The sequence below is a fragment of the Chamaea fasciata genome, unplaced genomic scaffold, assembly GCF_029207755.1.
Source record: "Chamaea fasciata isolate MVZ Bird 193981 ecotype frontalis unplaced genomic scaffold, bChaFas1.0.hap1 SCAF_3, whole genome shotgun sequence".
NCBI lineage: Eukaryota > Metazoa > Chordata > Aves > Passeriformes > Sylviidae > Chamaea > Chamaea fasciata.
The window spans coordinates 81,843,938-81,916,026 of record NW_027094088.1 but is presented as its reverse complement, the minus strand read 5'-3'; the positions used below and the strand labels follow the sequence as shown (position 1 = coordinate 81,916,026).

At 38.9% G+C, this 72,089-nt stretch overlaps 1 long non-coding RNA gene and 1 pseudogene across 3 annotated transcripts; one reads left to right on the top strand and one right to left on the bottom strand.

The window, feature by feature from the left end:
* Positions 1-34,680: 34,680 nt before the first annotated feature.
* Positions 34,681-53,955, bottom strand: LOC136287808 (uncharacterized). Of its 3 annotated transcripts, none has more exons than XR_010720350.1 (7): positions 53,895-53,955; positions 46,241-46,293; positions 44,975-45,120; positions 38,815-38,971; positions 38,497-38,556; positions 35,733-35,959; positions 34,681-35,311 (listed from the first exon to the last, which is right to left on the bottom strand). It is a non-coding gene; the product is annotated as an uncharacterized lncRNA (long non-coding RNA). The 3 variants fall into 3 exon arrangements; XR_010720351.1 differs by having other exon boundaries at positions 45,015-45,120; XR_010720352.1 differs by lacking the exon at positions 35,733-35,959.
* Positions 53,956-57,942: 3,987 nt separating this feature from the next.
* LOC136287531 (nucleoporin NUP42 pseudogene) lies at positions 57,943-60,513 on the top strand (annotated as a pseudogene).
* Positions 60,514-72,089: the final 11,576 nt, after the last annotated feature.

Below are 72,089 nucleotides of genomic sequence, written 5' to 3'. Positions count from 1 at the left end.
AGCATCATCCCTGCAGGGAGGTACCATTTTCTTCCCAGGAAGTGCCATGCAAGAGACACCAGAAATGTAAGACCAAAGTTCTCTGAGTGGGAAACAGCTCTGCAAGGCAAAAACCTCACCTCTGCTCACCTCCAAGAGCATACAAGTTCTTGTCCCCCAGAGATTTCCCACCTTTCTTTAGAGCTTTTAGCATCCATCATTTGCAGAAACCAACATCACCTGCAAGGAACAGCTCCTTTCCTGAGCTGAGGCCAGGCAGAGTATTTATAGAGATTTCCCACAACATAAAGGGAGAGTTATGTCCACAGCAGACTATGAACTGTACAGTGGTGAGGGAGAGGACACTGAATGTAGAGATTGAAGAAGCTCTCTGTTTACAGTTTTCCCAGCTTGGACCAAAATCTTTAATATTTCAATGTGATTTTTTTAATGTATGAATAAATACTGCTTTAATAAAAGGAGTAATATGTCTGTAACCATAGATTTTTTTATTTGTTTGTACAGCTCCTCTCATGCAATATTCATAAACCTGTTCCTATTCATTTTTTGATAATTTCACTAGCACATTGAAAGAGTGCCTGGCAAGTCATAAAATGCAATTACTGTTTTCACAGCATATTGTGCACTTGCTAAAGAAACTTCTAGCCCAAAATGAATGTTACTCATTGTTTTGTAACAAATTACAATATGCTGAGAGCACATTGGGAAAACAAATGTCAGCCTCCAAAGTATCAGTCTCCCATTTAAAGGTCACATCTTTCCTTAATGGTATAACTGGAATGTCTGCTGTGGTTTCATATCCCTAAAACCACTCTTCTTCTCTCCTGCAAATGTTCCTTTCTGAGAGTCCCCTTACAGTAATACAAACATAGATACAAATGCACAGGGTGCTGGTGGGTAAGGAGAGAGCTTCATTGATTCCAAGAAATCAACTGCTTTTTTCTGTTTTTTTCATTTTAGGAAGAAAATGATACAATATAAGGAAAAATATCATTGATGGTTTGGGACGCAATATTGTATTAGTGTAGTGTGGTAGGGTGTATTGCGGTATGGTGTATTGCAGTGTAGCGTCTTGTAAAGAGCCGTGATGGCTACAGTATAGGTACAAAATCTATACTGGTACAGAGTAAATCATTCCAATCATCTCCTGAAGGCTTTGTAAAACTTCCAGTATTTTAAAAATACAGTAGAAACAGTTCAGTTTAAAGTACAGCTGAGCCTTTGCAGCGTATGAACAAAAATTGTCATAATTTGTTTTTCTTCTATTTGAAGACACGGAGCTTCTCTCATCCAGCCCATTTTTGTCCAATCAATATAGTCAATAGGTTTTGAAATATGATCTCCTATTTGAATATTTACTTATTATTTGGGCAATTTTTAATTCACAGTTGTGGTAGCATGCCATTTAATCTAGCTTTTCAACAGAATTGATAATATTTTAATAAAAATAATTCTCATTTGTTAATAACATTCAAAACAGGTATAATTGAATCTCAGTCCCATGCAAGTAAATCACCCACCAGCAGTTCTATTACTAACTTAATGGCAATAGAACCCAGTCCCAGATAGCCTCTGCTTACTACAGACTTCATCCATTGCCTCTGTACATGGAATTTCTAAGAGCTTTATGAAGTGGGCCATAGGATAGGTCTGCCACAGAGCCTAGATCCAGCCTCAGGAGATTTTACTTCATAGTAGCACTGTCAAAAATACATAAAATCACAAGAGGAAGAATATATTTGACTGCACTGGAGTCCTGCAAGCTGCTGCAGTGCTGTATTTTTACATGTCAAAGTCACCACTAGTCAATGCTATGGTAGATTTTGGCTTCACTTCAGTTTTTCATCTGTGGCCTTGGGCAAAGATGTGGGTGTTAGCTCCATTGTCCTCTGGCAACTCTAAAAAGGAGCACTTTCCAGTGGATAATTACATATTGACAGCAGAAGCCAAGCTAAGGTAAGGGAAGATGTATTGAAGATAGGTGGATCAACAAATGGAACAGGTTCAGATCAATCTTTGTCAAAAACTGGGAGATATCTTTGTAACATTATGGAAGTAAAAGAGGTTTGCCATTCTGTGTGTGTATGTGTGTGTGTGCACCACACAGGAGTTATGTCCCAATGTTTGATATAAAAATTCTTGCTAAAGAAAGAATAACCAGCACAGTCTGGAAGATAATCAATCCCAAAAAATCCCCCGGGTCATCTTCAGACAACTAAGTTCTAATGCTTACACAGAGATTCAGCTAAGGGCTGAATTGCTCTTCCCTAAATCAATATTTCCTGTACCTCTGTTTTAATTCTGACTTTCAGAATTAATGCAATTTAATTGCAATTTAGGTACCTATTCCAATTCAACAGAATACATAGGAAGCCTCTTATCTCCAAGGAACATTCACAGAAACTCTACGGTCCCAATGCCTCCCTGACAGTACAAATCCTCACGCACAACATCAATCATGATAAATAATACTTTTGGTAGCCCTTCGTCTAGTGCTATACCAAACAGAGGGACTCCAGTTCTGGTACTGGAGACACTACTACTCACAGAAACTGAAACTAACAATTTCTGAGAGTGGACAGATAACTTTTTATACTCCCATTTCTCTTCCTGACTTTTCAAACAGAGCTCTAGATTAATTACTAGCAACACTAGTCCAGTCCAGCACTGAGTGGGATGAAGAGCAGATCCATTCGTGCATTCCAGAAACACTTACAAATTTTCAGTTTGTTACTGATGATGTAAGCTAGAAAAATCAGTCTCTGAGCTACTGTACAGATGAGTACAACTAGCAATTTGTTTCTCTGTAGTGCTTTTGTAATAAGAGAGAGATTTCTAGGAACAAAATAATTTTAAACTGGACAAGAAATTAAAGAGACGGAGCAGATTAAACAGATCATTCACCGAGGGGCACCTGGGTGAAAACAATAAATACCCTACCTCTGACCCAGTCATAAGCATGCAAAACCACACCACCTAAGAAGGTCTTAATACTTTTAAGCTTGCAGCTTTATGCAGGTGTTTCTGTGTGAAGACCGGGATCAAACAATATCATTTGATTTTGTTTTTCAGCTCATCAGCTGGTGAAATTGCTCTTTTTCTTCTTGTAATGGCAGCCTAAGAAATCACTATTGGAAAACAACTTAATCATGAAAGACAACACAGAACAACCCACAAGATTTTCTTCATTTCAGCAGCTGAGAGTATTGATTTGTGTTCACTCTTTGAACTGGCTGCAATATGAGTGGCAATGGGGGAAGGGAGAGAAACACTGTCACATCACCTTGAAGAAGCTCCAGCTACTCCATTCATCCACATGGGTGGGTGGCCTGACTAACCAGGGAAAGGCAAGGCAGGACGTGGGGAAAAACACTGTTCAGAGACAGCATCAGTCATACAGATGAGACTGTAACTCAGTCTGGGGAGATTAGAGAAGAAGCATGAATGATAAATGCTTCTTTTTTAGGATTCTCTTGAAGATTGACTTCTTTGTGAGTGATTCACTGTTTTCCTCCTTGATTCTCAGGTTATCTTAATAAGCATATGAAAAGCTTTTATTCAGTAATAAAAGGAAATGAGGCTTGAAGTCTCATTTTGTAAATCATATCTGACATTCAAAATATGCTGACATGTCAGGCTTGTTTTTGCAGCAGCTTTTGGAAGAAGGTGTGTCCAGTAGATCATAAAAAATCTGCAGGCTCTTGCAGCTCATCTTAACAAAATATTTGAGGCTCTGACAAGGGAATGTTGTGGCTCTCACAGACCTTATAGCCTTTTCCCCACCTTATCTGCTTTCTTCTCTTCTGCTGCTCTATCCAAATCACCGCCTTGTGACAGGCAAAGGAAGTGAAATCATTCTTCGATGTTACTTATTTGGCCACAAGTGTCAGTATCACAGACCACAGATGGATTAGGCATATTTGATCTACCCTCTATGCAAATTAAATCCTGAAGAATTTGAATTTAATTACAACAATAATTCAAAGTATGTAGAATTTAAACTCCTTTTTAATTAAGCCTAGGCCAGAGCTACAACCTGGTTCCCTAAAGGCAAATGGAAAGTGAGCTACTCTAATCTATGCATGTTACAGCCCAGCATATCCTCTCCTTTTGCAGGACAGGGAAAACTAAAATACCTCAGTAACTGCTGTTTTCTCATTGAATCCAGTTACACCACAACACCAGCAGTATTTCCAGAAATTCACTTGCTTTGGTGCAAGTTCCCATGCCAAAAGGGAAATTTTAAAGGACTAGAAAGATAGTTGTTATGATTCATCTGCATGAATATTACTTGCTTGTTAAGAATGACATACATACATAGAAACTACTGTTTACACAAGGGCTGTGAGAACATTTCCAGCTGAGAAAGATCTCTCACAGCCTCCACTCGCCCAAGACATTTTATGCCTCAGAAAACCCCTATGTGACACATTGTTATTTGCCATAATGTCAGTATGGCATGGCAGGTGTTTGGGCTATTCCACCCACAACCCCTGTACTTCCCTGACTGCTTTGGTCCCTTGAGGCATTCCTGCATCAACTTCTCGTGATGACACTACACAGTCAGCATTTCTGTCATCCATTATCAGGCATGTGACCACAAGAAATGCTCAGTGGCAAGACAGGTAAGTGTGGGAGTTTGATAAGGCTGTAATTTCTGATAAATCCAATTACCCAGACAGAGCTGTCATAGTTATAACCAAGGTCTGAAATTCTTATATGATTTCCTGCCAGTAGTTTGGGGTGGGGGAGAGCTTCAACCTGTTAGCAGATATTTAGAAGCAGAAGAAGTCGCTAATGAAATGAAAAGTTACAAATGTTGTCTTTAAATGAAAGCCCAGCTACCTGTAGAAGATACAATTTTGCTTTTTTCCTTCAAGGGTCAGAATTTGACTGATAATCAAAAATTTGTTCTGTCAAGGCCTAAATAAAAAATGATCATTAGCGTCTCAGTTTTATGAAAGGGTCCAATTGCAGTGATCTGTGGTTTAGGGAGTCCATTTCTGCTGTGATAACACAACAGTGATGTTAAACTCGGGGACCAACAAGGAGAGCAAAGTCTTGAGATTGCAAGCACCCGGTCCAAGATCAGTCCAACACCCACAACTGGTCCTCTCAGAGACAACGGGAAGGTTGAAAAATATTAATTCATCTTTCACACAGCAAAATACAGTTCTCAGCATGCCCAGGCAAGCACTCATCTTCTGCAGATGGCTGGGGTGCACACAGACTCGTGCACCTCCCATTTTCCCCTCTATACTACAGCCCAGTCCAGCCATTTTGAACAGTTTAAGGTCTGGTAATTAGAGTTTTGGACCAGGTAAAATTAATCATGTCACCCTGATTTTCAGCCTTTTGATCATTGTTTACATATTTTCTACTGGAGTTTCTCACCCATGTAACATAAACAAAAGTAGATTGTTTTCCATTCCTCTCTGTGATGGACTGCTGGTTTGACCACTGGAGTCAGAGGGGTGTTCCTCTCATCCCCCAATCCTTGATCAAATTCCAAATCCTATTTAAACCCCAAATCATAATAAACTTCCTCTTTCTCTGCTCACTTCTCAACCTGACATGTCGTTCTTTCGTGTCCTGATTTGCGACATAATCTGAACTGAAACTTGTTATCAATGTACTTTCAAAGTGGAACTTCATATTAAGTAATAAAAAATTGTCTTTTAGATCCTTTTCTTTGGGAGTATGGCCCTACCAAACCTATAAAAAATATAATGCTTGGTTATAATGCTACTACAACATCTTCCTGTTCTGCCATTCTGCACAGATGCTTCTGCCAGTGGCTAAAATTCGGGAAATGTTTCCTTGTTGGTAGTCAGAGATGCAAAATTAACACACAGAAAATATAGTTTTAGGTCTCTTAAACTATCGAAAGTGTACAAATGTACATATTTCTTCTGAGATTCCAACTGGTTGTCTTTTTCTCAGATAAATATGCAGATGCCCTCATCCCTTTTTAGTAACTTTCTGAGAATATCCAGAGCCAGAAAAACCTTTGTTTTAATTAATCTATTCAGATGAAGTTCCAGATAAACACCAATCAAGGAGAGGAACAGGAGAATGTGCTTTGTCAGTCAGAGGTCTCCAAAGGAATGATTGAGACTGGTTGTGCCAACTCAACTCCGTATTTGAGAAGTAACATCAAGTTAATCAGGCAGCAAACTATAACTTTAGGGTCTACGTCCACCCAAGCCCACCAGAGAGACTCCCAGTACAAGAAAACACATGCACCAATGGAAGGGGAAATAGGCTAATTTTTCTGGGGAAATGATTATCATCCATGGTTTCTTTCATGAAAGCCAATGAATATGTATGTAAATTATAGTGTATACATGTATATATATAGGAGCTTTTCTATATCCACATGCATTGTATTTTGGTGGAAATATCGTCTCATGTATCCAGCATTATAATAAAGAATTCCTGCTTTCTAATATGAAAATGATAATGTTAGAGAGTTTACTTTCTTGCCATTTTTGGTAAAACTATGAGCTTAGAATATTAAACACCAAAATTCCCTGTGATACTGCTTACTCTTAGAAAAAGTGGAGGGTTGAAATTTACTTATTTTAGAAGAAGAGTTGCATGGGGTTTTGTTTTTTAATAAATATCTGAAATTATTACCTCTCACAGGCCCTATAAATATTTTTCTTCATGGATTTGTGGTAGGAATTTAAAATGCATCCTGTATTGCAGGAGCCAGAAAAATGACTATGAAGCCATAGACAAGAGTAACTCTTCAGCAGCAAAGCCAGCGTCCACAATGACTTTGAGAATCCATAGGATTTGATATTCCATCCATTAGGTCATACTTGCATCACATTAATGCTACCAATTAAAGTCAAGGAAAATATAGTCTTTCATAGCTTGTTAATACATTGTGGTGGTGAGTTGCATTTTAATAGATTTGCTCTCAGACATCTGAGTTGCAGACCACATCCTGAGAACAATGCCAGGCTCCTCTCACCACAGACTCAGGATGAACAGGATTGAACTGTTCATGCTGAGGTATTTTAAGATTTAAAAAAATTATCAGGGAATATAGTTCAATGAACTTCTGATTTCTCAAAATTGGCCCACCACTTCTCATGACAAAATGAATTGGGATGCAGCAATAGAGTGGCAGAGGAGGGCCAGGTTGGAGGAGAGTGCTCAGTTCATTTTGGTGATAAGTCGAGGGCAGGGATCTCTCTCCTCTCATCAGCTGGAAAGTCTCACCTAGAGTACAGACTCCTTTTTCCTAGTAGGAGCTTTTGCCTCCTTAGCCCTCATGTCTCCTTCAAGGGCAAGCCTGGTTCTCCAAGGCACCAGCCCTGGCAAAGTCGAAGACAGGATTCTGGCTTTCCTTCACCATCACAACTTTAGCAGTGTTTACAGACTGTTACCATAGATGGCTGCCTCTCTGCCTACGCTTAAATTGGTCCCACTATTTTTTGTTTACTGTGTATATTGGGACTAGCAAATATCAGAGTGGAAATGGGTGACCAGGGAATAAGAGAGAAAATAACAATACCTTACTGTTAGCATGAATCACAGGTAAAAATAGTCCAGCATGTTGTTATCTGTGTGTACAAAAAGAAAATCCAGCTCCAAAGGTATGCACCTATGTGTGAGTATAAGCCAGGTTTGGCATCTAGTCAGTCTTCTAATTAGTAATTAATTTCTATGAAGTAATCACACTGAACTAAAAAGGATATAAGACAGTAGTAAGGGACTGGCACAGATTTTCCAAAGGAGTTCTGGATGCCCCATCCCTGGAAGTGTCCAAGACCAGGTTGAATGAGGCTCTGAGCAACCTGATCTAGTAGAAGGTGTCCTTGGCAGGGAGTCTGGAACAAGGTTACCTTTAAGGTCCCTTCCAACCCAAATCATTTGGTGATTCTGTGATCTGGAGTCAGCTGGACTAAACCAGTCAGGGAACATCCACCAGAAAGCTTGAGATACAGAAGCAAGCAATGTAAACAGGCCTCCATGCTGGTGGTGCCCAAGTAACAGCTGGCAGATCTTATTCCCTTCTGGTGAAAGAAAAGTCACGAACATGAAACAGCCAATGCATGAAAACCTGTATAAAAAGCTAAATTCATCAGTCAGCCTCCATCCAAAATCCCAGGACACAAAATGGCACTGTTAGTACATAAAAACTGCAGAGCAAAACAATGAACTCTGTCCAGCTCTTGATGAAACAAGCTCTGTGTAAAGCCAGCCAAGCCCAAGAGTTTTCTGGCACTTTCAAATAGGTCAGAACTCCTGGCTGCAGCTTCTGGGATCAGTTTTAGAGGTATCTGAACTCTGAACACCAGCTGGGCTGACACTGCTAGCCAGTCATTTGTTGTTGAGACAGCAGTGCCAAGTCTGTTGGTTGTATGATTTGGATCTCTATCACTCAAATACTGTTTTGCTGTTGTTTACCCCAGTTTTCAGACCAAAAGCCTCTCACAGAGGTCATTTTCAGTCACCTCCCATTCTCTTATGCCATGAGACTTGCCAGTAAACTCTGTTTGTTAAATAAAGCTGAGTGACATTTCTGAAAACCTTTCTTAATGGACCAGACTCATCATCATAACCTCAGCAGCTGCATGTACAAAGCTCTGAGGGATTTGGGAGCAGTGATCAGCCATTCAGTCTCTTCTGCAGAAATCCCTGCAGCCTTATCATTCCCAGAATGTCAATATCCCTTCTGCTACTGCATTAAGCAACACAGTGTTTGGGTTTTGTTCACTCTCACTTCAGACAAAAGGCAAAATTGTGTGCCTAATGCAATAATTAGCTGTGCTTCTAGGGTACATAATGGACCTTAGATGAGGATGAAAGAAGGTAGCAAAGGACATGCCACCTCCACAGACATTACAATGCTAAGGAACTGTTTTTACAATCACCTTCTGTCTTTAATGTTCACACAGTCTTTCAGATCAGCTTAAGTCCAAGCTTCAAAGAAGCATTTTAAAGATGAGACCCAAGATTTTAACCAAGATTCAGTATGTGGAAGAAATCACTGTGAAGATATCAGACGTCCCCATTATGCTTGTGTTAAGCCAGCATGTTTGTTAAATCACTTCAGTCTGCAGTTGCAGGAATGAAAAAAACCCTTATTTTGGTCAATAGGAATGTTCCCCTCCTGTCAAGTCATGGTTCAAATTTAGTTCCTCAAATGGGACAGATACCAGTATAATTTTGACTGAGATTAGACAATAAGGATATATCTGAGACACTATCCAGCCTTACTGTAACTCCTCCAGTTTCACCATAGTGAACAAATAATGCATACTTTTCTTCCTTTGATAACTTTATGCTATAGCCATTTATGTTCCTCCAGGACCTGAATCTGAAGCCATAAGATGCACATCAGCATGAGGCACTTGAGAATATTGTCACCAAACTGAGAGCTATCCCATAGCCCTGACTGCTGAAATACCTGGGAGTTTCAGCATTGTATTTAATGGGAAAAGTCTTAGATATTGTAACACAGAAAACTTATACCAGAACCAATACAAGTGGGTCATTGGCAAACCTCAATAAACAAAACACAAGTGAAGTCAATAAACAATTCTTAAAAGAAGGAAAAAAAAAAACACAGCTCAGCCTTTAAGAAAAAAAGATTAAATTATGAGATTTTTTTGGTTTACATATTGTTTAATTAATCAGTCATCATATGAAAGCCCAAGAAGTAAATAGCATGCTGGCTAAACTACTTCATCATTGATTTTTTAATAGACTCTGGTCATGGCCTTCTTCATCTTTGAATCACCTACTGAAATAACTTATGTGCCAAGTATGAGGACTTAGCAATCCAAACTCAGAATCATGCCTGACTTAGCATTTGAATCTTTTTTCTTTTTTTTTTTCTTTTTTTTTTTTTCTCTTTTGGAGATGCTTGATTTTACTCTGTGCTTCACTTTGGACAGATGATACTGAATTTGTCTAGAGTGGCACTGAAAGGAGTGAAAGATGACATTGCACAGATATATCTCTTTATTACCATGCTTCTGAAATATATCAAAACATTAAGCACATGATTGAATAGAATACCACTGGGAAATGAACTATATAGCCCTGCTGACTTATATTTGATTGCACTTAATACTTCAGGGCTGACTCTGCCAGAGACAACTGTCTGCACAAAGCTGTGTCGGCTTCTGCCTCTACAGAACCGAGCCAGCCTCATTTCTGCTGCAAAGCAGAAAGATCTCTTTCCCCAGTATCTCTCCCCAAGGCTTTTGGTCTTCCATTGTCCATCAAAGCCAACTGATGGCAATTTGGAGGCACTTTCTGGTGCCAAATGCTTACTTCATCCTAGAAAAGGAGGAGAAAAGTAATTGAATGAGCAGCGTACCAGGGTGGAGGGAAGAAAGAGGGTATTGATATCAAAGAATTAAGACTGACTCTGTTTTCTTGTGAAAAGAGCTCCCAGCAAGCTCCCAGACAATTTGGAAGTTTTAAAGACTCCTCAGGAGCAAAAGGAAAGCTGAGCTGAAGTTTTAGGTGATTTTTACCAGGAAGTTTTGATGTGCATATGTCATAGGTGTGGAAAAAAAATTGTGGGATGATCAGACCTTAATGTCGAGTGAAAAACTGCAAGAGCTCATTCCACAAGCTTCAAAGGATGGAAGAATCAACCAGAAAATTTTCTGTTAATTCTTTCTGATTCACAGGTCTTTTATCCTCCCTTCTTTGACAGTATGAGAGGCTGGGGATGCTACATTATTTGTGATCTCCAACCTTATGATTCAAACTGAAGCCTGTGAGAAAGAGTTTGCTCATCCCATACAGATATAGCTGTCACCAGCTACCAGCTGACTCAGTAGGCGAGACCACTTTGTTTCCAACTTAGTCAGCTTCTGATTTTACCTAAAGTTTGCAGTTAGAAGAATTAACGCCAAAAAAGGTTTTCTTGCCACTATTTACTAAGTGCACAACCCACCTGCTGGTCTGAAATATTCACCATATTTTACTAAAGCTATGAAAAAGCTCCTGTTTTATTAAGGATATACAGGTCACAGCTGGGGTTCACAGATAACATTACTCATTTCAGGACATTGGATAAAAAGGCAGGCAGCTGCCATCTAAAAGAACCTAAAAGTACCTCTGAAATAGATGTACCAAATAATACTCCTGCACATTTACTGCAGCTGCGTACATACAAAAGGATTCAGCTATGTTTCCAGCCAGTATCTTGTGCTCCATCTTTTGGACAGCAACCTTGCTTTCCATCTATTAGCACCTCTTTATTCCAAGGGGACAAAAAAAAATTCTGAGCCAGGTTGTTTGAACGATTCACTGTGAATAAATCTCTCACATTTAGCCATTAACCTCTTCGCAAACAATCCTGTCTTGTCAGTTATTCTTGTGAACAAGAGGAGAAATTTAGTACACAAAGAAATGCCTGTTTCAGGGAATCCATAAATAGGCAGTTAATCTCTGTTTGGCATGTGACTGGCTACATTTCACATGATACTCTTGCTGCTCCCCAGGCAAATGTTTTTAGAGATTCAAGCACAACACTGGACAAATAACACCCATCTAAATCCAGCCAGCATTCTTCTTCCCCTGCAGCTATGACTATTTTGACATGAATATAGGTATTCAAACATAGAAAAGACATTGCTTTGAAAGTACCCTTTCAGTGAAATGCTTAGTAAAGAAACACTTTGTATGAGCAACCACTTGAAATTTTAAGGGATGTTTCTAGTATTTTTTCCCTATGCTTCTAGTGTGAGCCATTTTTACTTGCTATCATATTTGCTTGTGCATTTTCATCTCTGCTTTTGTGTAATAACCTAGGAAATGCTGTCAGGTGTATTTTCAGTGTGGCCTATTACAGATTAATAGGCTGCAAATGGTGGGGGAGCAAGTACGTGCAGTGTCTGAGGAGAATGCTGTACTCCCCAAATTCCTACACTCTTAACCTGATGAAGGCAATTAATCTCTATAGAAACCTATACTTAGGATTCCCAAAACCCTTACATGTGGGGCTTTCTTTGCTAAGTCCTCTCAGTGCATCCAGGTTTTGAAACACTACAGAAAACACACCTTGACCTCAAGAATGTAAGAGATGACTTAGCTTTTCCAGCGCATTACTTTCTAGGCTCAAACGCAACCTCCTAAAACATTTTGGATGTTTAATTTAGGGTGCTATAAAAAGCATGCTGAATGGAATACTATCAGCCAGTTACCAGTCTGAGTAATGTCAAATGACCTTTATTATGTTCCACTGCCCTCTATGTTCAAGCACCATGCTCTTTTATAGCCCTTCTATTACTCTATAAAGCAAGGGAAGAGCACATGTTTGCAGAACTTTTTCCAGAACACAAGAGTCAGGTGCCTCTAATACATTTTTTTAAACAACTGATTTTAGAAAGTATGAGAAATTCTCCACTTTCTAAGTGATTTGACATTTTCAATTTCACTCAGATGCACATGAACTTTGATAAGCATTATGATTTAAGAATTCTTCACCACATTACAGCAGCATTTTCACATGGGAATAAATGCAGACTAAAATACCAATAATTACACCGTAGCTAAAAGGTAAGCAGCATTAATACCTGATATAGCATTACTGCTGCCTGTTATTGGACAGCTACTTAACCACTGTTCTGTTTGACAACTGTAGAGTGTAATTACATGTTACTATTAAATGCTTCTTTTGCAAAATGCCACTACAAAAAAATACTTTTTTTTTAATTTTAGAAATACTAAAACACCTAAAAAAAAAAAAAAAAAAGACTTGATGAGCTGAATGCTGTATTAAAATCAAAAGCAAATCTGCACACTAACTGAATGAGTATACAGGGATTGAACCTGGAGAGGAGACACAATGCCTTCATCATTCTCCAAGTGGATGTGGTGAGATAAAGAAAAGAGGAAATTAAGAAGAAAGTAGCATGCTATGCAGGGCTGAACTCAGGGCTGGAGGCAGAAAAGACAGGTTCTAGTTCAAACTTTCTCACTAAATCCTCATGCACCTTTGGAGAAAGTGTAACCTTACTGCTGCAACTTCACCAGTTCTAGTGTGGAAATAATAATTTCTTTTTTGGGAGGGTTTTATGAAGAAGAGCTTCCTGATCCTGTGCCTGCCCTAACATCCACTTTTCCCAGTTTCAGTCCCAAATGGCAATTTGGGAATCATTTGAGGCAGGACTGCCTACAGGCTCTACCTCCAGCTTTAAAAACCAGCTTGTTTGCATGAGTTTTGGCCCAAGGCTAAGCTTGGTGCGACTCCCTTCCCCATGAGGGAAGGGGAGGCCAGCTGTGCCTCAGGGCACCATGCTGTCCTTCCTCTTAGCCTGGAGCAAAGCACCCTAGAGACAGAGCCACTCTGCATTCAGCATTTGGTAATGGGGAACATGAATAGAAACAGAGGAGACATTTCAGACACAATGCAAACCCACCGGTAAAGGTCAGAAAAGGAGATCTGGATATGATTATTGTGAGTTTCCCTGATCTCTCTCTCCACACCCCTTGCTGCAGAGCTATTTGCAGTTTTTCTTCACCATCTGGTACTAACTGTTGTGTCCGCTGGCTTCCAGAATCTCAGGCTCTCTGGTTCTCACTGGTTCTGAGCCTAGATTATGACTGTGACAGAATGTTGGACTCAGTACCCTGATCTGATCCAGAAAGAGAATTCTCATGATCCATCCTATAATTAAAATTATAGCAATAGCTAAATTCTAAAGTGATAACATTGAATTACCACCTTACTTACAGACACATTTAGACTAGAACCCAAGAACTACACCACCTTGAACAAAGATTGCCAGAGTCTCATGTTTATTTGATTGGAAAGCCCTCTCCAAGAATTCAAGACAATAAACCTCAGGTCTTGGAAATCAAATGATTATGTGACAGCACCCCCTCTTATTGTATATCCTAATGGAATTTAACATCACACTGCATCTCTATAGAGAAAGACAATGATAAATTTTATTTTGCTGCAGAATCCTCAGAAACATCTTAGCTAGATCGCAACTAGATTACTCTCTTGACAGCAATGATAAATGGTTGTCATTTCCATGTGTTAAAGAACTTTAGAAGTAATAAACTAGTGCTCCTAGTGCTCCAGTAAATAAGTGCACATTTTGTTAGTCCTCTGTCAAAGCTATCAAAATGGCCACGATGTGATTGCCTTTACCAGAGGCAAAGCCAAGTGGGAAACACATCTGCATTGGCTGTCGCTTTAGATTCCTTGACACATCTATCCTAGGAAATTTAAATGGTTTTATGTTTTCTGGATGCTTGAACACTGAGGACAACTTATATGGAATGGCTTGTTAACATGCTTAAAAATTCTCTTTCCCTTATAAACAAGGTAGCATCATTTAAACTGCATTAGGAATGGCTTAGGATAACTCCCAGGGATGCCTAAGGATGGCTCAGGACACTGATACTAGTCCCAGGCCAAACACATTCAAAGGACCATTCCAATGATTTAAGAGGATGGACAATCACAAAAATATAGAAATATTGCTTCAAGATGACTTCATTCAACTTCCTATTTGAATCTGGACCATCACCCTTACTTGTTCAGGTCTGTCATATCTTTGTCAGGCCTCATCTTGAAAAAATCCATGGTTGAGGTCTGACAGTCCCTATGAACTGCTTCACTATGCTTCCAGTGAAGTCATTTTTCTTACAGTTTAACCTGAACCTCTCAACCCCAATCTACAGCTATTAACCCCCAATCTACAGCTATTAACCCATGCTGCCCTGTCTGGAACTACTGTAAACAGTTTTTTGGCAACTGAACACAATTTCACTTACCAATCTATTTACTTTAAGAGATGAGCAGAAGCTCTGGGCCTGGGCTCCAGAAGATGGATGAAGAAGGGATGGAGCCATGGCAGAAATAAACTGGCTGTGGGTTTTTGGCAGTTAGGCATGATGTCAGGAGAACACCAGCCCTGTCAGGCACAATATCAATGTCCACAGGAAGACACGAGTCAGGATGTGCAGGATTGCCAGGTTTAGGGCATAGACAGTGCTCACAGCTCTTCCATCAGCCACAGACTTTGGCATTAACTCTTAGCTCGGGGATTTTTTTCATGCACATGAGCTATTGCAGCAAATTGACAGGGTGAAGAGAACAAGAAGTTAGTTCCTGATCTTCACACTCCACATTTAGGCTTGAAGCCATTGCAGACTGTGCATCTTCATGCTGCGGATTCTCACATGTGTATGCATCCTTCCCCCCATGCTGGCCAGGGAGTCCTCACAGCCTGCAGGCACTGGCTATGCCACCACTTCTCATCTCTGCAGCTATGTCAAGAAAACCCAACACACCTCAAACTGCACCCATCCCCTCTGAGCCTGTTCAGGAACCAGGCGTGATCTCCAAGAAGATTTGGAAACCTTATTATAGAGAAAGCGAAACAAGGGGGCTAGGAGGTATAGGGGACGTGAATCTCATAAAATCAGGGGTCAGAAAGTCGGTGTTTTTAAGAACACTGGTGTTGCTGACCTTTTCTGTGGGATGCTTACACTACAAAATACCAGTGGCTACTGCTGGGCCTTAAGTAAACATGTCAAATCTCCCCATATGTATATGTACACACTCACTTACTGTATGAAAGCCCTTTAATTTTGTGTAAATACTTCTATTATTATGAGTCTGGACAATTTTTTAAAAAAAGCAATGTTTAAACTCATATCAATCTAAATTCCAAAAAACAATCCCTTATATCTGCACTTTGACATCAGTGCTCTTGCTGGAGGTTTGTTCTACACATCTGTCAGTTAGGCATCAGAAATAATGCCACATGATCTTCAGAATTAAACACAATAGTACATTTCATTTTGACAGTACTTTCAAAGCACTCATCAAATATTTCAGACCCAGTGGACACACAAAAGTAATCTTTGACAAATACAGAGGAAAGGTTCACAGGGCTTTTTCCCAGCCCTTTGGGAACATAAGGGAGAGAGAGCCATTAGCTGTTAGCCTGAAATCATTTATCCTATTCTGTCTGGCCACATCAATGAGCTGTATGATTCCAATACACTGCTAGTATGAATTATGTGAGCCTCAAATCTTGGAATAATCATATTCACCCACAGAAAACTTAGCTCAGATGAAAAATACTCATAGCCATGCCTTCATCTAAAGCTATTCATTTGGTTTCCTATCCTCTTATGTCTGGGAAATCTGTCCATCAAATTTCAGCTGCTACTCAGTTCTGTCTTCACCAGGAGATGAGCAGCACAATATGGGAGCTGTCATTTGTGTTTCATTTCTAGACTGTTTTACAGATGTGTGATTACAGGAGAACAAGTGGGTGAACTCCTGTTTCATTTCCCTGGAGGATGCAGATCGTCATTACATAAGCTGTCATAGCTCCTGAGAGCTCCTCCTGCTGCTGGCTTTCATCCGATGCTGTAAATGAACCTTCCTTGTCCCCACAGTGAGGCTGCCCAGGGATATCCTGTGCAAGCACATCTCTCCTGAAGCCACAAAGCACAGAGCAGAGAATTCCTGTTTTGTTCTCCAGATTCAGATTTTAGGTACCTTGCACAGGGCTTTCAGCATTGCACAAATTTGGTGAGATTATGATAGTCTGCAGGTGGACTCTGAGCTTTTATTATGACTATTTTTAAAACTCCTGTGAGCAATACAAATCAGAGCCAAGGGAAGACAAAAGCCAAACAAACAGAAAAAGTCTTTCTCCCTTCATAAACTCGCATGGGGAGGAGCAGTTTCAGGTGCTCATAAAGTTGTCCCACTAGGAAGAGAGAAAACCAAGTCTTGGAGACTGGTCCAGCTCATCATCTGAAATCCAGATACAGCTTGCCTGGCTCCTGGCCCTGCTCCTCATTTCACTTTCCTCTTCCAGTTGTGTGGTGCAAGCCAACGAGCAACGAAAATGAGGACAACACTCTGCTTCTCCCCTCAACACACTCATGCATGGCTGTCCCTGACTAACTAACTAACTAACTAACCTGTCCCATGGCAAGGAGCAGCACTGGGACCCTACTTTGGGACAGTTCTGTCATGAATGGCAGTTTAATGGCAAGGTTCACTCTATCATCTACCACATAGATGAAGCACACAAAGGGAAATCAATTCAAAATTATTTACACAGAGACCGGGAAGGGTGCAAATGATATGGATGAAAAAAGATAAGGGTACAAAAGGGTTTAGCAAGAACCTAATCACTGACTACTTTGACATTCATAAAGTGATTCAATGGGATTTACTATAATTAAAACAGTGACTTAATTATAGATTCAAGATAACATTCATGCCATAATCAAGTCACCCACATGCGCACAGACAGAAGTGTATATATCTGTATCTATGCAAGCAAAGGTACCTGCTGCTGTACCTGTCCTGAGCCCAGTCAGCCCTGGGAACAGGTTGCTGGAACCCTTTGGGTCACTCTGTCTGGGTGTAAGTCACTGCACACTACCAACATCTGCCTGTTTTGAACTAACCAAGCACAATTACAGCTGTATAAAAACCGTATAAAATAATTTCCACATGAGTTATTTGAATTTGGGTCTAAAAGGCAACAGGACCAACCTGTCAAATATAAAAATTTATGAAGAATGACTCTTTCATTTTTATACACACATATAAATATGTTTATTTAGTAGTTAGTGTAGCACTGCAATGACAGTCTCAAGTAGAATGTCATCATTTTTTAATTAATTCCTAGAGAAATTCCTTTCTGAGAAATATGAAGAAAACTGGGACCATGAGAAGACAAGGAACATGAACTCTCCATATTCCTTCACCAATCAATTACAGGGTAATATTGTCCATTCCCTTTAGTATCTGTTCATGGACCTGTAACAGCATTCCTTTTTGTCTAGTCCATTTTTTGAAGCAGCTGACACCTTCTGCCTCCATTAATTTCCAAGGTTATGAGTTCCAGGTTATACCCTCTAATAAAGACATAATTTCTCTTACGTCCTTTAAAATAGATTCTCACCAATTTCAACGACTTCCCCAAGTTTTTTGTATTTTAGGAAAATTACAGTTCTGCAGTCACCTTAACAATATCTCCATGATTTTGTAAGCCTTAGCCATACACTCCAAAGCCTTCCCAAACTGAAGTCCCAAGGTAGTCTGCAGCTCTTTCATCCCCCTTACTGATTTTAATAATCTTCCCTGTACTGTCCTGAACCAAACAGCTATCTGAAATTTGTAATTGATGACTGACTTCTTGTCCTGTGTTTTCACCATGTTTGTGGTCCTTCAGGCTAATATGTTTGACTTTGCAAATTAGATGAACTAAGAGATGTGGCTCAGCAGACAGGTGGTAGCTCAGCAGGATTCCAAAGAAAGCCAGTCCCTCTGGCTCCAAATCTGTCCAGGTTTCAAAAGCTAGTCAGTGACAGAGAAAAGAATTAGCCTCTTGCTATGCTTTACACACCGTCCATTTCTCCCAGAAGCAACGACCTTCTGCATTTTTTGCTTTAAAACGTTCATCTTCTTTTGAGCTAAATCTAAGATCAACTGAATAAGTATTCATAGCTGATGCATTTAGAGTATTTGCTGCCAAGAAGAAAAACTCAAGAAGAAACCTAAAAGTGTGTCAAAAAGTATTTAGAGGTTTGCATGTATGCATATGCAAATTGAAGAGGGTGCAAAACTTTGAAAATTGGGATTTTAGAGATGCAGTTTATCTTGGCAGCAGAGATATTTGTTTTCACTGGTCTTAAACGACACACACTGCTGAAAGTCACTGCAGTAGTAGGAAGCCTAGGAGTAAGAAAGGACAGGCCTTGAAGGAAAATAAATTTGTTTTCAAGCAAGGGAAACAGTTAAGCTAACTTCTCCTGTACAAATCTTTGAAGGTGTTGAGGATGTTTTCCTTAAGATTTCACCACAGTTGGAGAACTAGGACCTAAGACCTACAATGTACAGTGTTTCTATTTCTATCTAGTTTTTTGAGAAATAAGTTAGTCATGAAGGCTTTTCACTAGAGAGGGTTTCTGTAGTGCTACATTAATTATTAACTACACGTAGGCATTGATCATTCCTCCCCATCCCAATCAATATTGAATTTAGGTTTAAAAAAATTGTCAGTTTGTGACTTGTGTTTCATAAGTACATGCACCGACACCTACTTCAGGATTCATGTTTTGCACTCTGTGGCAGAAGGCCAGGTATAAGTAAATTAATCAGGTTATTAACTTGGCCTGCGCTACGAATTACAACTCTGCACGTGGAGAGCAGAGCACCTGAAACTTGCCCTTCTGATCTGCACAACAGCTACAGAACTGGCACAGGAACTCAGAGGCACAGGCACATTTTCCAAGAGCTTTGAAAGTCAGCCAGCACAGCAGCACAGAGCACATGCCTGAATCCAGTCAAGTCAAAATATTTTATCAGAAACCCATCAGTAAAGGCCTTTTGACATTCCTCCCTCAGACAAGAATTGTGTCATATCACTGATCTCTCCAATCCATAAGAAAAAGCATAACTGACCATGATTATCATATCAATAATTAATGTATCACCTGGTGTGTCAGATACTTTTGATAAAAGTAAAGCTAAAGGGGGACATCTGGGGCAATTATGCATTGTCAAAACATAATGAACATATTTCAAAAGCAGAGCTGAAAATAAGCTGCTTGAAACAAACCTGCCAAAAGAGTCAAAGGCTTCACATTAATCAACATGGCATTCAGCACATTACATGGCACATCTGGCATTCCAGCAGCAAGCCCACTACATGGGCTCACCCAGCCTGTTGCCCTGATCTTGGTAGTAAGTCCTGATTAAAAGCCAGAAGAGGTTAGGGTCTGGTGCTGAGAGGGACTCGTCTGCCATCAGGGGAGAAAATCCAGCAAGTAGTCTGAAAATTGAAGCAAAATGGTCATGATAAAACACCACACATTTATCAGGTGGAGAAAATATAAAATGGAGATCTGGGAAGTGCAGAGCATTTCATTTCGGCACTTTTGTCATTGGCCAGCACTCCAGAGGACTTAGCTGTAGGGTCTTCTGCATCCCCTCCCCTTCTTCCTTGCTGCAGGGTGAGTGCTTGAGGAAGTCACTGCAAGCAAGTGCTCAGGGCACAACTCACTTCCTTTGCCAGTGAACATGAAAGCTACAGTGTGGTCCTCACTAGGGAAGTATTAATTTACAAGGACGGGCAAGAGCTAAAACTGGAGTCTAGCAGAAACTCATGGAGTCCAAAGACATTGAAGAGGAAAGATAAAAGCTGTGACACATCATGGAACTTAACTACAGAATATTTCTGCTTATTTTTGCTTTTCTTTCTCTGTGCAAGTTCAGAAATACTTCACACTCCATGCTAGTTGAAATCACAAAACCTTGAAACTCTGATCTACTGTGGAGCCAAAACACAAGTTCAGTAGTTTTAAATGACAACTTTTAATTAGTTTGAAACTGAAGTAGGTGAGACTCCAGCTTTAAACAGGCTGTCATATACAAGCAAATATATGTGATTTACCGTGTATTGTTTTTATGATATAGTGCAAGAACTGCACATAGCATTTTGACATATTAAAGGAATGGTCTCTGCTTTATACTTTCATGCTGTAAAATGAAATATGTGTAAATATAAATAAATATATGTATGCATATACTTTTAAGCACATAGACTCCAGTGCTGACAGCATAGAAGTAATAACCTGGTTTCAAACCTTTTGAAACAGCAGTCAACTTTGGCTGGTTTTAAAAAAGTCAGGAAGGATGCCGAAAAAAATGAGAAACAAATTGATAAAAAATTGAAATCTGCATTGGGGAAGAAAATATGTCAACTGTAAAACATGGTTTCTGAATTCTTTAAATGAGTTGTTAAATAAAACCACAGTCAATTCACAAGCCATTCTTCAGTTCCACAACAGACAGCTCAGCACGATCACAGCTCACCTTGGCCCTCATGCTACAGTGCAGTCTGTGTCCCAAGACATTGCTTGTGCAAACACACGTGTTCTACCAGCTGCCTCCTCTAAATGAATGCAAATAGACAAAAAACACTGAAAAGGCCAAGGGAATCATGAGAAATCATTAAACCTTACCTTTTAAACATCCATCTAAAGCACAATTCAGGAAATTTGTGTATTCCCTCTCAGAAGATTGCCTACAATGGGAGAAATACACACTGCCTGTTCTGATTCAGCACCAATTACCATGTGTTTCAGGTTTGGTTGATTACCTCCTAGCCAGACTCTTATTAAGTCGCTGTGAAGAGCACCCCAGTCCTGGTTCCTCCTATATGGCCCATTGCACCAGAAATGAATGGTGGGCTGTTTGCTCCATTAGCTGGCTTTGCAAACTCCCTATGAGGCTGCTCCTCCAGCACCATGAAATGGGCAAAACTACACTCAGTATTTCATCTGGGATGGGAACAACTTCAGTAATTCATGTCCTTCTTCCAACATTACTTACCCTGGCCAGTCCTTCAGAGGACAGCTCAGAATTACAACAACTTGCTCCAGATTACAACATCCTGTGATGTGACTGCTACTCCATCCTGGCATGTTCCCAAGGAATTAGCTTCCTGAGCCCACTGCAAAGGCAAGGGAGAGTGGGACTTCTCTTGGAAGCCTTCCCAGAGTTTTCAGGCCAGATGTAGGACCCTGTGCTGTTCACAACCTGCTAAATGAGATGAGAGATCAAACTAAAGCAGATTTACCCTCGATCAATTTACTTTTGACTTTTCAACATCTCCAAGCTATGCAGCAGCTGGGTAGAAGTTTTCAGAAGGATATTTAGGATGCAAAATCTAATGAAGATGAACAATTCTGAGCACTTCAGCTCCCTATCCTTAGCTCACTTTCTTATCTCAGAGAGGTACATGCAAATAAACAAACTGATATCTAGTTGGGATGTCTCTTTTAAAATGACGAACTCACAAGAAAAGTACCTGGTATAAATAGTTTAGTACCAACTAAGGAAAAGAGAGAATAAAAATCAAGCTCTTATCAAGATTCTTCTCATCCTTCTCCTGCACAAATATAAACATCAAGAAACTTGAATCAAAATTATATCCAGACCTATTGAAGACTAGTACCTAAGATTTCCTTGGAAGGTGTTGTCTAGAGAGAAATGTAATTTTGAGGAAGATTTAGGTTCCTCAAAGAAAGACTTCATCTCTCATCTAGCTCACCATTAATTTTACTTCCCTAATGAGATCATAGTACATGGACACCTTGGGAAGGAGTTTTGCATTGCAGAATGGAAAATAAATGCAACTTCTGTGAGATGCCCTTATTATGAGTAAAAATAAATATCCTTTTAAAGACCAGAGGAATTCTGTGTTCCTTGGATACCTAACTACAGAAGGTTTGTATTAATCAGTACTCTTTCCCTATTCTACCCAGCTGCATAACGATTCCTATGACTAGCAGTACAAATCGAGTATTCATACTGCCTGAGACAGCACAAGCAGCAGCCTCACAAGCCCACAGGACTGGTCATGACTTCTATCCCTATCATTGTATAAGAAGATAATGCTGAAGTGACCCTGAACACTGAGATTACTGCTTTGCCATGATTTATTACTCAGCAACTTTTGTGAGGTACATTAAATTAGTTCTAGTAACTCATTCCCCACTGATTCCTGAGTTTTTCAAACCAGCATTTTCAACAGGTTTTTCTCAGCAGCAAATCTGGATTTAGGCTTAGAAATTTAATTTAGTCCCTGAATTATGAATGTCAAGGCCAAGAATCACTGCATTATCAGCAGATCTAGAAGACAGTCTACATATGGAGAACCTACTATGTTGGCATAAAAGGGACAAGGGAAATAGGCACCGTTCCCAACCTGGAACTTCCCACTGAGGTTGAAGGCCAGCCAAAGTAAGGTTTGAGCTAAGTCTCCTCTACAGGTACTTCTGGGTGGTGATTCAGGAATCCAAATAAGGCTCCAGCTGTGAATTACCTTCAGAGGATCCCCATCTCTCCACCAACCATAGCTGGAGGTCTGGGAGACTATCCTAAATCTCATACCTAGGCATGACTCATATGTTTGGTAGTTCCAGTCAATCTCCACAGGTGCTATCCTTGGGTCTGTGGCCAACTTACAGACAGTATTCCTTTCCCTGATTCAGGCAAGGACACTACTCATTGTCTCAGTGGTTGGGACCTTTGTATTTCAACACTGTTCATCATCACTCCTGTGACCCAGGAAAGAGTGGAATTCCAGAGACAGTGAACTTCATTAATTAAACCAGAGATTTTTTTTTTTTCCCTGAACTATTACTGGAGTGCATGCAATAGAAATTGCAAGCTATCTGTTACATGTCAGGAGATCTTGCCAAAATATTTTCAAAGACGATCATTTCATGATGCCTGATTAAGTAACACAGTTTGAACATCCCTTTCCAAACACATGCTGTGCCTTTTTAGATATATTTTTTCAGCGAATTAACTGCTTCTCTGTCACAGGCTCCACAGTTCTTCTCATGGACTTCTCTACATAAAATTATCTCATCTGTCTTCATTGGGCACATATACTTATTAGGCATATATTAACTTAACCAATATGTCTACTTGACAAAATGCAGTGCTGCACAGAAAATCCCAAAGCAGTTCCAAAGAAATCGGAGAGATACCTGGAGCTGCATCAGCTTGTTCTTCCCACAAGACTAAGGTACCCAGCCTTGCAAAAGTCCTCACCACTCTGCGCTAGGTTCTGCAGAGTTTGCTTTGGCTTTGGCTCTGGCTCTGGTTCCCAAAGTAGGCCATTCATTAAACCATGCTGCATACATATCTTCTCCCACTTGATTTCAAAGCAAAGTTTTTTGTGTATGGAGAGAGGTGGGAGTGACCATAATTCTCAAGAAAACCAAAGCTACTAGTCCAATATCATTTAGAGAACATGGTGAGTAGGAGACAGCAAATCCCATAGAAACAGCCTCCAGCCAAAACATGGCATCCAGTGTTTCTGTGCCCTAAGGTGGTAAAGGCCTCTCTCTCTTTCATGTTAGGGGCTTGGATGAGGCAGCCAGGTAGGACATGAGACTTGAAGCTGTGCTGCAAGAAGGGAATGTGACGGTGAGGCATAAATTAACACTAAAGTGAACAACATTAAATTATATTGAGAAACACTAACTTTAGCTGTTTAAGGCTGACTTTTAGTCTAAGTTAGGAAGCTTCCTCTTCCATGGGAACAATAGGGTTCTTTAGAGACCAACATTCATCCCAAGGTAAGTTTCTAAAGTAAATTGAATGAATCATTATTCCCTTATTTTTCCCTGGTAAGGGCTGCCACCATATCTTTCAGATCCTTATCACATGGATTTTCCTCTAAGACCAAGACAGAAAAATGTCTGCCTACAGGTTCCCTTCTACACCAGGAAGCATCACACACAAAAAAAGTCGCTTCTTATTCAAAAGCCTTTCACTGAAGCCTCCTTCAGTCTTTTCTCAAGATGTGAACAGAACAAAGATTACCTTTTTTATTTCCATTAGCGGATTTCTATTCATATGTGGTAAAATTTTACAACAATGTCATTAATCAAACCCAAATTTAAATAAAAATCCTATTTCATTATCTTTTATTGTTGGTACTATTGCTCTCATAATGCTGAATAATGTTAATGATATACTTGTGTGCCACAAAATGATAAATTAAAAAGCATCTCATGAGTGGAACTTCTTGTTTCGCATTAAGCCCTGGAAAGATTTTGCTGGATTAGCTATGGCATGGTCTACTTTATTGCAAAATACTTCAAATTTTCTTTTTTATTTGCTAGAAAGGCTACTGACAAACAGTTATTTTATGCACAACAGCAAAGAGCTGTAGCCATATACATACCTATATAACCCAGTTATTAATATAGTAATGAGGCAGGCAGAACTCTTATGTACATCACTCCTTTTGCAAGTAGTTTATACATCTTGAACAGCGGTGTAGCATTTTTTGCAAAGCCTAATTCCAAGAACTGCCATCCTTTTGTATCAGTGCAGGCCATTTTGCCAATCTTGTTCTTTTTCCACTTTGCTTTTATCCACTTCTCCATGCCTTTTGCATTTCTGTTTGACCCTATTAGCACTGAGATCAATCACAACATTCCTGCTGGGAGCAGAATGGGATGCTATCTTTGTGATGTCTAAATCCTATATTTGACACCGTTTTTCTTTACACACCAGCTGCAAACTGCTATCTCTGTTCTTCTAACTCTTCACTTTAAGTCTGTCATTGTTAGCTCTTTTTACCATTTAAAACAAATGAGAATTTAAATATGCAAAACTTTTTGAATAATGCTATCTTTTCTTAATATCATAGAATTTTTGTACAGTTATTTTTCTAACCCAAATTCATACACACACAAGCACACTACTGGTTTATTTACAGAAACTCTACTGGACAGAAAGTCAATTTTTCAGTGTTTTTCACAAAACCTGAACAAGTTACCTACATGTTCCCTGGATGTCTGTGGGTTTTCAGAGTGAATAAAAAATACATACACTTAGAAAAATGTATCAATATGGATAGAAAGAAATATCCAAATTCAGCCCCTCAGATGACAAAAAGCAACTCAAAGATTATGAATTGAAAATTTCTTATTGACAAACAGCTCCTTTATCACAATACTGTGAAATGTCTTGAAAAATGGACTTACAGTCTTCACACAGGGCAGAAGAGAAAATGACTTTTTTTTTTCCTTTAATATGAGCTCACTATTAAAATGAAAGTAATTAACAACTATGCATAGTCTCATGTAATTTTTGCTGTCAAAGAGGGCATGGTGCACATACAGTTGTTCATCTCACAGAACATACTAGGAAAATTATTTTAATAATGCCACTGCCTTGGTTTTAATCCAGTTAAGATTGATAGTCAGTGAAAGAACAGCAAGGTAAATGCCATTTTAATAAAAACAACTGTTATAACTGATTTCTGATATTTCACTACTGCAATCCCCTTCAGCAATACAGAAAATGAAAGCAGTTTCTCTGGTACGATCACACCCAGATTTCAAGACCATAACTTCTCTAAAACAAAACAGAAATATTTTTGGTTTGCTGTTTTCTGAAAAAGCAGTAACTTTGTTTTAAAACAGATCTCACAAGAAATTTTAAGATGCCTTCTCCGTTGGACTGGTATATAAGTACACAATTCACTGAAGTTTTAAGTTCCTGTGTTACCACAGAAAGTAACATATTTCTGACCATAGCATTTCTTTTGTGTGCATAGACACAGCCCCATCTTTCAGGTATTCCATCTCACTTTTCCAAGAATTAAACTCAGGATTTATACAGATTCCATTAGGTTTACTTAGAACAAATCTGTTGCATCCAAACAAGTAGAAAATTAGCCATGAAGCCTGTCTGGAGATATAAATTTGATATAATTTGGATCACTGAAGGACTTTTCAGAAAGATTGGAAAATTGCTAATTGTACACCATTATCCCAAAGGGCAACCAGAAATACAGAAATAAAATGATGCTCAGCAAAATGACAAGGTCGTTTAGGAAGGTATGAAACAATACAAAACCAGATGCAGAAGTAATGTCCATTAAGCTGGCTTTATGAAAAACAACTTGCTATCAAAATAAGTTTTACATCTCTAATACGCAATTTGTAGATTGAAGTAATTACATAGATGTAATATGTAAAAAATTTATGATTGTATTTGATTTAATATTGTTATCAGAGGGGGAAAACCTCAGATTCAGAGGGTCCCACAATACTCATTCACAAAGTCCAAAAAGAGAAAATAAAGAGAGGACTGAAAAATATATTAAGACATCACTTAGTCCATCCCTGCTCAAATGCTTCACTGTCCCAATGTCTGCAAGCGGTTTGCCAGACTTGTTGTTCAAATCTTTTATGACAGAGATTCCTTCAGATCTTCCATGTAATTTCTATCCAAGTTTTCTGAATTTTTCTGCACAAGAACATTTCACTACATTTAGCATTTAGGTATCTTTTCAGTCTATACATTTCTTTTACATGATTCTGGAGCTTCAGCACTATTAAATGAAACTACAGGGCTACCCAAGACACAGTGTGCTTCCCTAGGAGGGACAGACAGATGAGGGAGTTAAAAATGAAGACCACCATCTACAAGGAGTAGTGTGGTCCTGTGTAGCACTATATATATATATATATATATATATATATATATATATATATATAAAATGTATAATTCTGTAAGAATTTGACTTGAAAAAATATACTGTATAATTTTTATTTACATTCTAATTTGCCATTGGGGTAATCTGAGACATGACTTTTGGGCTTTTCACTGCAACCACTAAAACTAATAACTGTTTGTGGGTCTGTTTTTTCTTTCCAAAGTAAGTGAATAATCTCCTGTAATGACTTGTGTCCAGGAGCCTTTGACTGAAAAAACAAACCACTGCATAATTTGAAAACTACTGTTCTTTATAAAGGAGCTGGCAATTTTGAAATGCAGTGCAGCTTTCCAGAAATAAGTGGGAACTACACAGACATTTTATCAGACAAGATAGAATAGAACAAAAACCCTCTGACATTTGTTAGCAGGCACAGATGAGAGCAGGCACCACTTGGCAGCTAAAGGACTGAAGCAGCTTCCTGCATCTCAGGGCTGCCCAGCATCTGGAACTGCTCCGAGTGTCACTGTTGGTCACCAGCAGTGCTGGACGTGAGCATGTTCTAATTTAACCTGACCATCAGAAATTCGGGAACAAAGAAGTGTACAGGTAGAGTCAACATAAAGGAAACAAGAGTATATATAAAGCTCTCATCTCTATGCCTGAGGATCATAGAAAAGGTTAGATTAAAAACAAATGGGAAGGTGTCAGGAGCTCAATGGCACCAAATTCCATAAAAGTCACCCCCTGGGATGACGAGGAATAGGGTAGTCACTGAGATATCACGTTGTGTCTGTGCATGGTTTAATTCAGTTTGACTGCCACATCAAAAATGCAGCTCATGTGAGATGCTAATAACAGCCTTCTGCAATGTAACACTCTCAACAACAATTTTTTAGCTTGGATAGGATCTAGAAGGGAATAAGGCATTATATTCATGAGAATAATTGAAGTAAAGGTCAAATACTGTCACAATGCAACCATGCTGTTCTCATAACAAATCTGTGGGGGCTTCCACCTATTTAAAATTTTAATACATTTTTAGAACTTTCAGCAACGCTTGTGACTAAACTGTTGGAAAATGGCTCCTGGGAGGGTAAGGTGGACTGGTTTATGTAATATTCCAGTGCTGTAGACATTTAGCAGCCTCCTGAAGTAATCAATTATGATGGAGAATACTTAAGTGTTTCTGTGCTGTAAGACTTAGCCAGAAAATCTTAAACATGTAAATGATTAACCACGTCTCATCAGTTCTCCTTGGAGTGCCAGGCTTCTCACAAGTTTTCTGATGGAGCTCAACTCTCCCAGTGTGCAAATGCACACACACACATGCTGTTAGTGTAATGTGGTTGCCACAGAATTTATGTTAAAAAGCAACATGCAACACAACCCATTAGAAAATACTAGGAGATGGTGGGTGAAAAAACCAACATGGTTCAATTCCACTCATGACAGTGAGTTCTTGATGCAACATATTTGCTGAAACCATCCACAATCAATCATTGAGACAGAAATAGGAGTGCAGAAGCAACTGCCTTTGAATTACAGACTGTTGATGCACTTAAAAGAGTTTCTTATTTTTTTCCATAGGACAGAGCTTCCTATGACTTTTCCAGTGGGGTCCTGGCAGCTTCTCTAAGAGCAAGCACTGAACTCTTTTCACACTGTGGCAGATTCCTAGTTAAATAAAAGGTGTAGGAAGGTTGCTATGAAACATGCCCAACATCCTTTCCCTTCCAGGAAAAGCTTGTGTAAACAAAAACTGCTAGTGAGAGCAATGAGATGCACTCAGACAATGCCAGCTTGCTCAGGCACTAACTCATGTTTGTTGCAGTTCTAGCCTCAGGTAAAAATCCTTAAGATTTAGGAGTGTTACTGAGATGTTTTAGAAATGCTGTGTTAGCCTTTCCTACCAGTCTATTTCCCCATTCTCACTTTCTCTAGCTAAAGCAGAAGGGGTTGTGAAAGAGCAGATCTGTCCTGGACATTCGTGATGCTGCCTGCTTCCCACTTCCCCCTGCATGCAGGGGTGGCATCTGCCCCAGCACCACATTTCAGCCCCTCACCCAAGCTCTGCCTTGGGACTACTCAACGCTGCACAAACCAGACCAACACAGCTCGTTTTCCTTCCCATCACACAGCCCCAGCATACAAAACAAAGACCAACTATTATGCAAATAGAAGAAAAAAACTTACGGTCTAAATTTAAATCTGCAAACAATTACAGATTTAAAGAAGAAATCGAGTTCACTATAAAGGATGAATAACAGAAACAATGATCCTTGTGTTCCTTTCTTTGAGTTACATATTGCTGTAATAAAATGGTAAAGCAAAATATGAACTAGATACTGGCAAATTAACAGGTTATTGATTATGAAATTTATGGAATATTAATATGATTACTGCTTGTTTTCAAGTGCTACTTCTTTTTATAAGTGAGGTTTTAGAATTTTCAGAGTACATGATATTTTCAGTCCTAAACAGTTCTCTTTTGTCATTTAACAGAAGGGCAAAGTGCCTGGGAGCACAAGAGCAGGAAACCAGCACTACAGAATTTCATCTCAGAAGGCATTTAAATTTTATGTAGTAAGCCAGGTCTATGACAAAAGTATGTGTAATGTAATGTAATTGTATAATTTCTCAAAGTTTTACATAATGACTTTCTGTTTCTAAATAATACTTCATTATTGGGAGCAGGAGAATGTAATTGTTCTCTGGGTGCTGCTGTTAGCTCCTAAGGGCACGATCAATCCTGCTGAGACACATAATTCATGCACTGTTTGCTTCTGATACAGCTACATTTACAAAAGCAATGTAGTGATTAGATTTCTCCAGAATAAATGTGTCTATAAATCCCTTTGTTGTAAATATTATTAACAGTTACATCCAGTAAAGGACTTGAGACACTGACATGAGGCTGAGGCAAAACTAACAGACCTCCAAACAAACTATAATTTTAAAAAATAATAATAAAAAAAAAATCTCCTCTCTGCTATGGCTTAACCCTGGATATTTACAATCACAAGGCACCATCCTATCTACTATAGTCTACTCAGTGCCTGGGGTGCTGCTCCAGCTTCTGTTCAGTGGGAGCTTCTCAAACCCTTTTCCCACATGAGGGAGACCTGAGTCACGGCATTGAGATGCTTCTGCCACATTTTTTGAAAGACTGAATCTGATAGATATTTAGCACAGCAGGAGCAGAATTCGATGCCTTCACAAAAGCAACTAAGAATACTCATAAAAAACAGTGGCTCTTTTATCAGCCAGTGAGTGCTCATGAAGGGGGATCACTCCCCACAGCACCTCATGCCACAGGAAAATCGTGCCTTCAGCTAGCTCAGGCTAGACATGATTGCAAGTAATGATCCAGGTACTCATAGAAATTACACTATCTGAACAAAGGGTAAAATTCATGTCTACAAATTAAGACATTTGGAACAGATCTAGCTGGAGGAAGATGAGTGTTTTAGGGCATAGTTCATCTCATTTAAGCAATGAACCAAAAACTCATGATGTGCATCACTCCTTGGGATTGCTTTTCCCCACACTGACTATAAATGGAGCCCTAAAAAGCTAAATGAAATATAAATGTATGCACTGCAGACTGCTAAATTTAGCTGAAATCAGTTTTGCACCAAGTGTTTATTAATAATTTAACTAACCAGAAACATAGACGAAAGTGAGTCAGTGCATTGTTTTAATATTATTTATGTTACCATTGGACTGTGCAGAGAGCAGAAAGATGAAACAGGGACTGAATAAATATAAATCTTTCCTAATCATGGAGAAAGTCATATTTATGTATGTCCTTGTATCCAGAAATACCATATCGATTTTCCATCATTTCCACATACACCATTAATATACAGAAGTTAAATTCTGAAGGCAGTAATTTTTAAAAGAGAGAGAGTAGGACTTCAATAAACCTATAGGATTCCTGTAATAGTCCAAGGAGATTTTCACAGTCAGCTTTGTAACTACTCCTGTTATTGGGTTCCATGGACAGTATCAGAGAATCTTCTCAGGACATCAATATAATCAGTTTATTTCAGTGCATTTCCAGATCAGTCTTGAAGAAGACTGGTACTATTTACTTTACAGTTTAGAAAGGTTGATTCTTAGCTCTTTCTTTCCATTTGCAATTAACGTGTATAGTGCTTACAATTGTACCGAGTTTTTTGTTCCTCAATGGCCTATTTCCAAAGTATATAATTTAGGAAAAGTCCACCTATACAAAGGCATATTTCCAGGGTTCATGTAGCACCTAGTAGCATGGAACCTCAATCCCATCTATGCAGAAATGACACCTAAATTTCCTGCTGGATGGTATAGGAATTATTATATTTAAAAAGTAAATGAGAGCTACACATTTACTGCAAAAAAAGCAATGCAATTGAACCATACATCTCCTCTTGTTGACGCTATTCTCTAATTTGGAATATGTCCTCACCCACCCCATGAATCTCACTAGTATATTTTTTGCTTTCTTTGACCCATAGCCTGCATTTAAGAAGAGCATCACTTACTGTCTTCTGAGTGTTCAATTCACTGGTACTTCAGACAGGCACGTATTGTAATTTTCCTGCAAATGACCCATTTAAGGAGAGGCAAAGATGTTAAATATCACAATGCCATAGAGAAAAAAAAAAAAAAAAGACAAGAAAAAAAAAATCAAGGGAAACTGTTGATAAATCCCCAGTCGGGGTTTGCAGTCCTCATTAGAAAAAAATAAAGATGAGAAATAATGCATAATTAAAAGAAAGCCGGACTGACAGATCAGCACTCATAGTTTGTCTATTTCACCTTTGCTTTCTCCCTGAGTAAAACCAGTTGCGGCATAAATAATGTTGACTGTGTTGCCTGTGGTCTTTTTTAATTACTCATGTTTTAACTTTCCTCCTTTTGTTACCTATTTCCCATATTAATCACAGCTTGCCACCTTTCTGTCTTTTTTTTTTCTCTTTTTTTCATCTGCTATCTGCTGTTCAATTTAATTTTGTTAGTGTTTTTGTTTTCCTGCTTCAGCTAAGGACCACCTCATTCTCATGCAAGCCCTCAGTCCAAGTGGTCTCTCCAATGTGAGCAGAATTCAGCTACACAGCAGAGGCACACCAGACTGCCTTTTACTGTAGTGGATGAACAGGGTGTGTCAGCAACAAGGATGAGCCCGTGGACTTCAGGGAAAGCTTGATTACCCTCAAAAAGCAGAAGTGGATGAATGTCCATGCAGGAGATGGTAATAAGGTAACAGATATAGTTCTACCTGGAAAGGCACACACAGAGCAGGCATCTTGGCTATCTGCCATCAGACAAGATCTCTCTGCTGGTTCTCCCTTTGCCTTTCCAGCCAACTGGGTGTGCACTTTCAGCTGAATTGCAGAGGGCTTAATATATTTGATTCCCAGTTTGACAGATTGGGCCCACTCAAAGCTCTGAGCAGTTTGCAGTAGTTACATAGACAGTGCCCAACCAGGAGCATAAATACAAACATATGCACTTGCATGGTCCTCTGTTATCAAATGGAGATGATAACAATTTACCTCATCCTGTGGACAATCAACATTAAAACCTTTGGAGGGGTACATGTGACCCCACCCAAACCATATTCAGTGGTGTACCCTCAACCCCTTGAAAATGCAGCCACAGAAAAGCTAATTATGATGTGCTAGTCCAGATTAATGTGTTGCAACCCCAGGTAGCACTCCTAAGATTTAGCCTCTGAGTTCCCAGGCAGTAATTTCCCTGAAGGAAACGGAACAGTTGTGCCAGCTCCTGCAAGCCTTCCACTATCAGCAACACACAGCAGCTCTTGTACCCTGCCAGAATCAGTCAGGGTCTTTAATACAAGAAGGAACCACAAGGGAACATAAAACCTTACTGCCCTTCCCTTTCCCTCTGTATTGCGGGACGGCAGCCTGAAGGAAGTTTTTTAACCAGAGATAGCCTGGCCTTGAAGGACACAGGAAAGAAGTCTCCAAGGTCTCTTCCACCCCTGTTCCCTATGATTGCTGACTGGTCATATTAGAGAATTCCTAAATGCATGTCTCACTTCAGATTCTAACCTCTAACCAATTTAAAATGCATAAGAAAATTGTCTTAGCCTTTCCTGTCACTGAAGGATGTCTCCCACTTTAAAAAGATATATTCACTTAGCACTTAGATGACATTCTGAAGCCAAATTCAGACACTATCTGGATTGTACTGTTTCCTTAAAAAAGTTTTCACTTTTCACTGAAAATTGGTATTACTTTTCATTTTCAGGGGATTTTTTTTCTGACTCTCAAGGCCCTTGGCAAAGGTAAATAACTGCAAAATAAAGCTTTTGAAGAGCACAGTTCTAGCATCTATGTGTTCTATGAGAAATTGGTTATGAATGTATAATTTAGGGCTTCAAGGAAAATTTTAAAGCCTGGTATAAATTAAGGACCTAATACTGTACTCACTGAAGTCTGTTAGAACATGACTGGACTCTAAATGACCACTGGAGGTTACTGTTTCCCCACAGAAATTCAATGAGTCAAGCATTATGCTAATTCTTTTCAATTATTAAATACAGGCATCCTTAATATCAGTGGCTGCAAATTGCTCCCACACATAGCAAGCTTTGTTAAATGTGTTCTAGGGTGGCAGAAATCAGGGGCAGGGGAAGGGTATTTGAGCATACAAGCATAGAGATACGGTCGAAGAAAGATTTCTCAATGCTTATTATTATTTGTTATTATTGTTTGTATTACTTCAGGACCTAGAAAACCAAACTAGGTTTCTGTTGTGTGGAGAGCTCTACAGGTTGGAACTGCTCTCCTGCTTACCCACAGCCTTAGCAAGAGACAACAGGCGCTTACAGGCTGACAGGAACCCATCAGACAGTATCGATTGGTGAGACAGACAACAGCATCCACACGCCAGTGGCACATCCTCATCAAGTCTTGGCAGAAGTTACAGACACAGACGGATATTTTAAGGCAAGATCCAAGGGGGGACAATAAAGCTGTTTTGCACATATTTACAGAAGTTACTTTGCAGTGTATTGGGCAGCATGAGCTTCATTGGTATAACCCTGAAAAGAGGTGAGGAATATTGATTTTCAGGGACTAGGGGCAGCAACCAACGTCGTAAGAACGAATGAGAGCTGCCAAGCTGATTCATGTTCGCATGCACCTCACACCCCCAGCAGGTGTTTCCAAATAAGGAAAGAGTTTCAATTTTCCCATTGGACATTTTAGGAAGTGTACCTAGAATTTTCCATACCCTCCTGACTGTGATTGGCTCAGTGCCAGCACAGGAGCATGGACTGGGCTCCAAGAGTGTAACTCATAGCCTGTTGTAAATCTCATCGGGCCAAGAGCCAAATAGCCCACCTAAACTATTGAGTAATAAAGAGAGAGAAGAAACTCCACGCTTTTCGAGGTGTTGTAGCAAGTAGAAGACTTGTCTCTATACTGTGTTCGGCTTTGCCTTTGTTTGTGTATTATTCTCTTTCCTTATTAAAACGTTTTTGATTTCTCAAGACACACTTGATCATGCCATCTAGTGAATTGATTTTAGTCACGTCTCTGCCAAGGGCTGGACCCTCAGAGGTTATGGGAAAACAGAAAGGTTCATATCACTGATTAACTGTTTGCACTGGTTAACCACTGTGGGTACCTTGTTTTATTGCCTTAACACATCATTTCACCTTAAAGGTTGTAAGAAGGGGGGTTTTTAGGATAGATGTAGTATCATCCTCCTTTGCCCATATTACATCTACCTAGAGCTTGTAGTAGAATTTTTTTTCTATGCAGCAGTGGAAAACTTTCTGCTGAAAGCTGGGGATAATAATTCCCTTTTTTATGTCTCACTCATTCAAAGGCAAGTTCTGGTAAACAGGGGCTGCCTTTTAATTTCCATTTGTGCAATTCCAGTACAATAGATATGGACAAGGGCCCCCAGAAACTCCTTCAGTACAAGTAGTAAAAACAGTAACAAGGTAATCCTAACCTCTCAAAATATCTTCATAGAGTCAACACAAACTTTAATGTTTTAAGCCATGTCAGGAAGAGCTTAATGGCAGTTTACCCACAAGAACCCGATGTTCGCTATTGGCAGCCAGAGGCACCTAATAGCATGTTAGAGGCAGCACAAGACAAGATCAATGTGACACAAAAAAAAAAAAACAACAAACCAAAACAAAACAAAACAAAAACAAACAAAAAAAAACCCCCACAAAAACAAAATCAATCCAGTGGAGAAAGCATTGTGAGGCCCAGGGGAAGCAGCTGCTTTGTCATCTGTAAGGCTCCATAAAATACCACAATCTGAAAAGAATAGAAGAATTTTAAAAATAGTACTCCACTTTCCCTTCTTTAAAGATTTGTCACCCCCATCATTTTCTCTTCTGCAAAGTTCTGCTCTCTCTCAAAGCCTTTTAACTTTAATATTAAAGTGACATATCACTTTTTTCCTCTTTCCTTTTATTTGGGGGGTGTGGGGGAGGATTTGAATATTTTCCTTCATTGTTGGATTTATTTTTTCAAGTCCAAAGCTGGTTTTGAAATTCTAAGCAGGGTTAGAAGCTTTGGTAGAAATTCAACAACCTTCAGCTTATCTAAAAAAAAAAAACAACCTGTGATTTAAATCTCTGTCACACTGCGAAACAGCATGAACATACTCTTTTCAACTGTTTCACTGAAAGCCTTTTAGCAGGTAAAGCAGGACTAGGCACAAGAGAAACCTCACCTTCAAAGGTGTTGTGTCTGATTGTCTCTCAGATACATTCCCCCAGCACAAACTGCCATTCCCAGTTTGGTAGAAGGATACAGAGTCTTTCTCCTTACAGTTGTCACTTCGAGCCTGGGTGAGTCTGGCAGTCAAGACTAACCATCACCTCTTAAACAGGTACTGGATAAACATTGAGAGCCAGACTGTGGTTGATGCGAGCCATTTCTTAACCAGTCTACCAGGACCTGAGTGGAAACGGTAATAGGTGGGTTCACATTTAAAGTAAATCACTGCTAGAGCTGTAAAAGTCCTCATCCAGAAACCAGGGGAAATTATCCTGATGCAATGAGCAGAGCAAAGAACTCAGGGAGCAAACTGTCCCCACTGGCAAACAGGAAACAAATGGCCTACCAAGGAATACTTTTATTAAAGGCAGAGAAACAAAATGCCTTTAACAGGCAGAGAAACAGGGGGAGGAAAAAAAGTAATTCTCAAAGCACAACTATAATTTATAGTTTTTTCTTCCAGAAAGAGAGCCGCCATGGCAGCTGGATGCCTTCCTCTTTCTCTGCCAGTGTTCACTGTCCGTGCAAGATTTTACAGCCTTTCAAGGCCCATCTCAGCTGAGCAGGTTGGTGGTGGGTGGCCCTGGGCCCTGCTACATCACCCACCATCTCCCATCAATCCTCCTCCACAGCCACACACGTGTGTCACCCGCACCGCACAGGGACAGCTCCTGCCTTCCTAAAGGCACTTCTGCCTGCTGCTTCCAGACCACCTCTGAGAGCAAAGACAGTTGCAAATTGCCCTGGAAGCATGGGGAGATGCTGACAGCTTTCCCATTTCTCAAGAAAAGTGATTTCTGGGTGGGGGTATGTAATAAAGTATCCTCCACCCCCGAGTGGGCATCTCTGTATAAGGAAAGAGTTTCAGTTTACCTTTAGACATTTTAGGAAGTTTAACTAGAAAATTCTGTGCCCTCCGCATGGTAACTGGCTCAGTGCCAGCAGAGCGGCGTTGATTGGGCTTGGAAAGTGTAACTCAAAGCCTGTTGCTGATTTCATTGGGCCGAGAGCCAAATAGCCCACCTGAACTGTTGAGTACTAAAGCGAGAGAGCAAAGAGGCTTGATGCATTTTCAAGGTGTTGTAGCAAGTGTATGGGATCTGTCCCTATACTGTGCCCAGCTTTACTCTTTGTTTTTGTATTATTTTCTTTCCTTATTAAAACTTTTTTGATTTTTCAAGACACACTCGATCATGCCATCTCACTACTTGATATAAGCCATTTCTCAGCAAGGGCTGGACCCTCAGAGGTATTGGGAACCCCAATAGGGGTAAGGAGGAAACAGGCAGAAAACTGAATTAGTGCAATGCTGTTCCTTTTTTGCAGGTCTGGGTGCTCCCAGGGAGTAAAAACGTAGCCTGCACAAAGCCTAAAAAACATTGTGCTCTATCAAGGGTAGAAAAAAAAAAAAATAAGGCTTCCTTGTTTCCAATGGGAAAATCATTCCTCTATTGTACTGCAAGTACATCTTGGCAACAAATGATGCTACTGAAAAAAGCTCATGCAAAATTTTGAAGGAATGAGTCCCAAGATCCTGAAATATTTACCTTATAGGACTTAGTTAACATCTTTGATGCAGAAAAACATAAGGAGACAAGACCAGCAAGTTCTCAACCAGCTCTTGTAAAAGTAGAATTCTCTAGAGCAAATAGCATCATTATTCATAAAAATGACATTTCATTTATTGTAGGTTTTGTGAGAATGCCTACTCTGTTCACAGAAATCTGCTGTTGATTGGAAAAGCCACTTTTCAAAGGAGTGACAGAAATTACCTGCCCTTCTCTGTGTCTAGCATTTACTTTTCTCCCTTTGTTTAGCTGCCTCGATAGCAACACTAATTTAACTAAATTACTGCCGTCTGCTCAGGCAGAGACAGTTATATCAATAAAGAAGTGTTAATATATGTATGTGGTGTCAACTAATACTCAGTGGTTATACAGATTTAATATATTCGTATTTCTTCCCCAATCACTGAGGAAAGCATGTACAATAGTTGGTAAACTTTCATATCAGTTTGATATGATTGATAAAATTGAGATGAAAAATTTCCTCTGGGCTACCAACAGCCAGAAAAGATTTAAAGGTATAAGATGTTATTTTACTGGTGGATTTATTTAAACTCTAAAGCTAGACAGATTTCAGACAGTGCACACTGACAAAATGACACATTCCATGGTTCCGCTTTGATTGTGGTCATTACGATATTGCTTGATCCTCTCAGTCTTATTCCAGAGATAACTCCTTTTTATTTTTCCAAGGAGAACAAAAAAAGTGTGAGCCTGCCTTTTTGTTCCACCTTTGGGCAGCACTAGGACAGGGGAAGTTGGCTCATGATGATGTGAAATGACCAATAAGTAGATGGATATATGACAGCAGAGCTGGCAATTAGTAGTTGATAATGAAACTGTCAAGGGGTATGTAAGAATGAAACACATCTGGCTATGCAGAGTCATGAGTAATCCATAATTTTTTATTGCCTCATCTCCAAATAGTTTAGCTTGTATTCAATATCATATAAAACTAAGTTCATAATAAAGAGGCCACGAGTCAAAGCATTCTTCAAAAATTTTGTCTTGAAATTTTTATAATAGCTTGATAAACTATGCAGTTAATTTGGTTGTTTTTTCTTAAAAGTGACAGCACTGGCTGTTTGAAGCTCTGAGCATGCAGTAGCCATTCTCATGAAGATGAAAAAAGAAGCAGAGAGCACAACTCACCAGTTTCAGAGAATGCTGTTCACAGATGCAGTCAAAGCCATCTAAGACCTCTTTGTGGAGCTGGTGAGAAATTTTTCAATTAACAATTCCCGCCTTGACTTGCTAAAAATTGTTGTTAGATTTTATTTGAGGAAAAAAAAGTTAAAATTTCTGTCTTCAAAGTACTTTGTTTTAAAATTTAAGCAAAACTGATGTATTCTTTTATCTGAGCTATGTGCTCTAAAGATTTTTAATCCCAAACATTTTTGAGATTTTAATTTTGCACTGTAACAAAAAAAAAAAAAAACCAATTTAAGACCTGGATATAGTCCCACTTACTGCTCAGGGTTTTGTTTTTTTTTTCCTCTGGCAGCTGAGTTTTGAATAGTTTGGTTCAATGGACATAGGAGTTACAGGTGTCTTGCAACCTGCAATATCAGAACTTGCAATGTGATATATCGACATGGTGCCATCTTTCTTCTCCAAAATGAGTTTTCTGCAAAATAAATAAAATTCCAAAATTCGGGGAAAAAATTACATCTATTTTTTTCTTACCAACTTTAAGCATGTTATTCATCTTTTCTTCCACGAACATATTCCCTGTTGCCTACCTCTATTTTGATCTCTTGAAGTGTGCTGAAAAAGGTTGTCCACAAAAATATTACAAGAAAGAAACATCAAACATCTGAGTAAAAGATAAACTCAGCTCATTAATAAGTTGTTGTGCAGGAGAAGTCACCCTTCCCTTGCTGAATCATTGCCATGTGCTACGAACTTACCGTGAATATCCTGAGACAGAAGAAAGTAATTACTGTAGCATTTTAAAGCCTCAAAACTTTATTAAAATTTTAGATATTAGATATAATTGGTCCTACTGAGTCTCACACCATGTAAGCTGAAAGTTTGTCCAGTGAAAACCAAAGAATAATGTCCCCATTACTCTGATACAGTAAAGCTTTACTGCCACCTTTTTCCAAAGCACAAGTTAGGGATCCTATTAAAGTAAGCATTTAAATTCATAGCTATCTTTGCTTACTTATAAAGGAATAAAACAAGTCCTACTCTTCAACACATTCTTCCACTTGGAAGGCACTTGCAGACAGTAGATTTTAATCTGAGTTTTCCAGAAAGATGGTATCTACTTGATCTCTTTTGCTAGAGCTCTGAGTGGAAACAGATATTATGTCAACAGAATCACTTCTTTTTATCTTTGAATGATGTTTTGAAAAAGATGTGATGTTAAAGGTTTATTTCTTAGCTGAGAGAAAACATAAGAAGGAATGGGACAATTATTCCATAGTCAATTTGAGTCTATATAATTTTACCTTCCTCTCTGGGTTATGACTTCCATTTCTGCTGCCAATAAATTTCAGGTTTACTGTGGTTGGTGTTGGCTACCTCAGCCCTGTTATGGCTGGTTATCTCATTCTCACAATCCATTTGATACAACCCTATCCATTAGTAGTCATTTTTCCTCTTAGGAGCAAAGCCATTATTTCCTGTCTGATATATGAACAGAAATAAAAATAGCAGAGAAAACTCAGCTGACAGACTTCACATTGTAGATGCCATGGTCAGAAACTTTCTATGCAATAAGCAGCATCAACAAAACCTAAATTAATCATAACTGACTGATCAATAAATATATAGATAAATAAATAAATAAATAAATAAATAAATACGTAAATATATAAATAAATAAAATATTCAAATGCACCAATGACACCCTGGGAGTAAAGAAGAACAGTTCAAAGTTTCTCTCAGGAGAGACAAATTAAATCACTCACTCTATAAGCAGCAGAGATGATGAAACATGGTGTTCTGCAGATTTGCATCACAAGTCTCTGCTCTCTCTCTGGACTCTCTGACATCTAAGCAACAGGATTTCACATCAGCTTCTCCCCTGATGGGGCACGAACCCTCTGCCTCCTCCACCTGACCATCTATTTTCACATAGAGGTTTATTATTTTCGTACGGGGTTTATTATTTTTCTTATCTTTACATTTCTGATAAACTTGGATGAAACCAGTTCATGTATCAAAATGTTTGGAGCCAGTTTTAGCAGGACTGTGGACAACTGATCACCAGACAAATGCAGCATGTTTTCATGTTTCATATTTGCTCAGAAAAAAAGGCAAGCTAAAATAAAACTTGTCTTTGAACCAAAAGTTGGATACACCCGTTATTTTCAGGGATAAATGAGTAGGGGAAGGGGGGGTGGACAAATAATGGAGTGGGATGACACATGAAATTATTCAGAAAAGATTCAAAGAGATTAAGGGAAAAAAGAGGGAAAAGCCCTATATCTAATGGGGGAAAAAACTACTGCCATGTTCTTTGGAAATGGCAGCAGGACTCTGGTTTCCAGCAGCCTGAACATAAAACTCTGTGGCCTCTACCACACAAATGGTCTGAAACACATTTGCTGAGAGTGAGAATAGGAGTCACAGGCGCAATAGATGCCTTATGCCCAAGTTCTCTTGTCACTCATCTGTTAGCACAGTGTTCGTCTAAATGATTCTCAAGAAACTTCTGAAGCTCACAAAGAAGGGGGAAAAAAAAGGGGGGGAGGGGAAGACACTTGCCATTTAACATCTCTCTTTCTGTCAGCTGTTCCAAGAAAGAAGACAGAGCTGCTGCTTTTACTTACCAATAAACTAATGTGAGTAAAGAAAGTAACAAACAGCTTTTATGAACATGCATTCAGTTGGGGTAATGGACTTTCTGTACAGGATATGCATCAACCCTAGAAGTGTTCAAGACCAGGCTGGATGTGTAGGAAACATTAAAAGTAAAAAGGATTTTTAGGAGCTGAAAAAGCAGGCCTCAAACAGAAAAAGCTGAAAACTCAGAATCTGCTGTAACTGAAAAAGTTTGAAACTAGAAAAGATACAGTAGTATAGCAAACAAGGACATGGGAAACAAAGGCTGAGTTTCTAGGTTTAGCTTGAAGAAAATATATGCCTGACAAGATAGTAGAAGGTTTTAAGCTTAATAAAAGTTTTGTGTATTGTTATTAGAAAAGCATACCAGTGAGCATTGTTTGATGCAGGCGTACATGTGCTATAATTGATTGGTTAGAACAATTGTCTGTAAGATTTAACAATATGTTATTGGCTGAAAAACTTTTAAGATGGTTTGTAACAAAGTATTTGCAGCTGCTGCTGGCAGACTGTGACCTGCTGCCATCCATTAGCTATGCAAAAATCCTGTAGTGAGACTGATGCTTCATTAAAGATTGAGAAGAGCTACCCCAGCAGCCCCGTCCTGTTCTCACCTGCACCAACACAGGATAGGGCTTTGAGCAACCTGGTCTAGTGGAAGCTGTCCCTGCCCATGGCAATGGGGCTGGAATAGGTGATCTTTAAGGTCCCTTCCAACCCAAACATTCCATGATTGTATGATAAATGCGTGTTTGAATGCTACCACTGCTCACAGTGTGAGCAGCATCATTGCCTCCCTGGGCTACGGTGCTCCAGAATTTCTCTGGCTATTGCACTGTGCTTGACTGTGGTTGTTCTGGAATAAGAACAAAGATGAAGACTTTGGAGGACTGGGAAATGACTGATTCAAGTCTAGTTTCTGTTAGTACCCATCTGTTGGCCTTTATGAAATTAATCTATCTACATAACATTTTATTATCACTTTAATAATAAAGATCAATCTCATCTAGCCGGGTCTTTGAATAACATGTAAATCAGAGTACCACACTAGCCAGAAATGGGCCAAAGTAGCGCCAAAATCTGTATCACATTAAGCTTTCAGCAGGCTCAATTTCAAGGCACAAATCTAGACTGGTCTCATTAATATTCTACAGCAGAGGAGGAATCCTCTTTCACAGTGAGTCCTGGTAGGTCAAGCCCAAATGTAGGAGCCCCATTTCCACTTGGAAATGTTCAACTCAGTCTCTCCTCTCATGAGGGTGCATAGTGTAAGAAAAGGCCCCCTCTCTAACTGCATGATTGCTGTGGTGACAAAAAATGTGTCCATAAATCCTTCCTTCAGTAGCATGAGCTGACATAGGTTAAGGAATAAAAAGCAAGATGTGAGCTCAAATGGATCTCCTGCCTTTGTCCACAGAAAGGAAGGAACGTGTTACTTATAATCCATGTCCTCAGTGATAGGTAGGCACCTGCCTTGTACCATCCTCATCAAGTTATGTAGATAGTTACCTGCAAAATTCTTCTCCCTAAAGCTGTACAGATGAGATCCTGCATACAAGATTAAAAACACAAACCCTATTTAAAAGAAACAAATCAATTTTAAAAGAAACTCCTACCTGTTCCATCCATCTCTAACTAAAATTTACTGCCTTGTCATAAATGTCAAAGTTTTAACAGGGATTTGAAAACTGAATTACATCAACTTTTCTTCTTGAGATACAATCCTGTAAGAACAGTGCATTGGGTTCTGTGCAGCATACATGTACTCTGAAAGGGTTTTTACAGACCTAAGAAATCAGGCTTAGCATAATGGTGTTTTCCTTCCTTAAGTACTTAAAAGCTTTGCCATGGACCCAGACATGGTGATTTGCTGCAGGACTCACACCAGTTCAGCCCTCTACTTGTCAGGACTGGCAGCATCAACCTCCTCAGGTCACTCCCATGACTGCAGCCTGCCTCACATTATTCTGAAAAACACTCCAAGAACATGCTGAGCAGGGGAATTATACTGCATGGCCATGACGCATTTATGCACAGGAGTTCTCCAGAAAACATGAGGCAACTATTGGAAGAGTGAGCCCTTGTGGGGTTATGTACATGGCAAATCTCTCAAGCTTTACTTTCATCCCACTCTCAGTGCTGTGGGTCTCTGAACTTCATCAGAAAAAAATGCTTGTATTAATGATTCAGCTCTGGGAACTCCAACTGATGTAAAGGAGAATATGTACCCTTTGAAAAAGATCTGATATAAATCTTCTCTTTCAAATCTCTCCTCAAGACCTACCTCTGCTGCGACATCTATCAGCCAGGTAATAATCCTAACATGTTAAAAGCAGTCAGGGACAACCCACACCTCTTATTAAAGGTGTTTTGCAATGACTCATAAACACCATGCTGAGCCTACAGATAATTTATATCATCTTGTGGTTTCATTCCCACCTTCTTTCCTCCCTTATTGTCTCCTTCCTCTTTAAACTTATTTGTTATATTCTTTACAAGGCCTGTCCTATGTCTATGTGTGTATATATGTATGTGTGTGTATATATATATACACACACACATACTTATCTTGCACCTCCACACATACCCTCTCCATTCTCAGAAAAATTACCTGGACCTTGCTACAACAGAGCTTCCACACACAAAATGATTCACACTTTATTTACATTTTTAAGACTTAGAAATCAAAAGTAAACAAGGAAAATTTTCAGTATCTGATGAGGAGAATATTTTGGTTTTAAGTGATTTAAATTGGTTCCCTTAAATATATGGAATTACATTATTTGAAAAGTGAAATAGCAAGATCAAATAAGAGTTTACATCTGTCAGAGAAACTCTCTTTAAGGAAAATGTTCAAACAAAACACTTTTAATGCTTTTTTCTTCCTTGGAAGTCACACAAAATAAAACTTAGAATGATATGTCATCATTCTAAGTGAATTTTAGGACTTACAGAATCACTGCTTGTTTTACTACCCCTATATACATTGTAGAATTGCCTACAATATGAAAGATGTTTGATAATAAAGTGGTAGGTAAAGCGGAACAAGCTAAAAATTGTTTTAGTCTGTGAGTGCTAGAGACAGGGATAGTTTATTGCTATGGATGAAAGCCAGCCCCCTCTGAAATCAGATGGAATTTTGCCACCTTGATTTCATCCAGATCGCTGTTCCAGGACACAGACCAGGGTCTCAGGTGTCAGTTTCATTATCTGGCTTGATTACTTCAACCAGTAACACTGGTGCATGGAAAAATTAAACATAAATAATAATGAAATATCAGCTCATTATCCCATTTGGGACAGAAATCTTTCACACAAGTGGCCCCATGTGTATATGGCACTCCAATAAAGTCACAGGTATCTTTGAGAGCTGTCCTGTTGATGACACAGCAAGCTCCCAGTTCACTCACAAGTGCAATGCCCTATTCCACAGGCTACTCCCTACATGGAGCCTACTCAGTCAAGACTACAAACTTCTCCTTTTGGATGTCCAGTTTCCCATGCTTTCTTAGGAGGCTGTCAGTGACTTTTCTCCAGTGCATGAACGTATCTCCTTTAGGACAGAGCAGCATGACCTCAGCCCTATTAAGACTTCAGGCTTGATAGATAAAACTCCTGATGGCAGTTTTGAACACAATACTGCTTTTCCTCCCCACCTGAAAGCACTTTAAAAGTGTAGCATTCAGCTGGATGTGACATCAGTGGCAGTTTTTTAACAAAAGCAGTGAAGTGAAGCTGAAATATGTATAGTCTAGGGGTTACAGTAGAGATTTAGAAAGTCTCTGGAACAGCCTTCTCCCACCCCCATACATGTCAGAGCAGCCTCCCTGCTCACCTCTTCCGAAGCCACCCTGGTATCCAGGGACTTCACCCACCTGTAGCACTGAGGGCTACAAACCAGCAACTAGAAGGCAGGCAAAACTGATGCAATGCTTTCATCCTATGCAGAAGTTCCCTGAACAAACCTAAATCCCATAATGCCTGAAAAAGAAAAAACCAAAACAAAAACCCAAGTGAGTTTCATGCTGTCCAGACAACAGGCAGCTGTCTCCTAGAGGAGACACCTCTGTTCACTACTGCCCTCAGATTCCCAAATAGCATTTCCCTTATTAGATACAAGGAGTACTCTCGAAATTCACCATTATCACAGTCCAGATGAGGGGGTATCAAGGTCAGAGACAGCCAATTTGTAAAGCTAAGTTATGCTAAAGAGAACACCATACTGTATGTTAGATCATGCTAAAACCATGGCTGCTGGAAGGCCTCTCAACATCTTACTGTGTCTCAGCACTGATCTGAAGGTGAAGATTACTTGTCACGTTCTGTAAAGCAGGCAAATGAATTGGGTGTACACAGTAAAATGGCTTTTTTAATTAAAAACCCTCACTTGTCACTAAGACTGAGCAGCTGCTCAGAGGACAGTAGTAGCTGCTGTGTCTGAGATTTTGTCATTCTCAGCTCCTGTTTCAAGCCATTTGTGGTATTCTGGAAACCATTATCAAAACTATGTGGCAGAAATCATTGCAATATACTCAAAGAAAAATAGAGAAAGGAACAGCTGCACCAAGTTGATGATCTAAAATATATTAAAAGTAGAGAAATCAAGTTATTCTAGTTGTCTAGTTGCTTCTTGGACCATAGGATGTATTTGCAGCCAAATCTCCTGGCTAAGTTATAGATTTTCTTTAAAATGTGACTCTTCTAAAATCTGAGTTGGTACCTTGGACACCTGAGCCATAAGCCACCTAAAAGCCCCTTTCTGTCCCTAGTGACACACAAAATTTAAACCAGTAAACTATTTAGTACTGTTGCTGAACTGCAGACCAGCTCTAAGTTTTCCCCCACACACTAAATATTTTGCATAATAGAAGAGTTCAAATACTCTGTTATAATACAGGAGAAAAACTGTTGACCAGCATTTAAACAAGCTCATTAAACCATACTTGACACGCCTCCAGAACAAATCAAACAAAGGGATATTCCAGTGCCCTTAAATATCACTACAAACAGCAGAAATTATTTCAAAATAATATTATCTGTGTATGACTCTATTCATCCAGACTGAATTAGGTCCCAATTGAATATAATGGCATAGACTCACCACCTTCATCCTTTCTTTGCTGGCTTCTAGAGTCTGGGGTTCTTTTTAATAATCTACAGAAAGAGACAGATGTTAGTGTCCTTCTAACTAGCAGGCTTTCCATATATCCTTATGCCCATAATTCACCTTCAGCACATTGTAAGTATTGCTTTCACAGACAAAAATAAAACCAAAACAAAAAACAAACAAGAAAAAACACCTGCCTCTGTTCTATGAAAAGAATTACCTGTATCAGATTCCACCTCATACTATCAGAAGGATGAAGGCCATCAGACCACTTCAGAGGTGGTGAATAGCAAGCCAGGGCTCAGTTCCCCAAAGCCCTTGAAATTGGGACAGGGATGAACCCAAAGTGTCCCAAGCAAATCCCTGGGGTTTACTAGTCACCATTCTGGTTGTCCTTTGTGTAGCTTATTTCACAAGGTATTCATTTGAGGGGGAAAAAACATCTGACAGCTTGCAAAAACTGATTAAAGAAATCTAAAGGAAACTGAAGCATCCACCTGGATGGATCCACCATCCCAAAAAGAAACATAAAAGCAATAAATGCCTACCATTTGGTGCAATGCAGTGTATTCCAAGGGCAAGAATCTTTGTTCTCCAGAATTATCTTTATAATGTCACCTCTGCCAGGGATGATTTAAGAGCTTCTAGATAAGGGAATGAATTTCATCAGAGGCAGAGACATCACCTCAAGTCTCTCTTTAGCTTCTTGAAGAATAAAACACCCTCCACAGTCCTTTCTAGCACCTCACTGCTACATTCAGAAGTGGGACTTTAAAGCAAAAGGAAATCATTAGTGTCTCAGTGTAAAAGCCATCTTTAAGAAATTAAGAGAGCAAACACAAGTGCAATGAGTAGAGATAAGGTGACTGAGGTTTAAGGACCTGTAAAACTACCTTAAACCAGGTGTATCTCCCCTAAATAGCTACTACTACATAGCAACGCTGTGCCTGCTGCAAGTGAGAACAAACAGTACCTCACATTTTCAGAAAACAAAGGCTGATGTAGCATTTCAGATGTCTTACATGTAGGAATTGCTACTTGCTAATGCTTAATTGCCATTATTACTTACATGTAGGAATCCTCTCTCTTAAACCAATTTATACCACTTCCAAGGATTGATACAGCAGGATATCATGTGAAAACATAAATAAAGCTTCAATACAAATTTCCCTGTCTGTGCAGGGAAGATTTCTGATTAGTCTCACCCACCAGGCCCTTCCTCTCCTAGTATCTACCAGTTCTCCTTAGTGAATGCCAATGACCAGGCAAAGGAATGCAGGAGCTGGGAAATCATTTGCAATTCATTCCTTCTGCCAACAAAAGTAGCTGCTAGAAGAGGACATCAATCTTTCCCCCTTCTAATCCTTCTTCACAGCTACAGCAAGGAAAAAGAACACTGCGCATTCCCAGGCCACCCACCAAAAACAGTGCTGGGGGGCTACAGTCTAGGCTTGCACAAGTCCCTTGGACAGGAAAAAGGATGAACCTGAATTGTCCTACAGAAGCTCCTTCAGTTCATCTTTGGATATTCTACTTGTAGTTTATTTTGAATATTGAGGTATTCTTTCCTATTCTGCCCGGATCTTTTCACTCGCAGGTGCTTGATCTGGAAAGATATTTTGTACAAGTCTCCATGATCTCCATAGGATTCAGAGTCATCCCAATTCTAATGTACAGACAGTGGAGGAGAAGCATTGTTGGTAAAGTTCTGGTAAGGAAAGCCCCAGTTCACACAACACATACATTTTCTAAAAGTTAATGTTAAAAAAAAAAAAAAGGAACTCAGACTGTTCCATGTTCAGAGGAGTGGTTAAAACACAGGAAAAACGGGGATTCATCTTAAAAAGGGACACTATTACAAAATTACTTATTCAGCTCAAAAAAGGCAAAGCTGCCACATCAAGATAGAGGGTGCAACTGTGCTACAAACGCTTCAAGGAGAAAACACAAAAGAAGACCTTTCCAAATTCATGGATACTGTTGACACATGAAGAAAATGGTTACTAAAAAATGAGATTTCCAGCCATCTGGAGGCTTAAGTTTTGGAACAGATTTCCAGAAAAAATGTAGTAGGAACGAAACAAAAACCCCAATCAGTTTTCAAGATGGGGCTGGATGTGTTTGCAAAAAAGGGTTATTTGGAATGGTTTCTCACACAGAAATCCACCTCATCCCACTGCCTGCTTTTTCCAAGTTAGGAATAACTTATAGACATTTCAAGGGAATCAGAGCACACAAAGGCTGTTCTAGCAAACCTTTGGTCACATCACCTTTCTATGAGGTACAATAAAGAACTACATGCAAACAGTGCAACAAATTTAGGAAAAAAATATCTGAAATCTTTAGGCATGAAGAAGCAGAAAAAATTAAAGCTTTAAATGCTCATTTAGGGAAAAGAGCTATCTACAGTGCACAGCATATTGAAGGGCAAGGAATGCAATTAGTGTTTGCTGCTGTATTTCAGGAGTTCTTGAACATTTCTTCTTAGCATGTAATTTACATATTAATACTGGAAATTACATTTGTTTGTTCCTTGCATTACCACTCTTTGATAAGCACATGTCATTATTGCATACAAATAAGGAGCTTCCACCTGTCTGACAGAAAACACAGCCAGAAGTTATTTACAAAGGAGCCCTAGTCAGTCTGTTTCATGCCATAATGAATCACCTGTCTCATTAGTGGGCACCTTTCCTTCCTCCACAGCAAGCAGGCAGAGAAAGATCCTGAGAGCAGAGCTTGTACTGCTCACTGCATGCCAGAAAGTACCACAAGGTATTTTGCTATAAGACCAACACACAGATGTGCTGGAATCATGCTCATGTGCCTCCTCAAGGCATCACCTTGTACTTACATTCCTTACAAAGAACAAAACTTAAAACCCATCTTTGAAGAAAATCAAGGGTTGGGAGGGAAAAAGAAAGTCCAGGAGAATGACAGAGCAGAAGTGCTGGGGAAGCCTGAAAGCAGGGCTCAGCTCAGCAGAGCCACAACCTCCTGCTAGTAGAAGGTTTTGAGTCACAGCAGTCACCTGAGTCCTCTGACACAGGCCAGCCTTTGATCACACAGTCAATAGTGAAGAACAGCATTAATTCCATATATCTGACAGAATGGCTATAAGCATAAATATTTTAAGACACTTTGGTCAAACTAAAGGTCCATTCATCCCTGTAGCCAGTCTCTGGCTGTGGCTATCAGCGGATGCTCCTGCCAGGAAAGATGGCACACAGAGAGCCCTGCTGACCATGGCTGATATGCCCAGCAAGCAGGTGTTTGAGGCTGCTCTGTGCCAGACTTGGTCCTCAATGGCCTTGATTCTCCAGATCCATCGAATTTGCATTTCTACTTTTACATCTGACACATCATGTAGCAATGAGCTCCTGAGCTCTATTACAGGCTGTGTGGGAAAAAGTACTTCCTCTTGTTTGTTTTAGGCCAGATGTCTAATAGCACCATTACACTGTCCACACTGCACAGGCTGGGAGAGACAGGGAATGATCATCTCCAGCTGAACTGCACCACATACATCTCAGTAGTCTCTTTCCCAAGCTAAAAGCCATAACTCATTTAATCTCCCCATGTGTAGAAGCCATTTCAAATTTCTGGTTGACTTTACTGTCCTTCTCTATCTTTTCTACTTCTACTACATCATCTTGAGACTAAGGGACCAGAGATGAGCTCTCTATTCAACACTCCATATATGTAACAGTGACAAAGAGACATTTATCTTCTATTCCTTTCCTTTTAACTTTCAACATCCCATTTGCTTTTCAGTTATCAATAATCATTATAATGATTTTTTTCAGAAAATTATGTATGATAACTTCAAATTCACATAGCTAATAGGGAAATTACAATTTCATACATATATTTGAGACTGGTTTTCCCAGGTGCGTTATTTAAAATATCTGGGCCCTAGACTTCATCTGCCCTTTCTCTTTTACAGTCAGTTAATAACAAGAACTCCTTCTTTGCAGTTGGTCTAACTTTTGGTTATTCTGAAATATTCTGTTTGATCAAGCAGCAGTTGTCACCACATCACTTATCCCCTTTCTCAAATTATCAATGAATGCACTAAACAGAACAGAGGGTGGAGCTGTGCGTACTCCTCTCTATTGTGAAATAGAGATCATTTACTCCTACCCTGTGTCTTCTTTCATTTAACCAATTATTAATCTGTGACGTCTTAATATCATCAAGACTCTGTGGTTAAAAATATCACTGAAAGTCTTTTTTAAAAAAAAATTATTAACTGCATCACCCTTACACACATTCTTCACAGAACTAGAATAGATTTGTGAAGAATTACTTCACTCTATGAAATCTGCTTTGACCCTTCTCCTCTATGCTGTATTTCACCTCTCCGCTCTTTTCTATCATTTGTTACAGCTTCTACCAATTTGTCCAGCACAAAAGTCAGAGGCACTGTTCTGTTGTTCCTTGAATTCTCTCTGCAACCCTTTGATAAAAACTGGTGTTACATTTGCCACTCCTGAACCATCCAAAAGAAGAAAGCATTTTAAACAATAGGGTAGAAGCTACAACTAATTGTTCAACAAACTCAACCCTGAGTTCGACAGGTATATACTTGGCTCATACTGCCCGATACCATCAGTTTGATTCTTCCTTTTCCACTGAATTTTCTAAAACCTTTCTGGTGTCTTTTTATATTGAGACAGTTCCTCAGACTTGCCTCCTATAAAGGAAGGTTTTGTGGTTGGGCATATTCCCCAATAAATGCCAATGAAAAGAATTTATTTTAAGCTTAGTTCCCTGCTTTCTCTCCCTGTGGGCTCCCTGTAATTCTCTCCTGCTGAATTTGAGATGTCAGTATCTTCATTCAAAATCAGCTACTCTAGTTCATACCTTTTCATTTTAGACTTTTATTACTGGTAGAAAAGTATTCATATTCATATGAGTTTTTACAGTACACATGAACTTGATTGAGTTTTCTGTCTCATGCTTTATGAGATTTTTATTTTTAATATTGAGCAGTGAAAAAAGAGACCTTATTTGCCTACACATGATCAGTTACACAGCCTCATGTTTTATACCATCCTGTGTCCAAGTGTAGGAATACTGCATCCTGGAAGATTTAACCACCTCAAAGATAACATCACAAATTAAAAATTCAAGAGAGTTAGCTCTTTTACTCTTCTGTGAATTAGTTGTTCCCTCTCCCTCCCCTCAAATATAAAACCAAAAAACCTTGCCCTCTGTATTTAACTTAGAAGATGAAACTACATTATGTAGGTATAGTCTTAAATGAAGAAGGAAGATTTATGTTTCTGCTCTGGGTTCATCATGGGTCTCTGAACAACCAGTAAATGTTCAATGTCATATTTATACTGCCACATGCTGTGATTTTTCCTGCCTGAGAGACTCCATGGCATATGCCCTCTGCTCATCTGCAGTTGTGAAAATATTTTACCTGCCATTTGTGGAGTGAACCAACAGAAAGGAATGAAAGCACTAAAGAATCCTTTTAAAACTACAGAAAATACCCTAGCTGAATTTACTACCACCATTTCAGTGCTTACTTACAAAAAAAGAAGCACAGCATTATCTCTGTCCAATGATACTTTGTGTTTCACCAGATATCAACATTGGATATTGCTTTGACAATGAAGCTGGCAAACTATTTCTATTCACAATTCTGTATCCCCAAATTTTTTTTATATAAATAGCAGCATTTCCAAGTTACTTTTAAGTACATACTTTCTAGCAACATTATGTCTAGACCTATCAACTCTAATGGTCATTTTACCCAGGTCTCTTAAAAAATAAGATGGTGGTCATTTCAGACATATTTATCTTTTGAGAAACTTTTGGCTTTAAACAGGCCTACGTAGATATTTTTATTTGACATGTTGTTGTATAATACACAGGTTTTTTTTGTTGGGGCTCCCCCTCAAGAAGTCCACATGGGGTTTTGCTCATCCTCAGGTGCCTGAGGCACAAAACCACCAAGATGATTAATCCCCTGGGTCACCACTCAGGCATCTAGAACTCAAAATTACAGCTCTTACTTCTTACTCTGAGCACACCCAAGTATCTGATAAATAGCAATGGAGGGAAAAAGCATATACAGACACACAAATATATACATAATATATAGGAAAACCAAAAAACAAAGTTAAGCAAGGAATGCATGCATTGGCTATAGTTCAGGTACAAACTGCCTGCACACCTTAGAAGCAGGAACACTGAGGAAGGTGGGTGTATCACTCCAAGGGAGCCCTGAAACAAAGAGGACAGAGTGGCGCGAAGGTGTTGCAGTCATGCTCTGTTGAAATCAACACACATATGAAACAAAGGACAGGAGCAACACAGCAGTTATGCTCTGTTGCAAACAATGCAGCTAAGGGGAACTAAGCCAAAGGAATTATCCAGATGGTAATCAAAAGCTGAACTTTGCTTCATTAACTCAAAAATACATATTACTTTTCATGCCATGCATAAGCTAATGGGTAAAGTCACTCAAACTTCAGCTAAACATGAAACCATAGTTTTACATTTTCTCCTCCTACAACAAAAATAATATAAATATAGATTTAATAGGGGGAAGGTTAGAGAAGACTCCATTGTAACTTCTGGGATCCATTGGTGGGCTGAATTTGTCTTGTCCCCATAGGGACGCCAGTTGGGTAAGAACCTTATTTTATGTTCACCAAATGATTATCCTGAGCGAGCTTTCATTGGTGATTAGAGCTTGTCTGGACATTGCTTCAGATTCATTTTTGCAGTCAGTATACTACTGATGGCAATCTCTGAACCTTAACCTGTCATAGTCTTCTATTACCAGTGTGTTCAGTAATAAAGTGTGCTATTCCATAAAGTGTGGGTTTGAATCCTTCAAGAGTGCTGGCAGCTGCTGGCAGTGGATGGCATGTTTGACAAAATTGATAATAAACCAAAAAAGAGTGGGGACACTGTCAATGTGTGACCCTGAATTATTGGTCAAACCGCCCCTCTGACACAGTGGCTCTTTAGTGGGGTCCACATAACAGAGCTCTGACAGACTAGTCATGCACAAGGGTCTCATCTTCCCTGAGGGCACTGTTAGATTGCTCAAATATTAAGAGTTCAAGGAAACATCTCCCTTTCCCTTGAGAGTATAGAACTCTTACAGCCCAACAACTAGCATGCTGCTTGCAGGTTTGGTTTGAGCTAAAACCCTGAGGAAGATTTTCACAGTTAATTCAAAGAAAAGCTATCTAGAAAGCAAGTAGAGCCTGGTCACCACTAATAACCAGTGTGTACCTGCAAGCTTCTCAGGCAGCTCACAGGAAAAACACAAAACCAACATGAGTGTCAGTGAATTTATAGAGAAAACATGCTCATACCTGGCATCACAGGAACACAAGTTTAAGTGCTCACTTCCCTTGAGGTGGGTCAGAGGCATTCCCCAGGCTGCATGCACTGAGGTAGCTCTGCTACCTAGCAAAGTAGGAAATGGAATCCCATTTCCTTAATGAAGAACATTGGTAGAGATAAGCCTTCAGAGAAAGGCCAAAGGTGGGGAGAAGGGCCTCCATTCTCGGTATCTCATCTCTCAGCAGCATGAGCAGACAACAACCGAGCTTGGAAAATTCTAGGAGTTCACAGAGCTTACCAGCACTGAAGGAGGAGCACTGAACTATCTCACCTGAGTAAATGCTCCTGCAGATGTGGGCACCTTTTGTGACTCAACTCAGCACAAAAGCCTGCAGCTGCCAAAATACATGATTCTCTCTCACTACTGACTTAAATGGGGCTACTCACACAATTAAGGACCAATTGCATGAGAAAGTATTGCTTGATGAGGTTCTTAGACTTGTGTGTTTCCGGTCAAGTCCTCAATGGATGCAAATTAGCACAGCTTCAAAGAAATTAGTCAAGTGATTCTGAAGGTGTGGATTCCACTATTTGTGTGTTTTAGAGGGAAGGCAATAGAGACAAAGCAATTCTGCATGAGAAAGTTATGTCTCTACTAACATACTAGTAATAGATAAAGAAGGTTGGTAGAGTAAAAATTATTTGGATCGTCATTATGTTCTTCTTAAGACTGTTAGGCAAACAAATTAATCACAGTTTAAATGTCAAACCTCTGTAGTGGAATTTGAAACTGATTAAAAGATACAAAGGTAAAGAATTTAGGCATGTAAATAGTAAGAATTTAAAAGTAGCTGTAGAAGACCAGTACTACTTAGTATATACAAGTTATTACTAATCAGGAGATGATTGTGTGAGAGTCTTCGGAGGACATAAAAATGTTGAGATGCATCAAGTCTGAAGGAGGTTTGAGGAATTAAAAAGGATGTAAGTACACAAGCAGATAGTTATCATCTCTAAGACAAAGTGATACTGGAACACATTTCTCTCAGAAATAGTGAGCACTGTCACTAGCAGTCCTGTCCTTAAAAGCAGCTCAAGCAATTTCATACAAGCCTCAGCTGATAAATGGGAGGAACCCATTTCCTTCCACAGAAAACCTCAGTTTTCCTGGTCATTGCTAAAGCACAAGTCAAAAATGGAGCATCTCTCCTATGAGGAAAAGCTAGCAGAATTGGGGTTGTTCAGTCTGGGCAAGAGAAGGCTCCAGAGAAACCTTTCAGTACTTAAGGGGCTTATAAGAAAGAGAAGGATTTTTCAGTAGGGCCTGTACTGATAGGGAAATGGGGAATGGATTTAAACTGAAAGAGGGCAGGTTTAGATTCATTACTAGGAAGAAATTCTTTATGGTGAGGGTGGGGAGGCACTGGAACAGGTGGGCCAGGGAAGATGTGAATACCTTATCCCTGGAAGTGTTCAAGGCTAGGTTGGATGGGACTCTGAGAAACCTGCTCTGGTGAAAGATGTCCCTGCCCATGGCAGGGGAGTTGGAACTAGGTGGTTTTCAAGGCCCCTTCCAAACCAAGCCGTTCTGTGATTCCTCTCCCTTCCTCTCTCTACCTCCCTCTGCTGTAAAATCTCTGTGGGCTGAACCACAACCATTTAGCACCTGTTCACAGAAACCCTTTGCAGCTGCAAGTGTCATTCAGGGAGAAGCAGCTGAGTGTACAGGAAAACCGTAGTTATTTTGGCAAATTTTCTCATGGCCATTTCACACTTCAGGCACGACAACTTCAGAAGATGAAGGACTCTTGCATACCAGCATTTATACAAAAACTTCTGTTCCCCACTGACCTTGAGTCTTGTATATCTGTGGGAGATGTATGGTATATAATAACAACAGTGCTGGGGGAAGTTCAGTCAGTCACAGCTTACACACACAGGTAAATGCATTTTATTAACTGAAAGCTTTCATTTTCTCCTGTGGGCTCATGGGAGCCTCTTATGGCATTTTTGTAAGGAGAAAACGGAACTGAATAATCTTTCAAGAAAAAGACAACATAAAGCTTACAATTAATTCAGCTCTATATAATGCCGAACACAGGTTCAAAAGCCAATTTAAAATCTTCAACATAAGATCAAAAAATACTACAAAAGGATGTACATAGTTTTTAAATAGGAAGGTTCTCTTCAGGAGTCAAACCAGAAGTTGACAAATTTCTCTGTTCTTAACCAGCAGCTTCCTTTTGAAGTAACTTTCACATTGAGATCTGATGGAATAACTCAAAGTTACAAAACAGGAAAGTACTATAAATTATGCTCATTACTTTGAGGGCTACAAAAATAAAGTCTCAAGATGCGCACAGCATAAAAAACTTACTAGTCCCTGCCTATAGAGATTCTAGCTGATATATAAGTGGACAAAAATACACAGGAAAGCAATGCAATAAGAAAAATGAAATCCATTAATTAGCAGCCTGTTTTGTGTGGTCATGTATGAAGAAATAGCAGGTCAACAAGTATTTGTAACAGTTCCCCCTTAAACCAAATTATGGTTACATTTGGGCATATTTGAAATAGAACACATGCACTGTCAGCCCCTGCCAAATGCAGCCATCATCATCTGAGAACAGGACAAGGTAGGGAACGAAGTAAAATTCCAGATTTAATCAATCTTGTCCATGAAAAAATATCATCACGTCAAATGGCTGAACCATATAGGTATAAACATACATTCCGACAGTGATGGGTATCAGCAGAAAAAACATCCCAGCATTTTAATATTCCTGTGATATAGCATGCAGTATGTATAATAATTTAGCTAAACTTAAAATTGCAAACACATAATAAACACAAAGTTCATGTTCTCTGTAACATCAGACAAGAAGTGGTATTTAGGCTTCTCATTAGGCATCTACACAGAAGTGAATTTTATATACAAAATTTGTATCATATCCATATATCCATATATCCATATATCCATTTCTCTTGCAGGTTTGTATAGCCACTGCAGAGATCATCGTAAATGATGGAGCTTCCCAAGCATAATAAGTTCTTTGCAACTAACTCACAAAATACATTCCTAAGTTTTTGCAGAATGTGTGCTGAAATCGAGGTGTTATTTCTTTGTCATTAGATAACAACCCTCCGGAGCAAAACACACAGTTGTGGTTGCTCATGACACCTGTCATACCACTAAGCTCTGATCTGTGGATAAGTCAAAGGCATGAAGTTATCAAAAGACCCAGAGCAGCTATTTAAACATTAAATAAGAAAATTTTCATACTAGTTCATTAAAAATATAATGATAAAAGTATAAAGTAATAAAAAAATCAAAACAGCTGTTGTTAATTCTACTTTTGTCTCTAGGACCTCTCTATTTTCACATTGGATTTGCAAAATTTATTTTTTTATCAAAGAGTGCTGCTGAGTCAGAAAAATAATTAATTATCTGGGGCTATTTCTGTTGCTCCTAGAACTTGCTTTATGGGATTAGCTGCCCAGAAATGACACTGGAAATATGGATCCTGCAAAACAGAGTATACTTTTATCTAGGTCCAACAGCATGAACTATTTTCTGCTTGGAAGGAAGGATTTGTTCAGTGAGGATATTGCATCTGATTATGTGACACTGCATGGTACCAGGAATAAACAGACATCAAAGAGAGCACTGTGAAAGGAACAGCTAAAAGCTTTAGCAGAGACACTGAAAAACAGGTAGAAAGGACATGGAAGAGACCTAAGAAGCATATATCTCCAAGTAAGGTGTGCCAGAAAAATGGAATGACTGTAAAATAAGAGGTTTAAGTATTACAATCTTTTAACTGTGAAGAAGTGGATATGTTCCACAAGTTTTCACTTAATTTGGGCAGATGAAACTACAGTGTGAAAGAACTTTGCCTTTCATGGTAGTGTGACTCCTGGGTGGCTGGCCCCAGGCTGGACCAGCTGTTTTGCTCTTTCCCTGGACCCTTATCCTACCATAACATCTTAAAAATTAAGTCGTTCCCATTCAATTTTAGGTAACACTTAAAAAAATGTAACTAGCAGCCCTTTTCCTTCTATTCTTCTCCATTCTCTTTCCTTTAACATCTGCCAGAGCATCTATACCTTGCTGGCTGGGACGCTCACCTAGGTGGTGGCAGGTGATTGGAATTCTTTCAGGTGGTGAAGAGAATGGAACTGTATCCCATACAGAGTATTCTGACCCCTCTGAATTACCTTATATAGATACATACTTCCTTAAATGTAAGGAAGTAATTGATACTTTCCCTGGTTATGTGTTATAGATGACTACTGTTCCACTTCTAAAGAAAATTTCTGGGACAATCTACTTACTTCAGTATGTCTGGAAGGAAGAACCTTTCAGAGGCACAGGTAGGATGACCAGGTTGAGTCCAGGCAAGGATGAGGATGTGAGATGGAAGCTTACTCCCCATAGCCCCTCAAAGTGATTTGAGACAACTTTCCCCTCCAAGTGCAGACATTTCTTATGAGACATAGAGTCCTTGTGGGGGCAGAAAGGACAGGCATTGTAAGGCTGTTGATTCCCGTATGGCAGGAGGTACCTTAAAGCTGGACTATACCCAGAGACACACAGTTTTCCAGCACCCAAATCTGTTGGTGGACCCAGATCAGTGCTCACTTCACCGTGTTGTGTCTCCTGGAGAACCCCTGAGGTTGGCAATGACATGCTATGAGTAGAATGTACAGATATCCATACTGCTGCTGATGCCACATGGAAATTGAAAGGCTTTCTGTCAGCACTGGGACCAGGAAGTTTAACATTCTTTGTTAGCTCTGTATTTTCTTTCTTAAAAAATGCTAGGATACTGACATTTAATGCTGCCTGATTTGCATACAACTAAGCTATACAGTATGGTAATTTTTGCTTTGTTGTTTTACACATTATTTCTATTGCTGTCATAGTCTTTTGAGATTTGCCATTTATGCCCTAAGCACTAAACAACACACTAGGATGCCACTTACCTTAATCTTTTTTGGACATTTTTCATATACAACATTCCCAGCATAGTGACAGGTTCAGTGCTGTTAAAAAACAGCAGGAGAAAAACCCAATTAAACTTGCAATTTTCCACCAAGCAAGGCATAAATGCAGTGTGCCCACCAGATGACTTGCTCTGTCCTTGCCTGTACAGGGCATGTCTATAGGAGGATTTTTCCCCTTGGGGGCATGACATGTCTCATTTCCTAAAACTGCTACCTTTCTGCAGAAGATAAATGTGAATAAAACATAATCAAAATGGCTTTCTTCAAGTATATATACTGAATTTACATGAAGGGCTAACATTTCAAAAGGCTCTCCAGACCTCTGAAAGCTGCCTGGGCTTTTGATTGCAGCTTTGTTGTACACACCAGAATTATTTCCCATGTTGGTCAGGCTATTTTGGTGTGCAACGCCTCCATACATGGGCAATCATTTAATTTTCACATATGCAGGAGGACAGTTTTATGTTCACAGAACTGGACTCCACCTCTGACATCCCATCAGCTCTTTAAAATCAATCACATTAAGGCACTCTTGGAGTGATTCACAGGGAACCCAAACCCTAATTTATAGCAAACCTAGGATGCCATTTGTCTCCCACCACTTCATCTGTCCTCAAGCTCAACAATTTTGGCAAGCAAGTCTTCTCCATTTCCTCCATACTCAAAGGAGCATTTTTTGATATACGTATCTTTCTGCTCAGTGATTCATCAGCATATCCCATTTCAGGATGGGCTGAGTCACTTTTCTCTCTGTCCAACAATTAAGAGCCTAGATCACCTTCTTACTCAACAATTAACTCCAAAGCAATTAACATTAAAACAGTTGAATCTTACCCCCAATTGAATCATTGTTCTTCAGTTACTATTTTTATGTCAGGAATGATGGCACTGTGACATAAATCCCAGGGAACTTGGGTAAAGTAACACTCCTCTGAGAGTGTCCTGGTTTTGGCTGTGATAGGGTTCATTTTCTTGGTAGCTTTTTCAGTGCTGTGGTTTGAGATTTAGTATGAGAATAATATTGATAACACACTGATGCTTTGGTTGTTGCTAAGTAGTTCTTACCCTAGGTCAAGGACATTTTGCAGAACAGATTTTCTGCATTTACAAACAGCCAAAATATTGCTGATGGCTATAAAGATAAAGAGACTTATTGACTGTGTAGTGAAAGACATGGAAATTTGGGAATCTTCGGGACAATGGATAGTTTCGTCTTACCAATGAAAGAAAAGCTGAATGTCTCAGGCTTCTAAGATTTCTTGCTAGAACAGTTCCATCTGGAGCATCATGACTGCAGAGCAAACAGTAACATTCAGAACTCTATATAAATTCTGTCCAACAGAATGGACAATGGAAAAATCAGTTGCCTCAGTTGAAAGCTTCAAGTGCATTGACAAAAGCAGCTGTGCCATCAGAATTAAAGAACACAACCACTCAACCCTTGTCTTCCTTTGGATCTGAAAGACTGCAAACATCAAGCTTTGGGCTGCCAAGCTTTCCCATGAACAGCAGTAGTAACAGTGCTACCAGTTTCTTCTTTACAATAATTTACAGTCTTGCCAGTGCATCATCATCTGGAAACTCTGATGGCCTTGAGAGCATTTCTGCTGGTTGTAATCCTCCTGCTTTTGAGGCTACATCCTTGCCTAACAATTCTTCTGCTGTGAACTCTTCAAGCACCAATGTGCTTACAACCTTTGGAACATTTAATGCAGTAGTAGCAACTTCTGCCTCACAGTCCAGCAATATTTTATTTGGATAGACTGCAAGTGTCTCTGGACATAACATCACATCAGCAGCTTCTGCACTCTCAAACCAGAATACATGACAAAATTTATTTACACCAAAGAGCAGCTGAAGAATTGAAGCAATTTGAAACAAAAAAGATTGCAATGGGGAAAAATCCTCCTAAGCCACCTTTGCTAGAACTTTTAAATGTTTAGGACTTTCTAATTTTATTTTGAAATTTTTGTAACTTCTCTTATAGCTCAACTACACAATTTTGTGGTTGAGTAATGAAACAAAATGTTTCCTTCATTCACTTCATTTTTGTTTTATTTTCTGCAATAATAAACTCTCAGGTAAAAAAAAATAATAACAATAAATAAATAATAACAACACCAGGTTGAATGAGGCTTTGAGCAACCTGGTCTAGGGGAAGGTGTCCCTACCCATGGCAGGGAAGCTGGAACAAGATGATCTTTAAGGTCCCTTTCACCCCAAACCATTCTATGATTGTGTCTTTTCAGTTTCTCATGCCCTGTATGAGCAGATGCACAAGAAGCCAGGAGGTAGCAAAGCCAGGACAGCTGATCTGAACTGTCCAAGGGGATATTCCATTCCACAGAATGTCATGCCCAGTATCTAAACTGGAGAGAATTGGCCACGAGGGAGAGGTCACTGCTTGAGAATGGGGTGGGCAGCAGCCAGTGAGTGGAGAGCAATTGTGTTAGGCATCACTTATTTCTCTTGGGTTTTATTTATATCGCTTTCTCCATTTCCATAAAATTTTGTTCTTCTTATTGTGATTATTACCATGTTTATTTGTAGTAGTATTATTATATTTTACTATATTTACAGTCTTAAACTCTTAAACTGTTCTTCTCTCAACCCACGAGTTTTACCTGTTTTTCTGATTCTCCTCCCTACCACACCAGGAGTGCATAGGGGAGTGAGAGAGCACTTTGTGGTTGATGCCTGGGTTTAAACCAAAACAGAGCCAAGAGTCCAAGAGTCCTAAGTAATAATCTCTATTCCAGCAATATTTACACAAATATAACTAGAAAGCAATTAGATAAAATGCATGACTAGTGATAGAACTGACACCTTTCTGTCAAACTGTGGCTCTTACCATTACCCAGCAGTACTCAGGTCCCTTTTTCCCCTGTGTTCCTGGAAGCTTACACTCCTGGATATCCAGTGATCTGTCTGCAGTGGGACAACTGGAGAAAGCATTTACTTAGAGTGGTTAGTGGCCCAGAAGAAGGGTGCTTTCCATTTTACCTGGCTGAAACCTGAATTTTGACAAGAAGAAAAAGCACCTCTATTCCTCCCCAATAAGCACATATGTTTCTTATCCAACGGCTCATCACCTGAGCTAATGAAATAGTTCTAGGGCGCAAATCCCACTCCCACCCCAGCATCAAGCGGGTACAGAGGTAGTGAAACAGTTCAATTTCCACAGGGTGTTTCAATGTATCCCTGTGGGCTGTCTATGCCTATTACCAATCCTACATACCCAAGGGTCCCTGTTAAATTCAGAACAAAAATAATTACATAGCATGAGCTTAAAAATTATATTTCCAGGGCAGGTACTTAACACTGGGTCCATTGTAAAACATGATAAAGGATTTGGGTGCCCAGCCTGTTTCATGAACTGCTGAATATCACTTCCCTGGGAGTCTGGAGACACCTTGTGTGGAGATCACAGATAGGTACTGTGTTTTACAGACAATAAGTGCAAAATCCATGAAAGAAGCCATAGCAACCATGCTTTCAAGGGATCGACTTTCATAGCTAAGATGGAACATTTATTTAAATGCAATAAATAAAGTTGTGTGGACAACTTCCTGATGCTTGGATTTTTAAATAAGAATTTCCTTCAGCTGTTCTAAAAATCAAAAGAATAAGCATATAAATTAAGATGGATATGTTACCTAAATATATCAGCCTAGCTTGGTCACTGGGAACAGTGAGATCATATTAGTATTACCATAGCCTACATATTCTGCTCCTCAGCAAGAATGGCTCCCACACCATCCCAGCTATTCTGCCCAGGAAACTGCAGCCCTTCACCTGGGCTATCTGGCACAAGATGGCCTTCTGCCCTGTGCACAGACCCTAAATATTGTGGGAAGTACAGTCATAAGGAAAGGGAAAACAATGTCATCCCAGACCAAGATTTCAGCCCACCACAAACTCTCTTAACCAATAGCAGAAAATAAGATATCCTAAAAAGATGTACACAGCAGGGGAAGTCTCCCTGGAGGTATCCCTTGGATGAGCAAGGACAGAATCAGACAGGATCACTTGATGTAAATGACAGTCCCTTACGAAGTTCTCCTTGCTTAAGCTTTCTCTTGCTCCTGGAAACTTAATATAACATTACTTTTATTAACCCAGGGCACAGCAAAGGAATAACTGAAATTCAGCAGCTGCATCAGCATCAAGAAATACCCACAGAGGAGTGCCCCTCAACCTACAGTCTAAAGGTAAAATATACATCACCAAAGACAAAGGGACACTTTTCCTGTTATGCATTCAAAAGATGAAAATTGCATTTCAAACGCCTGAATGTGCTCCTAGAAGGGAACAGAGAAGGGAAAACAGCTCCTTTCACCTTCAGGAAGTGAAGTGATCATTTATGCCAAAACCTTCCAGCTGGGAAGCTACTGCTGGAATGGTATCAAGCATTTGACTAAGGACACAAAAGTATATGACGCCCCTTTCAATATTTGGGTGACAATGTTTGTTCCTGCAAATTATATCCACCATACTCACTCCCAGCTTTTGTAAACATCAAAAAAGTTGTGGTTCGTGGAATTTACAACTTTAATATTCAGATACCTTGTATTGTGACTTTTACTACCAAGTGTTATCTCTTATGAACCAGGGTTGTTTGTATCAGTATGAAATCCAAAACCAAGCTAGCAGTCAGTCTTCTATCCCCTTCACCAGAACATTGCACTTGCATTAAAATAATGGCTCAGCATGAAAGCCTAAAAATCTGAATAGATCAAAATTATATGTATTATAGGGGGTTTTTTTACACACTCCTGTTTAATAGCTTAGTTAATCTACTGAGAGTAATGAACAGAACAATTTATCTAACATTTGCTGAGTTACTGGGGTTTACAAAGCTATCTGGAATCAGTTTTACTTTGTGTGTTCACATTATTAATAAACTATTCAACTGTATTTTTTTCTGTGCAGGAGATAAGTTCTACGTTTATGTTTGAATCAAATGTTTGTATTTGTGGTCCAAATCCATCAAAAGAGAGACAACCACAGTCTGCAAACTCTTTAAATTTTCTCATTGAACACAGCATGGACTATATGCTCCAGTTTTACCAGAGGTAAAGTGTGGCAAACCGACACAGGAATGGCTATAACTGTTTTACATAAAAATATTTCTCCCTTCCAGTTCAAACCCAATGTGTATGTAATTTTCAGAGTTGAATTTGTAAATTATGGATTTCTTTGCTCGGTATTTCTCAGTTTCAGAAACTGCATGGATTACGGGGAAGAATGTGCTCACCGGGGAGAACTGTTAGCACTTTTTAAAGACTTAGCCTCAGAACCAACTTCAGAAAGAAAGCAAAATATTGTTTCTTCTTGATAAAAAATGAGAAAGGATTTTAATTTACCTCTGGCTTTCTTGCTTTTGGCTGATTCATTGTTGTCGACAGATAGGTTTATAAGCAATGAAGAACATTGTTAAGGTTATTCAGAACTGAGTTTATTAGTCAAGCTAATCCTGAAGCTTTGGAGGAATTAATGCAGGGATTCAGAAAGTATATTAAAAGACTCTTCTGATGAGCACCAATCAAAATATCTCTGAAGACCAGAAATCTAGGCATTTTCTTAAGACAATGAAACAGATAAAGAAAAACTTACCTCCATATATTTTGACACTGAAGCATTCCCAGAAGTACTTAAAATTCTGGCTAATGCAAAAAAGAACTGCACTGAGAAGAAACTATCTTAGTTTTATGTTTGGCAAATGTTTCTACTAATAAGCATTTTAATTCATTATAATAATATTCTAAAATATTTTAAAATACAGAGTGGACTGTTTTATCATTTTTTATATTTTGCTTTCAAATTTTGAAGACCACTCATATTAACCTCAGAAAGAAGCATGTCTTCACAATCATACTAAATGTTCTCACTCTATTTTTTGATGTATCCATAGGTTCAGAATCAGACAATGAACATGCAACTAAAAATAAAAGTAATATTTCTATTTGTTCCACAGCTGACCTTTTCTTAATAGCACAGGTAGGATCCAACCCCACTTGCTACAAAAACAGTGACTTTAAGTTACATATCTGATTCTGGAAAATCTGGGTCCATACATACTTTAGCAATTGTCAAATTCAAACCAAAAATGGTCCAAACACAATGGTCCCAGTATGTCATGAGCATATCCATTTTATTTGCATCTATTTCTTCTTTTTTCTTGCCTTACTGTAACAAACACTTTGTTCTGTCTCTCTGTCAGTGATTACAAAGAAATGGGAAAGAAGTAGAGAAACCAAAGTCTGTATCTCGAGTGATGATTATTTCCAAAACAGCTCATAAGTGTCTTATAAGAGATGCTTCCATTTGCACTAATAATGTCCTGGACATATTTGTTTGCAATGAACCAAAATGTAACACTTGAATGAAGAATTATGGTCTACTTTAAAAAATAGTATTTTTAATAACTTTCTTTCAAAGTAAAGTACAAAATCATAAATTGATTCAATATACAAATCTAAATTTTCAAAAGCATCTAAAATTTAACACCCTTGATAGCCTAAATACATTTTTAATTAAATTTAGAAGCTTAAATGTCATTGACTCTCAATTACCAAAGATTTTGGTCCTTAAAAAGGCAGTATTAGGTAAAAAAAGAAAAAAAGAAAAAAAAAAAAAGCAAACTAAAAACCACTGTGGAGAAAAACATATTTTTTGAACCCAAATACCTTTAAGAATCAAGCTACTTGTAAAACATCTCCTTTGAAAATGTGAAAAAAATGAACTCAGCCTAACCCAGTAAACAAATGGTCTGAAGAAATTAGGTGTCAGTTTTTCTCCTCTATGGCATTAAACAGAAAGTACATTTTGTTTTGAAGTGCTTTTCTTCTCTGTGAAGGACACAGCTAAACTCTGTTCTATATAACAATATGAGGAAAGAAACAAAATTACTTATGCATGTATTCTCCTGAATAAATAAATGTTGGGCCAGATTTGTAAAGACACACATTAAATACAAAGTCAACTTATTGAGTCTTTGATTTCAACAAGAATGTGTTACCTGGACCCCACCTCTAGTGCAGTAGTTAGCAGATATAGGAAAACCTTATTTAAATTCTGCTAACATATTGTTAGAAGGGATGGAAGGAATAATAGGGGCTTTTTATGCTACTTAGGAAGAAAACAGAGGTCCAGTTGAATCTTGAGCTCTATTCTCACTTTAAGTAATCTAAGAAGTTTATTCAATTGTAATTATTACTCTTGAATTGGAAAAATCCTGATTTCCGAGAAAGGAAAACTTACTTCAGGTCAAATGATGAGATGTCTGTTTCCTAGCTAAGATTTTTCCAGAGGAAAGCAGAGTCTCCAGACATACCAGAGATTCAGAAGGGTGCCTTTTCAAGCCAGCAGACCTACCTGTAGTACTGTCTTAATGGCTAGGAGGAAGCAAAGGAGAGAGAGCAAGAGATACTTCCACAGATCCCTTTGACAGGAATTTTCTAACTTTATCACCTAAAAGTCAGCTCCCTAAATGTCAGCTAGTCCCCTGGGCTTCTTTATAGTTGAAGGAGAGAAAGAGGCACCTCCAGGAGGCAGTTCATCTCAACCTAGAGCAGATATCTAAGACAGGTTCGATGAATCACTAGCTCATTTCTTTTTTATCCTATGGCTATGAAGAAAATATGATAAGTAACTTTTCGATGTCTGGCTTTGTCAAGATGAATTTTGACTTAGTGTCATTTTTCACTCCACTCTGTAATGTCACTTGTGGATTTTCTTTGCCTTTGTGGTCTTTGTGACCTGGTTCCCTTTCTTGCCGAGTTTTGTGATGCCTGACCTGACCTCACTCACTGACGTGAGCTAAAGGCTACTGGAAAATCCTCTTTTCTGTGAACGATCTTTGGATCAGACCTCAAGGGAAAATCGATATGAGGGCAAATGCACTCATCAAGATTATGACAGAACAGCAAAACGGTTTAGTCCAGTCATTGCAGGAAAAGTTCTCCCTTGAATCTTTAAGACAGGGCCAATGTATTGCTTATCCCATTTCAGTCCAGAAAGTCTAGCAGTTTTTGACTTCATATCTTGTGCTGTCATGTATAACCTGATAAACTGCATCAAAATTGCTCCATATGGTTGTCATTCACTTCTGGCCAGTAGAAAGGCCAAGGAAATGTGCAAGACACTCTCAGAAACCTGTACTGCAAGTTTTTCTGCAACAGTTCCATAAAAAATGGACTTTCAACCTGAATTCTAGAATTCCTTCTATTCTGGAATTCATCAGAAGTTAATAGATTTGGGTATACATAAAAGTGTTGTTAAAACATGTTCATGCTTGTCATTGAGGTGAAATCACATGACTAATTAAGTGATTTTTTTTCCCTCTCCTGACAACAGGACCAGTTCACCACAGTCAACTATTTTCAGTATCATACAGCAGTAGACAAGAAAGCAATCATAGTGAGTCTTCATTCAGTGACAATGTATGAAAAGTCAAATTTTCCATTGTAAGAGCAATGGCAAGAATTTCTTACTGAAATCAGAAATAGTTTTTGTTGTACTTCAAAATACCTTGTATCATTCAAAATTAAGGGGAAGAGAAGCCAAAGGCTAAAATGATCTTGAAAACATGTCATTAGCAGACAGAAATTGTCAATCATGGTTCTGTATTGAATACAAAAAAAATGAAAAAAAAAATCTTGACTTGAGAGCATCCATTCTCTCTTCATATGTGATAAAAAGTTGTCATACAGATAACTTTCTGATTACCATATATTAACAGAATTCTCACTGGAAGACAGTTTTTATCAGAATAAAAAACTGAAATATGGAAACATCTTCATAAATGGGTAAAGATGGGTAAACAAATCCTAAAAAGCCATGGAAGTCTACATGAGAGCTTCCAATTATGTGGATTCAAAAGGGTAAGAATAAAAAGCAGCATTGCACTTGAATTTTCAAAAATCTATGATATTCAGAATAAGAGCAATTTTGTGAAGAAACCTATTCACAATTTAAAGTAATTTCTAAGCAGATTGAAGGAAAACAATTCACACTTTTAGTTCGGTATGTTTACCAATGCAATTGGATCCTATGAATCCATGTGTGTTAAACACAAAAATGTGAACTTCAGTAACCTGAACTTTGATGTTCTTTACACAATTCAATCAAAACTGGGGGGTCTTTATCACTCACTCACTAGAATTAATGGGGTAAAGATGCAGTAAAATGTATCATTACTGTAATTTCATTATTATTAATTTATTACTATAATGAAGTATTTTAACACCAAACAAAAATATTAACAAAAGAAAAGAAAGAACTACATTACTTCTAAAGCTACTATCTCGCAAATTTGGAGTAAACAGATGATTTAAACCTCAACTTATACTTAATTTTTCCTACTAGTTCTCTTTTAATGAACATACAGGTTTTAAATGGCGCACCCAGTTCTACAGTGCAGAGAAGCTCTTATTCCACATGTGATCAAAAGACATATAATGGAATGTCCTGAAAAGACCTATAATGGAATGTCCACTTGACCTTCCCAGGAACATTATTAGTAAAAAAGAATGCTGAAGAAAATCAACTGAGTTTTGCTTTTCATTTCCTAAAATGTTGAAATCTTCATTGGAAGGAATCAGCTACATGTGAACTACAGTGAAAGATGAAAACATTCCCACCTGTAATCCATCTCCTGGCTTACAGACCAAGGCCTTCAGGGAGCACAACAAATCTACATCATCTTTCTAAATGTCAGTTTTGTGCTTTGACCTCTGGCTTAGCTATCAGATAAAAATCATGCCTAACCACATAATTCCCCAGCAATTACAGTAAAACAGATGCTGAAAAAGAGTAATTTTGTTGAGGGAAAGTCATAATGAACTTAGACAAACATAAATGTCCCTTCCACATCTACCTTCCCCCACTAAATCAGAGCTTAGGCAATACCTTGACAGTCATACTAGAAGACATTTATTGCTCTTTGTTGCTTGATGTTAATTTTACTTTGATCACATAAAGCCCTTTCTGGTCAGAGGTCTGTGCATTTATAAGTCACTTTCAGATCTAAGGACAAAAAGCAGTAGCTTTTGGGAAGGATTCACTGGGAAGGATTCAGAAAATGTGAATCTTTTTGACTGAGAGGAACTTAAAAGTATACACTGGGGGTGCAGGACATATACTGTACATATATTAACGTAAAGCTGTTACTGAAAATATCAACATGACCTAATGAAATCATTATCACTGAGAAATAACACACCTGTATTTTGCAAATAATCTATACATTTTCTATCTTAGCAGTTCTTAAACTGAACAAATCTTACAGGAATCAGTCTCCAGAAATAAAGCTCTCCATTTTTGTATAGGTATTACAGGCAGTAATTATTTACATGTTCGAAAATCATTTCCCTAGCCAAGAGAAGGCAGTTTTGTGTCTCCAGATCATAGCCCTGGACTGGGAAGTTATGAGAAGACCCTGGAGCCTTGGTGTGGTGAGAGCACTTAACAAAACTTCCCACAGGGCTCACCAGCCCCACCCTCCTGGGGTTTGACTACAGCTGCCGACACAAATCTGGGCCCACAGCAGCCTGTCCTCCATGCTGGAGTTCAGCAGTGGATAAATTTAACAGCCCCTTGCCCATATTGCCTCACTAGCAAGGCTGTAAAGCTGCATGTGCATCACTGACGTGGTTGTTTCGCCCTACTTGGTTTCTATCAGCACATGACACCACATTTAATATAATGCTAAATTTGGAGTGATTTTCCTACAGCACAGATTTAAAAAGTATAAGCAGTGAATTTCAAGCACTTCCACACAGATGGCAATGCAGTGTGAAAAATTATTCCATTTTCCCACACTCAGATAAAAGAGTTTAAATGCCAAATAAACTGGAGATTTTCCTCTGAGGAGAAGAAAAATGCAAAGAGAAAGTTAGAAAACAGTGTCCCAAAGGAGCTCAGAAATCCCCATTTATCACCTGTTATACAATCATTTTTATTGCAAGACAGTAGGTTGATTCACTGGAATATGTCACACCAAACCACTGTATTTTGCAAGCTCCTACTGCCACCTTATGCTATTTTTTGTCACTGCACAATCCATAGCATACTAAAAATTGGCAAAAAAAAAAAAAAAAAAGCTTTTTTACATATAGCATTGCCTTTCACACTTGTTTTGTGATCTTATCAGCACATTATCATCTGGCCCTCATCTCTGCACCCCCAGTTCTGCATGAAAATATTGAACACTGAATTTTCTTTGAAGTTAATGAGAACTGAGAATCCCTAGCACTTTTCAGGATGGTGTTAGAGAGGTTAATAAAAAGCTCTCCCTTTCAAAACTATTTCTTCAGTAGCTCATTGCTTTTCAGACATATGGCTTGATTTGCACTGATTGACTCCATGGTTCCCAGTACTGCTCAGGGATTACAAAATAAATCAAGAAAGGACTGTAGCTTTTGTTCTGGTAAAAAAAAAAAAAAAAAAAAAAAAAAAAAAAAAAAAAAAGAGAGAGCGAAAAAAAAAAAGATGCCTCATAGATGGTGAAACCAGATTCACGGTACACATCATTTGCACAAAAATAATTTATTAAAGTTTCTGATTTTAACAGCACTAAATGACAGAACACCAAAATGAGTAAGACACAAGGAAAAATAATGAAAAATAATGGTCTATAATGAGCAATCATATTTTATGCCACATAAACTCCATTTTCTTAACATGCATTGACTTCAACTGTTCCTAATTATTGCAATCCCATAGCACAATTTTGCAAAACAACTAACATTTGCATTTATTTTTTAGTATGTGCTACAATAACTTCTTTTTAACACACTTCAGTGACCACTTTCAAGGACAATAGAGTCAAATGAGAGCTGCAAAATATTTCAATATTTGGCTTTCCCTAAAAATGCAGCAATTACTATTATCTCAGTAATACATCCACAGGAGAGTTATTTAATGTAGTAGGATCCTACTATTTAAAAGTAAAATTACCTTCTTCTGTGCTGGTTTCCTGAGAGACGACTATTACTCAAAAAAAAGGGCAAATTGACATGATGTTCTCCATTCTGGATTACATATTCAGCTGTGCTGTCCCCAGGATAGGAAGGACACCGACCTGCCGGAGAAAGTCCAGAGGAGGGCCATAGTAATCAGAGGGACAGAACACCTCTCCTGTGAAGAAAGACTGAGAGAATTGGCATTGATCAGCCTGGAAATGACAAGGCTCCAGGAAGACCTTCTAGCAGCATTCCAGCATCTTAAGGGGGCCTGTCAGAAAGCTGGAAAGGAACTTTTTACAAGGTCCTATAAAGACAGGACAAGCAATAATGGCTTTAAACTGAGATGAGGTTTGGATTGGACATTATGAAGAATTTTTTTACTGTGAGGATGGTGAGGCACTGGCCTAAATTTAAAGCGATCAGTCCTTTAACTTTTCCTCCGCCAACTGTGCGATAGCAAGATCTCACCTGAATGGATAGCTTGGAAAAGAAAGACTAAGGAAAGGAACTCTTCAGTCTGTGTGCAGTCAAAATATGGATTTCCTCAAGAGATTCAAATTTTGGGGTCAAATCTAGTAATGAGTGCCTGGGTAATTTAATGAAAGCCAACATTTGTTGCATCCCATACTCAATTAATCTTGTGCTTCAAGACATGAAACTGTAACCCTCCCTGCAGAAAAATAAGCTGTTTTTCCTCTGTGAAACAGTAATGTGACAGTGGATAGGTTCAGTATAGTTAAATAAATAAAAAAAATATAAGGAAAGAATGACTTTAATTATTTTTAAATATTTCCTAATTCAAGCTTGAATAAACAAATTTAAGCATTGATTTTTAAAAGTTACCTATTTTCCATTGTGTCATTTGCATCACATTAAAAGACTTGAGAACGAGCAGACAAATTCCACGAATAGGACTGATAAAAACTGACCTGGGGAAAAACAGCCCAGGACCCAGACCCTTCAGAGTTTAAGGCTTGTTGGCAAATCAGACTATACCTATCAGCAAAGAACAGGGACTAGGAACTGAGTCCCAGAAAGAAATTTGGGATAAAAACTCCTTTCCTTTGCATTTCGAAGCTGGGACCAAGGCCTCTGCAACCAGTTGTGAGAGAGGGAAGTCACAGAAATGGTGCAGAAGGAATATGGCTTGAAAAGAGGGACCTCAGCTTGTGGAAAGGAGGAGACTACGGGCTACAGTGTCTTTTCCTTGATGCTGATTATAATTAAGTACTGAATCAGTGCATTCCTTGAATCAAAAGGACATATGTAAACATGAGATGGTGAGGGCAGATAAGGATGTGCAAAAAAACTGTAACATCAGAGGTTTTATTTAGAAGTGGGTAGCCTAAAATCTGACAAGGACTGCTCAGAAAAGAATAGATTTGTTAATTTCCAGCCTCTTCTAGTCTAGCATTTTCTGTTAATACAGGTGGCATATAATTTCATCTTTTTTTATCAATCAGAATAATTAATCAATAAAGATCACCCAAGAACATCAAGAGACATCCCATAATATGAAATCTTTCCTTCAAGACAGCAGAGTCTTCAAG